Source organism: Papio anubis, unplaced genomic scaffold, assembly GCF_008728515.1.
Source record: "Papio anubis isolate 15944 unplaced genomic scaffold, Panubis1.0 scaffold302, whole genome shotgun sequence".
Classification (NCBI taxonomy): Eukaryota; Metazoa; Chordata; class Mammalia; order Primates; family Cercopithecidae; genus Papio; species Papio anubis.
Window position 1 is genome coordinate 10,447 of NW_022163129.1, and position 71,195 is coordinate 81,641.

Sequence of the window (71,195 nt, forward strand, 5' to 3'; positions counted from 1 at the left end):
CACTCGTGACCACTGGGCTGGCTCCACCCACTGAGCTTGGCAGGCTGTGCTTGGTTCTTGGCTAGCGCTACTGGCCTAGATCTCACACCTACCAAGGGCAAGCCAGGCATGCTAGCTGCTACAGCAGGGGATCACCTCCAGGCACTAGCTTCATGTGAAGCTGTGGCTGGATCAGGTATACTGCAAGCAGCTTCTACGTTGGGCACTGGCGTATGAATGAAGGGAACGCAGTGGCGCCCAAAAAACTCAGAGACACCAGCAACTGTGGAACCTCAAAGGCCAGGTGCAGTGGCTCATGCCTGAAATCCCCACACTTTGGGAGCCTGAGGTGGGAGAATCACTTGAGGTCAGGAGTTCAAGACCAGCTGGGCCAACATGGCGAAACCCTGTCTCTACTAAAAATACAAAAAATTAGCCAGACGTGGTGGCAGGAACCTGTAATCTCAGTTACTCAGGAGGCTGAGGCAGGAGAATCACTTGAATCTGGGAGGCAGAGGTTGCAGTGAGCCACGATCACACCACTGCACTCCAGCCTGGGTGATAGAGTGAGACTCTGTCTCAAAATAAAAAGAAAAAAAAAAAATGTGGTGGGGGTGTCACAGTATGTTACAGCTCTGGCTCGGGGAATCCCAAGGTCCGCACCCCACAGGAGTCTCAGTTCATTTGTGTTACAGTTCATTCATTCCTGCCGTCCACAAGCTTTGCTGAACGGGGGCACGTCCCAGCTTGTTCAGTCCCACCAGCCTGAGGCTCCTGGGCTGGCCTGGCCCCACCACCACTTCCCATAACGTAGGGTGGCCACCTGGTGCCAGGAATGGGCAGGAGGGCTACAGCTTTGCAGCTTCTTTTGCACCCACTGTTCGAAAGGTCCTTGAGTTCTTGTCCTGCGTTCAAGAAGAATGAGGTTACACCGACAACTGCAGAGTGACCAAGGCAGAGAGGACGTTTATTGGGCAACAGAAGAGCTCTCAGCAGAGAGGGGACCCAAAGGTGGGTAGTCCCACTGTGTAGCTGAGTCTGGGAGTTTTTATGGGCTCAGAATAGGGGAGTGTGTGCTGATTGGTCCATAGGCAGCCTGGAAAAAGCACCATTTGACTGGCTAAAAGGCATTGCGGGAGTTCTCACTTGGGTCTTGGATTCTACCCAGAACTGGCAGGTGAGTTTTCAGGTTTCAGGCTGTCTTTGACTCGAAGGTTGGTTTTCACCAGGGACCCACCCAAATCTGCCTAGGAATTTGTCTGCTTCCCACCACTATCAGTATCTGTCCATTTATACTAAGTTCTAAAATAGGCAAAATTAATCTATAATTTAAAAAAAAAAAAAAGAAAACTTCAAAAGACCAGGCTTGGTGGCTCATGCCTGTAATCTCAGCACTTCGGGAGGCTGAGATGGAAAGATTACTTGAACCCAGGAATTCAAGACCAGCTTGGGCAAAATAAGGAAACCTCATCTCTACAAAAAATAAAAAAATTATCCTAGCATGGTGGCACACTCCTGTGCTCCCAGCTACTCCACAGGCCAACTGGGAGGATCATTTGAGCCTGGGTGGTCGAGGCTGTAATGAGCCATGTTTGCACCATCGCACTCCAGCCTGAGTGATAGAGACTCTAGCTCAAAAAAATAAAAATAAAAAAAAAATCAGAGCAATAGTTGCCTCTAGGACTAGGAGAAAATGACTGAAAAGGAGCATGAGGAAATTTTCTTGGATGATGAAAATCTTCTAAATTTTTTTATTACAGAGGGGTAACAGTTATGATGCATTTGTAGAAATTAATTGAATTGTATCCTTAAGAGTTGTACATTTCATGATTTATATATTTTGCCTTAACAAGAGAAAACAGAACTTTAAACAAATATGGAACTCTTACTAGTAGGCTTGCTTCACACATCGTATAGTTAAAAAACCACTTATCAGTTAAAAAATCACTTCCTGTGTTTTCTTATATGTGAATAAATGTATACATACAATGAATATAATGGGAACTTGGTTCACTCTTGGAAATATACAATTTCCTAGCTCTGTCTACTGACACTGAAGCAGTGACACACAAGTAGCAACAAACACAACTCATAATCACATCTTGGTTTCTCAATACCATTTTCCACTAAAAGAACCAGGACCCCTCGGTGAAATGACTGATTCTAGGATAAGGGTAAGAGAACTATAAAACTTTTCTAAAATATACATTTGAGGCAAACAAGATATTTTGATTGATATACATATACATAGTGAAGTGATTACTACAGTCACGCAAAGTAACATATTCATCATCTCATGTAGTTTCCTTTATTTATTTATTTTTGGTGGTAAGAGTACCTAAAATCTACTCTCCTGGCAAAGTACCAGTATACAACACAATATTAACTACAGTCCTCATGTTACACATTAGAATCTAACTGCAACTTTGTACCTTTTGACCTATATCTTCCCATTTCCCCTACCCCGCCCCGGTAACCATCCTCTTACTCTGTTTCTATGGCGATTTTTGTTTTTAAGACTCTACATACAACAGATATCATATCGTATTTTTCTTTCTGCGTGTGGCTTATTTCACTCCGCATGATGTCCTCCAGGTCCATTCATGCTGAATGCTACAAGATAAACATGGAACATCTTATGTGTATGAAAGTAAAGAATTCCTCAAAAAATGATATGGACATGTCAAAAGCATAAAGGAGCCACCATTAAAAGATTCCCACTGGCTGCTCAACAGAGGCCCACACCCTCCAGCAACTTCTCAGCCTCATCAGTGGGTGGGCTGCATGTTCCTGTGGTAGGAAACACACCCTTGCCTCAGAGATCTGAATCTCTAATCTTGCAGTTGGGGAAGGGAGCATTTCCTTTAACTTAAGTAACTCCTTTATTAACTCTTCTTCATCCCTAGAAATAACAGCTCCTTTTTGTAGCTGATTCTTCTGTATCATAGAGTCCTCTTTTAGTAACTGATCATCTTTTACTAGAAAACAATTCTTTAAATTTTTCCTGTTAAAATCACGAATATGATATCTGTTTCTGAATGGACCCTGATTGATATAAAAACGTATTACTTCTCTTGCATTTCTATCCAAAAAAAATGCACACTTAAATATAATCATTAAGAAATGATAGTGGCAGGAGGCAGACAAAAGGCTAGGCAGATTCCCAGTGAAACCCCATCTCCAAGCTGAAGACAGTTTAAGGCCTGAAAGCCAAGCTACAAGTCAAATCCATGGACCGGATTAAGAACCTGTCTTCCCATTTGGCACGTTTTTCTCTGATTGATCCCCACCTTTCACCCATTTTACACAGACCTACCCTTTCCTAATTGGTTTTCTACACTGTTGTGCCCACCTTTGAGTGGTGTCTTCACTTTAACTTTTTTTGCATATTCACAAACCAGCACACACTTCCCATTCTGAATCCATAAAAGCCCCGATCCAGCCACAATGGGTGAGAAATCACCTGACTGCAGGGGTGGGGGACCACCTCCACCTACAGCATCCCCTCTCCACTGAGAGCTGTTCCATTGCTCAATAAAATTCTCCTCCATCCTTCTCATCCTTCAAATTGTCAGCATATCCTCATTCTTCTTGGATGTGGGACAAGAGTTCAGGAACCACCGAACGCAGGTACAAACTGTAACACAGGCAGTGGGTCAAGTGAGGCCTGGGGGTGGGGGGTGGTGTCACTAGCTATGGAGGGGTCCTTGGTTGGCAAAGTGACCGAGAAAAGTCCTACATCAGATATATCAGACAAAACCAAAATGAAAGACATTCTACAAAACAAGTAGCCAGTACCTATCAAAATTTCAAAGTCAAGTAAGATCAATGACGACTAATTACAATGTGTGACTCTGGCTTGGCTCCTGTGATTGTTGGGAAATGGGAAGTAATTATACAGAGCATCTATTTAAACACGTGATAAAATATTGAATACAGACTATAGATTTGATAATATTGTATTAATACTGTAGTTCCTGATTTTGATAAGAGGATGTCCTTGCTTCTAGGAAATACACACTGACATATTTAGTGGTAATGGAAGTTTACTCTCAACTTGTTCAAAATAAACTAATGTATATGGAGGGGAAAGAGATGAATTTACGTAAAGCGTGTAGCAGAGTTCTTTGTACTATCCTTTCACCTTCTCTATAAATGATAAATTATATTAAAATTGAAAGTTACCAAAAACTATATTTAGTCCTTGAAATATGGTAAACATGATCATTTTGAACAGCATCTGAGCCGGGCTCAGTGGCTCACACCTGTAATCCCAGCACTTTGAGAGGCTGAGGAAGGCAGATTGTTTGAGTTTAGGAGTTCAAGACAAGCCTGGGTAAAAATGTGAGACCCAGTCTCTACAAAAAATACAAAAATTAGCTGGGCATGGTGGCTTGCACCTGTGGTCCCAGCTACATGGGAACCTGAGGTTCTAGGACCATTAGTTACCTTCCTCTCTATGATTATACGGAACAGGAGGCATCCTTCCCATTTGATTCAGGACAACAATCCTAAAACTTCTTTCGAAACAAAGTGAACAATTTACCTTGTGTGGGAGAAGGCAGTGTGGGTGTAGGTTTATTGTGGGGAGTGTGCTGGTTAATAATGAGGCTAGAAAGGAGGCAGGCCAGAAATGCAAACAACAACAACAACAACAAAAACCCTGCTCATTTCAATTTTTGTCCCAGCAAGAACCTTGAGCTCAGTTCCCAGGGATGAGAATTCTAACCCAGAAAGCACCCAGAAAGGGGCTGAGGTCTGAGAAGCAAGGAAGTGACCCAGGTTGTTTGCCTGTGGTTGGAAAGGGAAACTACCCCTGCTTCCACTCTGACAGCAGACAAGTTAGTCAACCTACTCAACTGCATTTCTGGCCCATTCCCCATTTCTAACATGAACACTTCCTCCCCTCCAGCCCAATGCTACTCTAGGCAGTCACCAAGAGGCAAGATTTCTGAAATCAAAACTTGAATTAACCAACAAAGGAACATCAGTTCTAGAATGGATTGTAACAGGGATTTTTGTCTTTCTTCTCTGCTGTATCCCCAAGACCTATATTATATATTATGTAGTTTTGGCACATAGTAATTGCGCAGTAAAGCTGTGTTGAGTTACTTGATAAAAGCGAGTCTGTAGAAATAACTTATATGCTCAACATTAATGTCATTGGTTAAGTAGCAATGCATAGAACTAAATACTATGCTATTAAAAAGTTTATTTGTGGAGTTAAGGATATGGAAAAATATTTGATACATACATATATTTTTGAGATAGGTTCTCACTCTTTCACCAAGGCTGGAGGGTAGTGGCAGGATCATACCTCACTGCAGCCTCCAACTCCCAGGCGCAAGCAATCTTCCAGCCTCAGGCTCCCAAGCAGCTGGGACTACAGCTGTGCACCATCACATCCAGCTAATTTTTTTTTTTTTTAAGAGAAGGGGTCTCACTATGTTGCCCAGGCTAGTCTTGAATTCCTGACCTCAAGTGATCCTCCTGCCTTGGAATCCCAAAGTGCTGGGATTACGGGCATGAGCCACAGTGTGGGACCGATACATTAAATTTTTGAAAAAAGGAAACAACATATATTCATGAAGGAAATACACACCCTCCTGGTGAGTTTATGTATTTTTGTTTTATTGTTTTCTGTGTTATCTGATCACAAATTCCTTTTATTTTCAGAAAGAAAAAAATGTTTCAATTTTATTTATTGGGGCAACATCCAACCCAGATATGATTACTACCTAGCCTGAACTGAATGTGTTACCAACAAACGAAGAAATGCAGAATGGCATACAGTAGGTACAGCGTAGTGCTTGAGAGCATTGACTATGGAGACTATTTAAATACTGGCTCGATAACTTAATAGCTGTGGGACCCACGGTGTTACTTAGCTTCTATCTGCTTTAATTTACTCATCTGTAAACTTGGGATAACATACTTCCTCATAAGGTTGGTGTGAAGACCAAGTGAATTAACTATCGTTTAAAGCACTTACAAAAGTGCGGCGCACCACCGAGATATGCATCCGTTCTCTTTTATTATTATTAGACTCAAAACACTGTAGTAGTTCTAATGAGAGGGGTAAGAATAAAAAATCCAGGCATCTGCGTAGAGCCACACATAAAAGCAACGTAAGAGTGAAAGCGGAATGAAAACATGCTAAAGCCAGCTACAAGCCACAAGCGGGGGTCCACAGGAAGAAATGGTTAATTCTGAAGACAGTGAATGCAGGAAGTTACAGGAGAAATAACGTTTGAACAGAGTTTAAGAACGAGCAGGACTTCAACAAGTGGCTAATAAGACAAAAGGAACCTGCTAAAGATCTTAGCAAAGGCACAAAGATTACCATCGTGTTGCTCGCTTCTTCCTACTTTGCAGAAGTAACCTCTGGCGAACAGAGGCGGTTGCAGAGCATGCTTATCAAGTAAAATACCACGAGGCAGCAAGGAACGACAGAGGTAACAGTAACAATAATAATTCACCCCAAGGTACTCAACTGGGAAAAGGAAATACATAGGAGTGATGTCGTTAAGAAAGCCAGGACGCACATGGCCCCGTCGCTGCACTACTCTCGTCTAGGAGTCGACAGTGGAGTCTAGACTTGAAGTTTGCACGCGGCGGAACAGCGTCCCTCTCAGGCGGCGAACGGTCTAGGAAACGCTCGGAGGAGACCTAGCGTGAAAACTACAACTCCCGCCGAGCCCGAGGGCGAGCTGCCAGCGTAACTTCCGCTTCCGCCACCTGCCCCTCGCACTCTCTTCACTCGGACCCTACCCGGGAGCGGTCCGGCGCGTGACGCCGCGTGACCGGGGCGCGCAAGCCGAGAGGCCCTGGAAGCGGGACTTTGGGACCCCATTGGAAGAAAGGCAACCAGAAAAGGCGAAACTAGACAACCTCGATAGTGATTGGAGCTGATGGAACGAGGGCGGAGCTAAAATCCCAGGGAGACCGGGAAGGGGAAAGGGGCGAAATTGTTCTTTGGTCACATGCTGCGGGGTCTGGTGGGAGGAGCGGTTGCCCAGCGGCCTCTTGGCGCTTCCTGTTTCCGGTTCCCGGAGTGGGGCACATCCAGGCGCTAGGGGGAACGCTGGCCTCTGAAACTAGCTCTGGGACCGGGGTCTGCGGCCGGCCCCTAGCTGGCCCCGTCTCCCATCCCCAGACGGGTATTCACGGGGGATTCTGAGCTTTGGCTGCTCCAGTTCCCCGCGACACGTGAGTGTGAGGGGCGTGGAGGAGGAGGCGGGCTGGGGTGCGCTCACACTTAAACGTCTATGACAGGAGCCGGGATCGCAATGGCTCCCTTGACCATGGTTCTAGCCAAAGATCTGGCTGAGGAGCCCTAAGAGTAGAATAGAGGCGGAGGCGTGGGGGCGGAGAGTCACGGAGTTCCGAAAGGTGTGAGGGAGAAAGGACTTCCAAAACCAGAGAGGGGATTTACGATACTTGGAAAGCAGGGAAAGGAAGATAACCCCAAGTATGGAGTCCGTTGGAGGTGTTCGTGGATTTATTTGTAGGAGAAATTTTGGCCTGCATCACGGTGGGAGGTCAAGTGGCATCATTTGGAGAAGGTATGGCTCCAAGCACTTGGAAAGTCGGGACACTGGACAGAGCGAGAATTTCTAGCACCCTGGGAGAGGTTTGAGGGGGATGCGACTGTGATATGGATAAGAATGGCTGATGGACGGATTATCATGTGTTCCTCGTGGGGAGCTTCCGCTCTTGGGACGAAGCCGCTACTTCTCTGAGGCTCCTTCTCTCTTGAGTTCTTTAAGCATTTAAGCATTGGGCCTTTTAGCCAATTGGGGCTGCTTTTCTAAAAATGTAGGCTGCTGGAGAAAAAGGGATAAGGACTGCTACATCAGAAAGGAGCCAGCGGGAAGACAGTAGAAATTCCACTGGAAAAATGGCCATGGCTGTCTTACCAGATGGGGAAGTGAGTGCTACAGAGGCCCAGTGGTGTAAGCTGCTTCCCAATTGCTGACTTAGTCATTGGCCACCCTAATAAAGGATAATTTTTAGCATTGCCAAATGGAATAGATGTGTCGTTAGAGAATAAGAAAATTGAAAGAGATTTTTCAAGATCATAAAATCCTGCTCCTTATTTCCAAAGTATATAGACAAACTCTTGTACCTTGAGAATCTAATTGTAGCATATTAAAAGGGGACTACCCAACCCTTCTATTTCGTTCTCTGCCTGATTGTTGCACCCCTATGTTTGTAAGTTTTCCAGCAGTCATCTTTATGCCACGAATCGTCTAAATTGCCCCATACACATAAAATACCTGTGTAATGTACAGCAAGTAATTTAACTAATTCTGTAAAGCGTCAGTTTTCTCGTTTTAAAGTATGAAAAATGACACCTATTTTTCTGGGTTGTGAAGATTAATGAACATAATCTAGGTAAAACATTTAGCGCATTATGCCACTGAATCAAAGAGAAGCAGCTTAAATTTAAAGCCAAGCCTTAAGCAGGAAAGAAGAATACAGTATCAATTTATTACCCTTTTTTAATAATAAGCAAATAAAAGATAGTTCAACTCAGCTAATGGCTGAGGTGTTTAACTTTTCATTCCTTCCTAATTTTGTGAGATTCCTTGTTCTAGTTTAGGAAAAGAAATCATCAACTGTCAGTTTTTAATTAGGTCCTGAGAGACTGACTGTAAAGGAAAATGGCAGGCTAAGTTAGTCTAGAAAAAGGAGCCTCCAATTTCTTTTTAGTGAGTCAGCTGGTCAAGTTGTGTGTTGAGCAGTGGGTTAACTTAGGGAAGGTGGTGGGAGTTGGAGGTCTAAGTTCTTTATTTCACCACCTATTCAGTCAACTGTGAGGAATCACTTCCCCTTCACTTCTTAGGAGGAAAAAAAAAAAAACCCACAGTTTTGGTTGCCTGCTCTCATCTCCAAAAAATTATTATGTACATAGTGGAAATATACATGTAATGACAGACCATGAACTCTGGAGCCAGACTCTCTGGCTAATTCCACTAGCTGTGTCTCGGTTTTCTTATTGGTAAAATAGCAACAATAATTGTATTTACTCATAAGGTTGTGAGGATTAATTAGTTATTTAATATATGTTAAGTGCTTTGAACAGCACCTGGCCCAAGGCAGTAGTCTATTGTTTCCTGCTGTTGTGTGGTTTCAGTGCATTAAATGTGTTATGAGGGCCTTGGACCTCTTGGCTAGCTATGATTATTCTATGGCAACTACCATAATATTACAGTAGTGAATTGATGTTTGGGGTACAGGAAGTCAGGCAGACAATTTCCCGGAATTTGTTGCTTTAGTGGGGTGTGGGAAATAGAAGGTCAGATGTTACTTTGTTTAGGGAAATGGGGAAAGTGCATTCAGGGTCAAGGTTGGAGCTTCCATTTTCCCATCTTCACACTCATTAGTACCCATGAAAATTCTGCTTGTTTCAAGTTTTATACTTCAAAAATGCGGTGGAGTAAGTGGACCAGCATGAAAAAGAACTAGAGAACTTTAAAGAATATTCATACCAAAGCCCAGATTTGCAGCGTTTTATTGTAAGTGAGAAAAGTTTAGAAGAGTTAAATCAGGAAACTGCCCGTGATACTGTTGGAATAAACAAGTAGCGATGGCCTGAGGGATCATTAACAGATATCAGAGTGAAGTGTTTTGCAAGGGTAAATCAGTCTGTCCTGGATATGAGGATGGATTAGAGAAAACAAAATGTTAGGTTTTGGTGGGGGTTTTTTTGCCAAAACCACAGTCACCTTTGCACCAACCTAGTAAGTTTGGGAAAGAGAGCTGTGTGTTTTCATTCCTAGAGCAGTACAAGCAGCAGGTGAATTGAATTTACTCTATTGTAAAATGGCTTGGTGATTCCCAATTTGTTGTCATTGATTTGTAGCATAAAAGACAACTGTACTTACTGGAAGTCTAGAAACCCTTGAGACTTGTGACCTGTAGAGGCCGAAGAGGTTTCAAAAGACTTCATCAAGCCATCAAACAGTAAAGAGGCAAGGAGGCAAGGATGGCTCCGCCCAAGCTATCATCATTCTCTTTTAAGTTTTCTTCATTTCCCCCTTCTCAACCTTGTAGTTTGTTCTGAAAGACTCACCTATACATTAGACTAAAAGTTAAATATAAATGAGTTTTCTGCTGCAGGTGCTCTTGTTAGAGATATTAAAATGTACTATGTGTTGCATATGCCAGAGAATCGTGTACTTTCTGGATAGTCAAAATACCATCCATTTATTACACATTCATACGCTTTGTTTCTTTCCCCCTCTCCTGATCCTACCTGCCCTCCCCAACACACACTCTCTCCCAAAGGATGTTCCCTTTCTACAACTGCTGGAGGACTGGACTGCTACTGCTGTTACTTCTGGCTGTGGCAGTGAGAGAATCCTGGCAGGCAGAAGAAAAAACTTGCGACTTGGTAGGAGAAAAGGGTAAAGAGTCAGAGAAAGAATTGGCTCTAGTGAAGAGGCTGAAACCACTGTTTAATAAAAGGTAAATGAGAAGAACCTTAAAGAGCTTGAGAAAATATTTATGTTAAGGTCTTTTCTTACTGATTTTATTTGATAACGTGCTCTCTTTTATGATATAGAGCAAATTCTCAGCCCAGCTTTTAGTTGCCGTGTGCAGTTTTCTCATCTTTCACAGAAGAGTAGCTACTTCCAAGACTGGATCCAAGAGACTAGCTTGTAGAAATTTAAGCATTATTTGATACCTACATATAATAGGACTTTAGAAATATCGGATAAACATATTTAGGCTGACACGTCATTGTAAGTGTCAGGGATCTTCAGTTATATAAATCTGAAGTTGGTCCCTAAGAAATGAGACTATCCCATGAACATGGGCCCTTATTCATTGGAACATGGTTACTAACAGGCATTCTAAAAATAACTAGAATACTGAGCTATCTTGGGTGGTGTATTTTAATAATTCATCATCAGCAATAAGGATGGTCTGTCAAGGTTATGAATATCTTAAACAAATATTCACTCAGCCATGACCTCAAGTAAATCGAGCATGTTGTTTGTTTTGTTTTAATTAAAGGAAAAGGATGCTCTTATTCCTGAGGCTGATAGCTGGTAACTCCTCTTCTTTCTTCCCACTTCTCTTGACAGCTTTGAGAGCACTGTGGGCCAGGGTTCAGACACATACATCTACATCTTCAGGGTGTGCCGGGAAGCTGGCAACCACACTTCTGGGGCAGGCCTGGTGCAAATCAACAAAAGTAATGGGAAGGAGACAGTGGTAGGGAGACTCAACGAGACTCACATCTTCAACGGAAGTAAGAAAACTCCCCTTCCTACTCTTGATTAACTAATTGATCCCAACCAATCCCTCTGACAATCCTGTATGTCGTGGCCCTTTCCAGTCTCTTCGGTATATCATATGTGTGGTTCGGCACACCTGAGACTATAATATACCACAGGATGCCTAATTCCACAGCTCCTCTGTAAGTCACAGCTCAGGACAATTGTGCATTACAATTAGTGAAAAACTTATGCAAAATGAAGACTCTAGCCAGAATTTTTTGTTGTTGTTGTTTTGAGACGGAGTCTCTGTCACCCAGCCTGGAGTGCAGTGGCACAATCTGCAACCTCAGCCTCTTGGGTTCAAGCAATTCTCCAGCCTCAGCCTCCCGAGTAGCTGGGACTACAGGTGTGTGCCATCACGCCCAGCTAATTTTTGTATATTTAGCAGAGACGGGGTTTCACAATGTTGGCCACGATGGTCTTGATCTCTTGACCTCCTGATCTGCCCACCTCGGCCTCCCAAGGTGCTGGGATTACAGGCATGAACCACCGCTCCCAGCCAACTCTAGCCAGAATTCTATAGCCTAGAGTTCTTTTATTCACCCAAATACTTTTAATGAGCTTCACACTAGACTTAAAAATGCCAACCACCACCACTTTTCATCAAATTAATCAAAAGTTGACCAGTTAAATTTTAAGAGCTCAAACTTTTTTTGCAAACTACTCAGTCTGCAAAACTTTACCCACTGACTTTTGTGCTATGGTGGTGGTATTTCTTAAAAGTCGCATTGCTGGAGAGGACCATGTAAGCACCTATATGGTCCAATTCCCTCCCATACAGATAAATAACTAAGTTATACAGGGTAGCTATTTACTCCTGGTAAATAATACAATACAAAAATAACAAAAGGATTTGGGGCTAGGGGTTATGTGACTAGGTTCTCCTCCTATTTCCTAATCCTGTGACTGGAAAGTCATATCACCTTTTGACTTTATTTTCTCATATGCAAAACGAGGAGCATTCACCTCACAATTATTGAATCAAATGATATTTTGCAAAATAACTGAACACAGTAAATACTAAAGAGGAGATATACATTCCAATATTAAATATCTGCTTTGAATTTATCTGGGGCTAAGTTGAAATCTTAGATGGGCTTACCCCTGCTGCTCAGCCATTGTATGGAACCTCTTTTTTTGCTTTTAGAAGATATTCAGAAAATGAATCAGTGTTAAGGTATGGATCATAATTGCTTTTGCATTGTCAGCTGCCTACCTTTAATGTTAAAAATTAAGATTTTTTTTTTTTTTTTTTTTTTGAGATGGAGTCTTGCTCTGCCACCCAGGCTGGAGTGCAGTGGCCGGATCTCAGCTACTGCAAGCTCCGCCTCCCGGGTTCCCGCCATTCTCCTGCCTCAGCCTCCCGAGTAGCTGGGACTACAGTTGCCCGCCACCTCGCCCGGCTAGTTTTTTGTATTTTTTAGTAGAGACGGGGTTTCACCGTGTTAGCCAAGATGGTCTCGATCTCCTGACCTCGTGATCCGCCCGTCTCGGCCTAAGATTATTCTTTTTTTTTTTTTTTTTTTTTGAGACGGAGTCTCGCGCTGTGTCACCCAGGCTGGAGTGTAGTGGCGTGATCTCGGCTCACTGCAAGCTCCGCCTCCCAGGTTCACGCCATTCTCCTGCCTCAGCCTCCGAGTAGCTGGGACTACAGGCGCCCGCCACCACGCCCGGCTAGTTTTTTGTATTTTTAGTAGAGACGGGGTTTCACCATGTTAGCCAGGATAGTCTCGATCTCCTGACCTCGTGATCCACCCGCCTCGGCCTCCCAAAGTGCTGGGATTACAGGCTTGAGCCACCGCGCCCGGCAGATTATTCTTAAATGAATATCTGATTCTTGTCTTAAGGGAACACAAGTCTTTGTAAGCAAACAAGTTTAGCTTGGCATTTCTGGTGTACCAAGTTCATACTGATGAGGCTTGTTTACTTATAACCAATTGCAATGAATTACTCAATTCCACTCTGCCATACCACCCAGATCTGCCTCTGCTTTTCCCCCACGCCATAGCTCCATTTTCCTTGTCCCTCCTCAGGTAATTGGATCATGCTGATCTATAAAGGGGGTGATGAATATGACAACCACTGTGGCAAGGAGCAGCGTCGTGCAGTGGTGATGATCTCCTGCAATCGACACACCCTAGCGGTGAGGCACCCTGGGTTGTATAAGGCGAGGGAGGAGATTGAAAGGACTGACGTGAGGTGGGGGAGAATATCCAGAGGGGACACAATACATTGCAATGGACATTAGAATACTAGCAGCTCAGTTTCTCTCTGTGTCAGACACGCATCTTCCATGGAAAATAGGCTGCTGAACTAGGAAGGAGCAGGTATTTTGGGGGTTTTTTATTTTGTTGCATAGGAGTCAAAACACTTTACCACCTAAATGTGTTATGCCATCTCATCATCAGGACAATTTTAACCCTGTGTCTGAGGAGCGGGGCAAAGTCCAAGATTGTTTCTACCTCTTTGAGATGGATAGCAGCCTGGCCTGTTCCCCAGAGATCTCCCACCTCAGTGTGGGTTCTATCTTACTTGTCACGTGAGTATGCCTTATCAGAACAGACCTTCTTTCCTTTTGTTTTTAAGATCAGTAACTATATGGTGGTACATAAGCACAAACTGTACATGTGTATATTATACTGTAATTGATGGGGATGACTTTTTAAATCCTCTAGCTATAAAATAATTCTGCCAGGTCACAGTGGCTCACACCTGTAATCCCAGCACTTTGGGAAGCCAAGGCAGGCGGATCACCTAAGGTCAGGAGTTTGAGACCAGCCTGACCTACATGGTGAACCCTGTCTCTACTAAAAATACAAAATTAGCCAGCACAGTGGCACACGCCTATAATCCCAGCTACTTGGGAGGCTGAGGCAGTAGAATCACTTGAACCTGCGAGGTGGAGGTTGCCGTGAGCTGAGGTCGCACCGTTGTACTCCAGCCTGGGCAACAAGGGCAAAACTGCATCTCAAAAAAAAAAAAAAAACTGACTCTGCAAGTTTTTTTTAAATGAGATTTAATGTTTAGTTGCCGGTATAGATTTGCATTTGGAGGTGCTTTTTTCCCCTGCTGGAGGACTAGGCAATTTTTATATTATTTCATTCGGTTATCAGAACTTTTAGAGAAATGGAATCATATACTTAACGGTGATTATTCTTGGCCATAGAATCACACCCTGTCACACTTTGGGCCTTTTTTCTCTTGGACTGACAGCACTCTAATTGGTTTTCTAAGAGCTACCAGCCCCCTTTTTCATTTAGTGTCACTACTCATTTTTCCTTTTCAGGGAATGTATCTTAGGAAACAGCTAACAGTAAATATAGAGGTTATCCTGAGTTTTACTAGTTCTCAGTTCTTAAGTATAGACTTCTTTCTCTACAGGTTTGCGTCACTGGTTGCTGTTTATGTTGTTGGGGGGTTCCTATACCAGCGACTGGTGGTGGGAGCCAAAGGAATGGAGCAGTTTCCTCACTTAGCCTTCTGGCAGGATCTTGGAAATCTGGTAGCAGTAAGTAACAGGGCAGCTGGTTGAATTTGTAGCCTGCAAACAAGGCTGGGTGACCAACCATCCTGGTCTGCTCACACTGAGGGGGTTCCTGGGACACAGGACATGGAGTGCTAAAACCACAAAAGTCCCAGTAAACAAGACGGTTGCCCTAGTACAAAGTAGTAAGTGGCACAGCATCCGTTTCTGGCCTTGGTAAGAAATTGCTGAAAGAGCAACACTGTTGATGACCAGGTGGGCTCTTCTAAATCTGATTTAGCTTTTAAGTGGGCCTGGGTGGGAAGAAGGGGAGGCCTAAGAAGAAACTTTTTCTCCTGTTGTCCCAAATTGAATTTAGGCTGATTGTCACATCTTTTAGGTTTTCTCATTATCCCTGTAGAAAACCAATTCTTGCCACATTCCTAGACCGTAAGTACATTTTTCTCATAACCTAAAGTTGGATGCTCCAAATTATTATTATTTTTCTCCCCTACAGGATGGCTGTGACTTTGTCTGCCGTTCTAAACCTCGAAATGTGCCTGCAGCATATCGTGGTGTGGGGGATGACCAGCTGGGGGAGGAGTCAGAAGAAAGGGATGACCATTTATTACCAATGTAGATTGCACTTTATATGTCCAGCCTCTTCCTCAGTCCCCCAAACCAAAGCTACACAGCCAGATTTCTCAAGCAGTCTCAACTCCAGTCTCTCATCTCACCCTTACTATTGCTCTTGCTTTCCAGTTTGCTTTTGATTTGCATCTTCTCACTAGTAAAACTGCCTTCCCTTTGTTCCTTATTTTCTGTTTTTTCTCTAGAGAGGTACAGTTGTAAGTCAGACTTAATATTAATAGGGCCTGTGAAAACAGGCTTTTGCATTGTCTCTTGACATCACAAGGTACAACAGGCATATGGGCAAAATGGTGTGGCAGGCTCACTGGCCCTTTGTTTTTTAAACACATTTTCACAAGTTTTTGAGACACTGGATTTCTTTAATTAAAAAAAAAAAAATGCCAAGAAACATTATTTATACAGGTTTGATTGCTTTCATGTTGTTATTCTGTACCCTATAGTAGTCTCCATGAGAATCTGGTATTTCTTGCTGCTTGGAACTACTTTGCAGTGATTACTTGGTTGCAGTCCAAGTACTCTCGTTTAGTCTGAGCCTGGAGATGTTCTAGACTTGCTTCTCCCACCTCTGGGATTAGGACAGGAAAAATGTGAAATTTCCCTTTACAGGATTATACGGTACCATCACATCATTTGTGGAAATTGGGGTGACTGTATAGCTGGGATTGGGCCATGGATTGTGGTCTTATCTGTCCACATACAGCCAAAATGCCTATCCAGAAATCCAGTCCACTGGAAAGGAAAATTGGAACTCCTGTGCCACAGGGGTTCCAGAAAAGGGAAGTCACTTTACCTTGCGGTGGTGGGATCCTGATGTCTTTCTTCCATTTGTAGTAAAAGCTGGTAAAGCTTTTCTTACTCCTGGTTCCCTATACCAGTATTTCTAAACGTGTCGCACTTTCTCCACAGGCATGTGGTTTTGACCTTTTTTTCAATCTTCTGGAAAGGGAATGGAAGCAGAAGTGGGACATCGAGGGCTCTGCTGTCCTCTGCGCTGGGTGTGGAATGCTGCTGCACCTGTCCCTTCTGCTGGCTCAGGGAAGTGTCTTCTTGCCCACATTTCTGTGGGGAAAGGTTTTTAATCCTCTGATGCTTCCATCTTCCTGTTTAGGCCATGTGCCCAGAAACCTGGACTGATCTTTCTGTAATAGTGAACCCCTGGGCCACTGAAGAGTAACATGGCTCCACTGGACACAAAAGAGGAATGGAATCAATAGGCAGGGGGCCTTTTCTAAGCCTTAGGAAAAGAAAATGAAACTATTTCATCTTTGGACTTTTCAATACTATTGGAGTGATTTTTTCTTTCTAAACAGGGAAAATAATGTTACAAAAGCATCTTTTTTGTTATTTGTTTGCATCCCTCCCCCCACACCCTGGTGTTTTAAAATGAAGAAAAAAAAAATCACTTTTTGTACAAAAACTCGTAATGATTAAAAAAACAAACAAAACATATTGGCCTAGTCATTTGTGTGAACGTGGGCAAAGACTGGAATAGAGTAAGACAACTGAAACCGATTTTCATCCTTTTACTGAGGAAAAAAATATTTAATATTTTTGTTGTATAAGGAATAGTGCCTAAGGCAGGTACTTATACTCCTGACCTTAGCCCCACGCACTCTGGTTTTATACAGCTATAGGACAGAGCAGAGTTGGAACTGAAAAATAGGGTACAAAGTAACAAATTGGAGGGGAACAGTGGGATGCAGAAAGAATGAGCAGCCACATATGCCCCAGTCAAATACTTTTAGTCCCTGCAGCATAAGAAAGATGTCAATCAAGTCTCTACACTGGCTGGGGATCCTGCCGGGAGAAAAGATTCAATCACAAGGGAGTAAGTGACAACAAAGAGAAAACTCTGAGCCACAGCTACACTGGCAGGGGGTGTACCAGATTTTGCTACTTGTGTCACACAAGCTAGAAAAACCCTACCTCTCCCATTGGGCAGGCAACCTAACATTCCACCCAGTTCCTTGCCTTACCATACTATGTATTCCTCCTCTTGGAGAATTAAGACCTGGGCTAAATGCTCCATTCCAGGATAAGGCTGAGCAGTCCTAGTTCTCTAGACTGCCTCTTCTATAAAGATTGGATTAAGGTAGGTGGAAATGGTGAGAATTGTAAAGATTTTACAAAATAAAGTAGAACCCAGAGAAAATGTCAAAGCTGCCGCCATGTAGCACCAGCAACCAATTCTTGCACTTCTCTTCCCTGTCTCAGTAATCCCCTACAGAAGGTTACATGATTGGAACAGCTCTTTCTTCCCTGCAAAGTCTCTGCTGGTACCAGGTTATAACCTGGACAGTGGGGAGTGTCTGCCTTAGGCTGGTTTGTGCAACAGGGCCACCTTAGGTCTCCTTGAGGACATTTATCTTGGCGCAGATCTTGAGGGCAGGGCCCAGCTTGATGTTCATGGCACTCATAAGATGTTCTTCTTTAAGTAATAAAAGGGCCTGTCCATCAATCTCCTGTGAGCGAAATTCCTCCGCAATCTCTTGGCAGCCTAGAAGAAATGGTGAGAACACGTAGGTAGTGCCGGATGATAGGAGGAGGGAAACTAAATGAAACTGAGGTCTAGCAATGATTAATTCCAAAGTACTTGTCCTAAATTCAGTAATACGAAGTCAGATGGCAAGCTTTAAAAGGAAAATGAAATTAGAAAGAATTGGCTATTTAAAAAATGGCAGAGGCTCACACCTGTAATCCCAGCATTTTGGGAGACCAGGGTAGGCAGATCCCTTGAGCCCAGGAGTTGACCATCCTGGGCAACATGGCAAAACCTTGACTCTATAAACACAAAAATTAGCTGGGCATGGTGGTGCATGCCTATAGTCCCAGCTACTTGGGAAACTGAAGCAGGAGGATCATTTGAGCCCAGGATGCAGAGGTTGCAGCGTGCCAAAATTCATGCCACAGCACTCCAGCCTGGGCAGCAGAGTAAGACTGTCTCAAAACAACAACAACAACAAAGCCAAGGTCCAAGACCAAGAAAGGAAAAGCAACTAAATTGTTCAACCACAGAAATAACTTCATTCAAATAGCGTGGAGATGGGAGAAAGCGAGAGAACAAAAAAGCATGTTTTCTTTTATACTGGCAAAAAGATTCTTTGTGATCTTTTTGTTTAAGGGCCCAGAATTGAGACAAATAGCAAGAAGGGTAGGGTAATTTTCATTTCTGGAGAAAACTCTTTGTCAAGAATAGCATATAGGCTGAGTGCGGTGGCTCACACCTATAATCCCAGCACTTTGGGAGGCCAAGGCAGAAGGATCTCTTGAGCCCAGGACTCCAAGACCAGCCTGGACAACATAGGGAAACCCTGCCTCTGTTTAAAAAACAAACAAACAAAAAAGACTAGCAAACAAGCCCTCTTTGAAGAGTGGGGCAACAATAGCCACTTAGTTTCTAATACCCTGCTCCACTGAAAAAAAAATTTTCTCCCTGGTAGGTATCATAATTACACATAAAAAATATTTTATCCAAAAATTTAGTGAGAAATGCAGCTACATCATGAAATATGATAATCAAACACTGTAAAATTACTGACGCTATAGAAGATAATGTCAACCCAGAAAAAAATCAGGAAGTCAACTTGAATAAATATTAGGAGTAGAGCCGCTATATTAGCATTCAAGCTCCCACTGCTTTAAAGTCAATTACTTTCCCTCTTATCAAGGCCCCTGCGGGATGATGTAAGGAAAACAACCTGGGTTCTGTTGAAGAGAGGGTCAGTACCTTGGAGAGAAGCAATAAACTCGTACACCTCCTCTACACTCCAACGGCTGGGATTACTGGACAGGAACACAGGGTTGATGCCATGTAACTCCGGTGTAGGTGGAGCTGTATTGGGATTCCCCAGATCACGTTCTCCATGCGCAGCTCTTACTGATAAAGGCCCAGGAGATGTTGGAGAGAGTGCTTCATCATAACTGGAATTATCTGAACCTCGGCTAGAGTCTTCTTGACCCTATAGGGAAAATAGCAAACCAGTGAGGTCAGTGTCAAAGGTTTATTCTCCTCTCTCTCTTCCCAAACCACCCTGGATTGGGCGTAGAAGAAAAACTAATCTTACCACATATGAAATAAGCAGCACTTTATTTGCAAATGCCCAAAATCTACTCTCAAGTGTCTTTTAAATAGAAACTGTATCACCTCCTTGATTCTCCCCATGACCTAACAATTGATCTATTTTCTCTACTCAAGTACAGTGTAAGGATTACTGGATATATGAACCAGTAGTTAGGTAAGAGGTCCAGACACAAAGGGGGTCAGGGTCTCTTGGAATTTGGAGTAATGCAATCAATGTGAAACCAGAGTTCTCACCTCACGCCCTCTTACCTGGGCAAATGAATTGCCCTGTAGGGAAAGAAAAAAGACCCACTTTAAAGGCATCTGGCTCTGCAACAAGCAGCTCACCCGGTGGCACTTGCCCTGAATCTTGGCACGGGCAATGTCAGAGGAGCTGCGGCGGGGTCCACGCCTGCGAACGCGAGCGTAGTTGGCTTCTTGAAACTCTTTCATTTTTTTCCTCTTCAGCCGGAACTGATGGCTACAGCTCACATTGTACCTACAGGACAGGGCACATACAGGATGTCAATAGTGCCACAGAAGACTACCCTGCTCTAAATGTGAATTGCTGCTTATGAGCTGATTTGGGGAAGGGAATAAAAGCAAGGAGGCAGACATAAAATATCAGCTATGAGATGATCCTGGGGAAGGGGTGTAACATTAGATGGAGATATCAGTGCTGAGGGCAAGGAGGAGGGTGCCCAGAGTACCTCTTAGCGCAAGTCATGGAGCAGAACCTCTTAGAGCCACGAAACTGCTCTGCGGGGGCGTACTTCCCACAGTACTCGCACTTCAGGAGATTCGCCTTCTTATCTAACTCTAAAAAACAAGGCATTGCTGGACAGTCACCATGGGTTTCTGCTGCCCCTCAAGCAATCATTAGGCTCAGAGCTGGATTCTAAAATTATTCTCAGGGTTTACCCCCAAAAACCTACACAACCTAGTTGAGAATCCCTAAAACACAAAGTTCAAAATCTAAAACCATGAAGACGTGTCCCTTGAGAACTTTATGACATCTTCCTAATCTTAAGCCAAACTCTTTCCATTTTAGATGTCTTGCTAATTTTATCCTAATTCACACTCTTAGATTTCAGATATGATTCAACTTCTGAGGAAAGAGGAACTAATTACTAATGCCTAGAAAGATATAAGATCCATCTACCACAAGGATTTCCAAAAGCAGGGGGAAAATGTAAATAAGAGTCCTTAAGACAGATTATAAAATCTAGAATAAGGAGAACTGGAAATTAAAGACATAAACGTCCTATTTTAGATCATCTTTTGAAAAAAAAAAATTTTTTTTGAGACCGGGTCTCACTTTGTCATCCGGGCTGGACTGCCGTGGCACTATCTTGGATCGCTGCAACCTCCACCTCCCGGGCTCAAGCGATCCTCCCACCTTGGCCTCCCAAGTAGCTGGGACTACAGGCACGTGCCACAATGCCCAGTTATTTTTATATTTTTTTGTAGAGAGAAGGTTTCACTATGTTGCTCAGGCTGGTCTCAAACTCCTGAGCTCAAGAAATCCACTGGTCTTGGCCTCCCAAAGTGCTGGAATTATAGGTGAGAGTCATCACACTCGGCCAAAAAATACATCTGTAGAGTAAAGAATAATTCAGGGGCTGGGCGCGGTGGCTCACGCCTGCAATCCCAGCACTTTGGGAGGCCGAGGCGGGCAGATCACCTGAGGTGGGGAGTTGGAAACTAGCCTGACCAACACGCAGAAACCCCGTCTCTACTAAAAACACAAAAATTAGTCGGGTGTGGTGGCGCATGCCTGTAATCCCAGTTACTTAGGAGGCTGAGGCAGGAGAATCGCTTGAACCCAGGAGGCGGTGGTTGCAGTGAGCCAAGATCACACCATTGCACTCCAGCCTGGGCAACAAGAGCAAAACTCCATCTCAAAAAAAATAATAACAATTCAAAAGGTTACTTTAGCTGGATAAATTCCCCTAACCTTATATAACTCCTTTTCTGTGATTCTACATACTCTGATATATAATATGGCTTCTATGTGTAGACGGACTTCATTTTATTCCTACTTTTTTTTTTTGAGACAGAGTCTCGCTCTGTCGCCCAGGCTGGAGTGCAGTGGCGCGATCTTGGCTCACTTCACTGCAACCTCCACCTCCCAGGTTCAAGTGATTCTCCTGCCTCAGCCTCCCGAGTAGCTGGGACTATAGGTGCATGCTGCCACACCAGGCTAATTTTTGTATTTGTAGTAGAGACAGGGTTTCACTAAGTTGGCCAGACTGGTCTCGAACTCCTAATCTCAGGTGATGTGCCTGCCTTGGTCTCCCAAAGTGTTGGGATTATAGGCATGAGCCACCATGCCAGGCCTTATTTCTACTTTAAATAAACAGGTAACTACTATTTTACACTGAATCCTCAAACACATCTCCACAAGCCTCCTTCCCCTAAATGGGTCTCTAAATAAATACTCACCGGCAGAGGGGCTGTCTACTCCCAAAGGGCCACCTGACTGATTCTCAGTCAGCCCTGTCGGAAGGCCAGTCTGTAGTGGCTTCTCAGACTCCTTCAGTAACTGAGAACAACCCACCTGTCCCAGAAAACATTTAGAATTAAGTTAGCCTGATCCCTTTCTGCTTCTCTATAGCTTTCCCCAACATTTCCCAATCAATATTATGTCTTTGCTTGGATCTCTGAGTTAAAGACCAAGTCTGGTTCAGAGAGAATCACTTTCAATATGTTAATCATTAAGAGTGGTAACTGGTCTCTATACAATGTTTGGAAATGAAAAAAAAAAGTAGTAACTGGCTTTTCTTTCCAGATAAGCCAATGGAGAACAGGTTCCTACACTGGCTCCCTATTTTGTCCTCTTCCTTCCTATGGTGCTGAAAATGCACTAGGAGTCAAGACACCTCAGTTCTAGTCCTGGTTCTACAAACCCTAGGAAAGCTCCTTAACTTCACTACTGTTCTATTCATTATAAAACAAACTAGTTAATCTAACTAAACATTACAGTTTTAAAGGTTACTTTCTTCCTTTTTTTCTCCTCTTCCTAACATTTTCATTTTATGCTTCACACACTCCTTTTCCTTTCCTTCTTTATAACTAAACAGCGTAACTGAACCATTCTTTAATTAAATAGTTCTGTGCCTTTTATTTTTACTGGAGTTTGAAAAGACAACAATCAAACCAAGTCCCCACTTCAAAGTCCCACCTTGTGGCCCTGCCCTCACCGGGAAAGGTTCTGCTCCTTCCTGGATAACAAAGCCTTCAATGATGTGGGTGAGAATCTGGGGCTTCACGATGGCCTGTGGGGGTTTTGAGTCACCCATCTGTCTAGACACCATGGCTAGTGTAGGAGGCGGTACTGATGGGGCAGGGGTCAAGGCTACTAGTTCACTGCCTGGGGTATTAGCATTCATATTAGCCACTGATTCAGCTTTTTCTGGAAAATAAACACAGATTAAGCAATAGACATGAGATGAAATACTGATCCATCTATTAGTTGAGCCGGCATGATCTTCCATAATAATCTATGTTTACCCTTGACAATTCACCCTGGATTCCCTGTTTTTGGACCTATTCATTTGTCCACCAACTTCTGGCCCATTTTCTACTCAATCAGATTTATCTTTTAGCTCACTCAGAACATTTCTCTACTCTGTGTGCACTACAACAGCATTTTAGAAGTCAGTTACTCACCTCCAAGACTGCTCTTCTCATCCATGACTTTTGGGCTCTCTGCTACTGGAGATGCCTTGGCAGGAAGCATTGAACCCAACGTGGAGACATCATCTCTCTCCTCCTCAGAGTCAGCCTTGCGTTTGACAGGCAATGTTTGGGGTTTACCCTATAAAGAAGAGGAAAGAAACAAAGATGTACAAATGAAGGATAACAAGGAACCACAATTATTACCATAAATAATCTCTTTCAAAGAAAATTTTCTTAGTTCCAGATTTGCCAATTTATCTACTTCCCATGGTACACTAAAATTCCTGGTCATTCCTAATAACTTTACATCAGGACAAAAGAAAATGTAACATGATTTAGTCCTGACCTAGGTCTTGAGACCCTGTATTCATGCAGACCAACCAAGAACTGTTGTTTTTTCAAGGACTGATTTGGTTAAGGCTATCTTGATCTAACTTATTACATACCCAAAACCCAGAATAGTATCAGTAACAAATTTAGGAGTATAAAGTTCAGATATTATACACATTAATGTGTCACTCTCTTACAGAAAAAGCAGATAAATACCAGTATTAACCCTCTTAACTCTTTATTCCCCTATTAAATTAAGCTCTATTTCCACTCAGCCCCAGGTCCTCTCTCATGCATAATAGTGCCCTCAAAACCATCAGACATCACTCACCGGCAAGTGCACAGACTGCATATAGAAGGCAGCAGGGACCTGGGCTACAACAGGTGAGGAGGTGGTAGCCCCACCCTTCACCACATGTGCTGTCCCCTGCACAGGAGCAAGGGTCATCCCAGGGGCCAATGTGGGAGGGCACTCCTGCAGTGCACCAGGAGCCTGGGATGAAGGTGGCGAGGAGGCCAAATGGGCCTGACCAGACTGCACTGGACCTGGCATCCCCCGGGAAGTAGGTACAGCAGCTGCCAGCTGTGCCAACCCCAAAGCCTGTGCCTGGGCTGTACCTGGCTGTCGAGTGCCTACAACTTGCACTGGGATATGGGGTGGTGGTTGCTGGGTAGCTGACATCTTAGCAGTCCCTAACTGAGGTGGCTTGATAGGTGCTACAGGTGGTTTGGATTGGATGGGAATTGGTGGCTTAGGGGCTGCATCAGGTGGAAGAGACAAGGGTGAAGACTGAAGCATGGGCTGAACGACCAGGGTTTGGGCTTGCTGCTGGGACTGTGAAGGTGGGACCTGCTGAGTAGGTGGGACCTGTGGTGGCTGAGGGGCAGTGAGAGTGGTGGCTTGCGGCTGCTGCTGTTGCTGCTGCTGCTGTTGTTGCTGCTGCTGCTGCGCCAACTGGAGGTGTGTAGCTGTGTGAAGTAGCTGAGACTGACGATGCTGGAACTGCTGCTGGTGGTGGATGGCAATCTGCTGCTGGATCACCACCTGTTTCTGCTGGAGGTGGATCTGTTGCTGTTGCTGAATCAGTGAATGGGGCTGGATTTGTGTGTAGGTGGCTGTAGGAACAATCCCAGAACAGAATAAAGAGAAAAAAGAGCAGAGAATAATAACCATTCTAAATTAAAAGTAAAATCATTTTTCCAAGGTATACCTAGTTTTGGAATTATGCGGTGAAAATAAATCTAGTCAGTATGAAACTTGGACATCACTTCATCCATACTCTTTCCACTGAATCAGACATTATCAACTACCACTAGTCTTAAAGATCCCAGAGAAAGAACTCCCTTGCTCAATAGAGCCTCAGTAATTTCTTGTGTCTCTTATCTTTGCCATACTTAAATATTGTACTCTTTTACTCTGTACTCAGCAAAGAAGAATGGTTAGCCCCTCCTCCATTAGACTTGGAGTTTCTCAAAGGCTGAATCCAATGTTTTATTTATTTTCACATCCCTAATACAGAGCCCAGGGCCTGACACTTCAGAAGCACTTAATATTCACTGAAAAAATAGATACTCACAGAGTTAAAGATACCAACATCTTCCCATGAATGACTTGGATTTTACAAACCATCAGCTTAGATCACTATCTAAGTCTTAAGAGTCAGCACCTGTCAGCTCTGACCTAAGTTTCCTCCACTGTAAACTGGGACTGACAAACTCTACTTCTCCATATTGCACCAGATTGTCCAGAGATCAAAGCATGTGATAAAGCACTTTAGAAATATAACTGCTAGAGTATGTAAATACCAAGTATAATAATAACTAACTTTTAATTTTTTGTGTGAGTAAATTATGTAAGTATATCAACAACTAAGGTGCTAGAAACAAGGCAAAAATCAACTTGACCAAATAAGATACACACATCTAACTACATCTTACCCGCAGTCTGAAAGCAAGTATAAACTATCGGTCTTGCCCTGTCACCTAGGCTGGAGCGCAGTGGTGCGATCCCAGCTCACTGCAACCTCTGCCGACCGGGTTCAAGCTATTCTCCTGCTTCAGCCTCCAGAGTAGCTGGGACTACAGGCGTACACCACTATGCCCAGCTAATTTTTGTATTTTTAGTAGAGACAGGGTTTCACCATGATGGCCAGGCTAGTCTGAAACTCTGACCTCAAGTGATCCACCTGCCTCGACCTTCCAAAGTGTTGGGATTACAGGAGTGAGCCACCGCACCCCACCTCTCTATTAGTCTTAAGTGCTCTAAGGCATTTGTACTATATCTGCTCTACGCTGGACCAAGTAACCACATTAAACAGTGAAGAGAGAATTCATCCCTTATAGTAAATGCTAAGTTACATGAAGACAAGGAATCTGCTTTTCAAAAATGTATCCCCAGTAATTCCTAGAAAACAGCAAACAATTCAGTAAGATGTGATGAATGAATAGACAGAGTGATAAACTGAAGAACTAACAGCCTAAGAAAGCGGACAGGGCAACTTGTAAGCTGACTATTGCCTGGTAGAAACAGATAAGATCTGTATCTGTCACTTGACCTCCGACCCTGAATAATATGTTCAAGGCTGATATGATTCCCATTCCTTCCTCTATTCAAGGACCAACAGAAGCGGGGAAAAAACAAAAAGGTGAAGAAAAAAAGGCAAAAAAAGAAAAAAAGGAAAATTTCACATTAATTCTGGGAGAATAATGACATTAGGAGTGACAATTTACCTGAGCTAATAAGTGTCTGGCTGGGCGCAGGTGTGGCTGTCCGTGTCAGGTTCATACCCACATTCTGCTGACCGCTCCCATCTGCTTCTGCCTTCTTGGCTGCTGCACTTTCTGCCTCTGTCTGGCTGCCCTGGCTCACAGTCACTGTTTGGGCTGCAGGCAAGGGCTGCACCACTCCTGTGCCCTTCCTGGGACAGCTCCCACCACCCACTCCTGAGGAAGGCAACTGGCCCAAACCACCATGTGCCTGGCCACCACCACCTGGACCCATGGACCCTGGGATGCTATTCCCACTGCCTCCACCAGCTTGACTAAGGTTGAGGGACTGGCTTGTGGCCCCAGAGGAAGCCTGTGCCACCGCTAGGGCCTGGCTAGAGGCCTGGGAGAGGCTAGAGACAGGGGAAGCTCCCGGAGGAATGGCCTTCTGAGTGGAGCCTTGCATTGGAGGTCCTTGAGCTGAGGCCTGTTGATTCCTTACTGCCAAGTTCTGCACCTGAAAGACATGAAAAAAACAGATTGAGAAAAGGAGGACTGGAGGCATTAAGGTCAAAGATTCAAAAGCAGCCAGGATAGCTATTGTGTTATATTCCACAGAATACCTCAGCTCGTATCTCTGCCTTTACAATATACTTTAAGGCCTTCCTACCTCCTAGGGAGGAACTCTGGAACCATATCTAATTTTTCAGCCACCTTCACTCACTAGCAAGTGTGTCATCAAGTGTGGTCATTTATTCCTTCAAAATCTCTCTTCAGTTACCCCTTTCCTCGCCATTCAATCATTCAGCACCTCCCAAAACCTTGCCATTCAATCATTCAGCACCTCCCAAAAACCTACTATGCCTCAGGTACTACATTGGATACTGGAAATGCAGAGGAAAGACACAGTCTCTGCTCTTAATGATGACTTTCTACTACAGAAGACAAGAAAATTACCACTTACGATATAAGATGTATAGATATACACCCAGTACCATAGGAGTACAAAGAAGGAAGAGCAACTAAGACTAGGGAGATCAAGAAAGGGCTTCCTAAAACACGTGATGCTGATCTGACACTCAGTAGGCAATGGTGAAGGTGGGGGTTTAAAGATATTGGTAATAGCATTTGCAAGGCCAGAGCCAAAAAAGGATTATTATTTAGACCAGGCGCTGTGACTCACGCCTGTAATCCCAACACTTTGGGAGGCCAAGATGGACAGATTGCTTGAGTTCAGGAGTTTGAGAACAGCCTGGGCAACACTGCCTCTACAAAAAATGCAGAAAATTAGCCAGGTATGGTGGCAAACACTTGTAGTCCTGGCTACTCAGGAGGCCAAGGTGAAAGGATCACTTGAGCCTGGGAGGCAGAGATTGCAGTGATCTGAGCTCATGCTACTGCACTCCAGCCTGGGTAACAGAGTGAGACCCTGTCTGTGGGGGGTAAAAAAACAAAGACATTATTTTTAAATATTATAGAAAATATGTATAATTTCTAAAAAGACTGTATTTTTAGAAATTATAAATATTATGTTTGGGGTAAATTACAAGGAATGGAAAGAAACGAAGCTAGGAAGGCAGGCTGTGGATAAGGAGGTAGGAAGGTGCTTGGCCATTAAGGGCCTGGTGTGTTGAAATAAGGAATCTGAACTTTAGTTTGGGAACAGCAAGTTTATCTGTCTTATTCATTGTTATATTCCTAGCACCTTCATAGTTCTGGCACATAGTCAGTACTCTAAAATATGGATAAAGGGAAAGAATGATGCCCGCTTAACGGATTATAGGAAGCCAATAAAGGTTATTAATCAAAATAAACATTCATTTATACATTTATACATTTCTGATTGAAGTATAAATCAATACACTTCCTATTTTAGAAAATATTTGTTATCATATCCTAAAGTTGAACATTCACACACTCTCTAACCCAGAAATTCCACAAGAGAAACTCTTGCCATGTACCACAGGAGGCATGTATAGGAATGTTCATGGTGGCATTATTCATAGCAACCACAACCTGGAATCAACCCAAAGGGCCATCTACAGAAGAGAAGATGAATAAACTATAGTATATTCATACAATGGAACAGTATGTAGAAACTACAATTAATAAACTATAATGACTCCAACAAAACAAATGGATCATGACAATGTTACTAAGAAAGCACTCTCCAAAAGTGTACATACAGCATGAGTACCTTATACATTTCAATACAATTAAAAAATATATATGGTGTCCGGGGTTTGCTTCAAAATACTCCACAGGCAGAGAAGGGCCTGAATGCATTGGCCATGTGTTGATAATTGTTGAAGCTGGATGGTAAGTACATAGGAATTCACACTTTTTCTATTTTTGTGTATGTTTAAAATTTTCTATAATAAAAAGGGCATTTTAGAAATACAGAGATGCAATAAAACTATATAAAAAAGGACCCCAGGGAAGAATGGACTTAGAAATCAGAAGGCTCCTTACTATGGGTAAGGGAAGGCAATAGATAGAACTGCACACTGCTTATTACATTATTAAAAGTTACTGAGTAAATAAATTTTAAAAGGTTATGACGAGACCAACAGTGAGAGAGTGGCATGACCCAAGGCTTATAATATTAGCAAATTCTGTGTACCAGAAGTACAATTAAAAAATTAGTAGTAACAACATATATTTTCTTATTTTAAAAAAAGAAGTTAATAAAAGTTTCCTGATAGTAATGCAGAAAAGAATTACAAGTAGGTAAGACTGAAGTCAAGAAGACCATTTAGAAAACTAGTACAATATGCCGGTGCAGTGGCTCACACCTGTAATTCCAGCACCCTGGGAGACCAAGGTGGGCAGACTGCCCGAGCTCCGGAGTTCGAGACCAGCAGGAGCAACATGGAGAAACCCCATATTCTAACTAAAAATACAAAACATTAGCCGGGCATAGTGGCACAAGCCTGTAATCCAGCTACTCAGGAGGCTGAGGTACAAGAATCGCTTGAACTCAGGAGGCAGAAGTTGCAGTGAGCCGAGATCACACCACAGCACTCCAGCCTGAGCAGCAGAGAGACTCTGTCTCCAAAAAAAAAAAGAAAGAAAACTAGTACAGAACAGGTTCAAATAATTAAAACCTGAATTCAGGCAGGAGGATAAGCAGTAGAGAAGAGGTGATGGCTTTTGAGAGATATTAACAAGAATCATCAGGATTGGGTGCTTTAGTATATAATATTATCTGGTAATCATTAATATATAGTTTTTCCAATCAGCTTCATTTCCATAATGGCTGTCTCAAACTTTCCCACTCTCTCCCTATACCTCAGGCTACCTTCTGTTTCTCCTCCTCCTCCTCACCTCTTCAAAGAAAACAAAAATGATATGAGCATTACTTCATCACTTCCCCCTTCTCTCCCTTCTCTCCTTCCTATCAAAAGGCAATCAATCCTTCTCTGCGCTCTACATCCCATCTCCTCCTGCCATCTCAAGGAGCATATAAGATCCACTGCCTCCTCTTCCACTTCTCCTTCTCCACTGGCTCCCTCATCACCATGTATGAAATGCACATTCCCCTCCCCGGTTCCACCTTCCTTTCCTGGTGCTGATAAACTCTTAATAGCTATTTACAGTCACCGTATTCATTCCCACCAGCCATTCACACCCCTCAAACTCATCATACTACTTTGGATTCACCAACCCCCAAACTCAACTGAAACCACTCTCCCTCTCTATTAATAAAACCCCCCTGCCCATGCACGCACAGATGCACACACGCACATCTTATAACATTTTGTTCCCTTGCCTTCATGACACTACAGTCCAGATTTTCCTATCTGCTGCTCTTTCCCATTCCCTCTGCCAGCCCATTACCCTCTATCCATCTTGAACTGCTTTTCCAAAGTGGGGCTTCATCCTACCTCAGGGCCCCATATTAAACGTTCTTCTCCTCAATCTGTACTATCTCCCCAAACATTTTTTTTTAAAGATGGAGTTTCGCCCTTGTTGCCCAGGCTGGAGTACAATGGCATGATCTCAGCTTACTGCAACCTCCACCTCCCAGGTTCAAGTGATTCTCCTGCCTCAGCCTCCCAAGTAGCTGGGATTACAGGGGTGCACCACCACACCCAGCTAATGTTTGTATTTTTAGTAGAGACAGGGTTTCACCATGTTGATCAGGTTGGATGGTCTCAAACTCCTGACCTCGGGTGATCCACCCGCCTCGGCCTCCCAAAGTGCTGGGATTACAGGCATGAGCCACAGTGCCGGGCCTTTTTTTTAAGATGGAGCTTCCTCTGTTAACCAGGCTGGGTGCAGTGGCACGGTCTTGGCTCACTGCAACCTCCAACTTCCAAATTCAAGTGATTCTCCTGCCTCAGCCTCCCAGTAACTGGGGCTATGGGCACACGCCACCATGCCCAGCTAATTTTTTTGTATGTTTAGTAGAGACTGAGTTTGACTATGTTGCCCAAGTTGGTCTCAAACTCCTGATCTCAGGTGATTCACCCGCCTCAGCCTCCCAAAGTGCTGGGATTATAGGTGTGAGCCACTGCGCCCGGCCTCCCCAGGCAATTTTAAACACTGAGGAGGGTGAACTAATTTAGTAGATGGGGGACTTCAATTATCATCTATATGTCTACTACTCTCAAATGTTTATCTCCAACCCAGACCTCTTCTCTGAGCTCAAGAACCACATAATAAAACTGCAGTCTCAGTATCTCCTCATGGATGGCTCACAAGCACTTCTAAGCCTGTATGTCCAAAACTGAACTTCACTCTAAATACACTTCTACATTCGTCGTCTCATAAACAGCACCACCGGCCACCCCACTGCTATATCAGATCTCATATCTGGCATCTCCCTTAATTCCCCCATCTATTAAATTAGTTTACCCTCTTCAATGATTCTTCCAAGTTATCCTCAAATCTATGCGTTTCTGTCCATCTCCACTGCTACCCCCAATATAAACATCATCTTTCCCTTAAACCATTAGAACAGTTATTCTCCTGACAGTCACACTCATACCATATCTGTTTCGTCTCCAAAGAGGAAATCAACATGGTATTTAAAAAACAAAACAAAAATACGTTCAAATCTCTCCATGACACTTCCTTATTTAAAATCCTTCTATAGCTTCCAATTGCTTTTTATAAAAAGCCCAAAATCCTAAACACAGCCCCCAAGGCCCTGCAAGATAAGGTTCCTCCTACCCATCTAGCCCCACTTTGCCAAACTCCAAGAATATAAGACTTTCAAATCCTCAAACAAATCAAGTTCCTGCCCTCCTCAGGGCCTTTGGACACACTCTTCTCCTGCCTCCAACACTCTCCTTTCACATCCTTATCTGGCTAACTTCTGCACACCCCAAGTTAAATGTCACCTCCCTGACTTCTACACCCCATGCCAAAGCTAAATTAAGTCCCTTTCTAAATTCTCAGAACATTTGGTACTTTCTCAATTATTTCCCCATTCAGGTGACTATTAGTTTAATGTCTGGTGTTTCAATGGTCTATGAGCTCCACAAAAGAAGTGATTATGACTTTCTTGGGCACCCAAGGTTAAGGAATGTTTGATACATTAATAATAGCAGTTCTTCCTGGACACTCACTACGTCCAGGCACTCTTCAAGCAGTTAAACACAGCAACTCATTTAGTCCTCACAACACATCCTGAGGTAGGTATATTACAATATCTATTTTACAGACGAAAAAAACGGTAACAGAAAGATGTCAGATCATTTGCACAGGGTCACACAGTAAGTAGTGGAGCTGGAATCTGACCCATCGGATGCGTATTTTTAACTACTGCCCTCTGTTCCTCCACATATTGACACTCAAATATCTGATGAAGGAATGAGTGGATAAATCAAAGAACTGGATATGGAAATGGAACCAACCTCATTCTTGGCTCCCACTGCTATCACCAAGTCTAAAACAAAGGCTTGCCTTACAGCTAGAGGACCCCAAGAGTTTCTTAGCAGGTTCCCTAACTTCTCTTCTCCAGGAACTATTAGAACAGTATTAGAACAGTTATTCTCGCTACAGTTCTTCCTAAATACTTTCCTCATCCTGTTATTCTGCAATGATCCCTGTGACCTATGAAGTTAACTACAACCTCCTTTACTTGGCTTTTATGCTCCACCCTAGCAATGACCTCTTCTATCATCAGGCCTGTTGATTCTATTTTATTTATTCCCTCATTCCAACGCCCACCACACATACTCATATTTAAATACATGACTATGCTCTTACGCTTGCTGTTCTCTCTCCAGTTTTCTTCTCACTCCAAATCAAATCCACTCACCCTTCAAGACTCTGCTCAAGTATCCCAATAAGGCATTGCAAAGTCATGTAACCAATTCTTTTCCAAACTCATGTTTCACTCAAAGTTAGCACCATTTAGTTTAGCACTTTTTTTTTTTCTTTTTGAGATGGAGTCTCATTCTGTCGCCCAGGCTGGAGTGCAGTGGCGCGATCTTGGCTCACTGCAACCTCTGCCTCCTGGGTTCAAGCAATTCTCCTGTGTCAACCTCCCAAGTAGCTGGAACTACAGGCACACCACCACTAAGCCCGGCTAATTTTTGTATTTTCAGTAGAGACGGGGTTTCACAATATTGGTTAGGCTGGTCTTGAACTCCTGAACTCAGGTGATCCACCCTCCTCAGCCTCCCAAAGTGCTGAGATTACAAGAGTGAGCTACCACGCCCAGCCTAGTTAGGGCACTTTCATTCTCTAAGCTCTTTGAAGACCTGACTCACATTTCTTTTTCAAACCTGCAAAATTTCTAATACAATTGTTCCTTGGTATCCACAGGGGATTAGTTCCAGGCTCATGGACATCAAAATCTGCAGACATTCAATTCCCTTTTATAAAACAGAGCAGTGTTTGCATATCATCTATGCACATAGCAAATCTTCCTGTATACTTTAAATCACCTCTTGATTACTTATAATATCTAATACAATGTAAGTACTATGTAAATAGTTACACTATGCTGTATTTTTGTATTTTTTTATTCTTGTATTGCTATTTTTAATTGGTTTTTTCCCCAAATATCTTCAATCTGCAGTTGGTTGTATCTGCAGACGTGGAAGCCAAAGATGCAGAACCTGCAGGTATGGGACCCACAAACAGGGAGGGCCAAAAGTACACACAGGAAGAACTCAACATTTACCAGCTTACTGATAAACTAAAAGGATGGAGTAATTATCCTAAGATCCTAGGTTGTGTCCCATCCATAAGAAGCTAAAATTTCAGGCTCAAAAATACATATATTTTGGGAATAAGTCACAGGAAGTAACGGTGAGGAAGACCTTTACTGGGAAAAACAGTGAACAGGAAGAGAGTGAAAGTTGAGAACTAGAGTAACTTATAAACAGAAGCAACCAAACATTCCTCCAGTAAGGTCATTCCTCAGCCGGGTCAGCTTTAGATCTAAGTAACAGAAGAATTCTCTCAACAATCTCTTCTCTTCTGACAGTACTATGAGAGAATTAAGACTCTCCGAATAAAACAGACTCACAGGAGACTTGAAGGATGGTAAGGAAATTTACCCTATCTTGAAAATAAGATTTCCCAAATCCACAAGACTATTTTCAGGCAAATCTCCTTGTCTTTCTAACTCAAATTAACTCAAAGGTTATACGGGATTCAACTTCTATGGTGATTAAGGGAAGGAAAAACAAAACACAAAAAGTAAGAATTCTGAAAAGTGCAATAAAGCAGAAGGATGGACCCAGGTCCATGGTCATTCCCTTCATCCTACCCAGTGCCCACCCACAGGTAAAGTCATCACCACTAACCTGATCTGCATCTGCATGAACTCCAGGAGACTGAGCAGATGGCACCTCCTGCTGGACTGCAGCCACTGCCCCATTAGGCATCAGGATGAGTTGGGAAGCTAGAGGCACATTCCGACCCAGAGTTCGGTTTACCTGCAATAGGTTTCCCAGCTGTGGCTGGCAAGGAGAGGAAGACGAAGAGCAAAGAGGACAAGAGGGAAAGAAGAGACAGAAGAGATGGAAAGGAAGGACCACAAGACAAAATAAACAGAAGATATTAAACAGCTGAGCCCTGCCTGTTCCACACCAACCCAGGAGCCTCATACTCTCCACATGTGATGAACCATCCAGAAGAAAACCTAGAATGCACAGAAAACTACAGATTGATGTCAAAGAGTCAGACGTCGAAGAAATAGAGAAAATTAGGATTTTAGAACAAGTACTTATATATATCGCTCAGTAGGCTGGGCGATAACACAGAATTTGTATACTTGTGCCAAAGGTTTAAAGGTCGACTATATCTAACACTAATTTAGTCAAATGTTAAGCCAGTATTTTCTAGCATAATATCTTAATTTAATCTACAGGCTACCTGTGAACAGAGAGCATCACTTCTAGGTTAAGTAAAGTATGGGAAGTAGGTCCCAGCTTCTCTCAAGACATCAGGGTAACCATGGTTTTAAAAAATGGCTTTTGGCCGGGAGCACTGGCTCACGCCTGTAATCCTACCACTTTGGGAGGCCGAGGCAGGCGGATCTCCTGAGGTCAGGAGTTCCAGACCAGCCTGGCCAACATGGCGAAACCCCATCTCTACTAAAAATACAAAAATTAACCAGGTGTAGTGGCGCGTGCCTGTAATCCCAGCTACCTGGGAGGCTGAGGCAGGAGAATCACTGGAACTCGGGAGGCAGAGGCTGCAGTGAGCCGAGATTGTGCCACTGCACTCCAGCCTAGGTGACACAGTGAGATTCTGTCTCAAAACAAACAAACAAACAAAAAAAATAAAACCAGCTTTCACTCAACTATTTGCCAGGGCCAGACAATCATGCCCCTGGGGCAATGGTGGCTGCATCTGTGGCTTACCCGTAGATACATCTGGGCCTGCGACTGGTTGAGGGGTGGGGAGGTGGTGTTCCCCAGTAGCACAGATTGGGTCAAGGTGGTAGCACTGGGAGAGCTCACACTCTGGGATCGGCTGATGAGCTGGGCGGCCGATGTGGTGGCCAGATTGATCTGTGTGGTATAGAAAGGAACCAGGACTAAGGATTTGGGAGAAGTAAAAGGAAATGTACATGACTGACAAAATCAGAGTTACACAGTGAAGAACAGAGTATTTCACTTTCATGGAGCCGGGGGAAATGAATAATGTCTTCCTATCCAAAACTGTCATCCTGGTTACTTTAGGGTATTACCGAAGTGAAAAAAAACCAACAGTCTCTAACCACTAGTGTTAACAGTTGAGAAGACAAAAGATTGAAACAGAACAGATTTTACTTCTCATTGAAGAGTTCAGGGATTAGTCCCTTTCTTTTGTTATTTCCTCTTCTTCCCCAGAATTTTCTTTTCTTTCTTCCTTAGACTTCCTCTTTAGAGACTCCAATATAGATTAATGTTGGTTACTTTCCCCTGTACTACTATTCTCTACTTAAGAGCAGTAACTATCCACTGACAGCTCAATACACACTCTCAGATCAGCGGCACAAAGTAATTTAACCCAGGGACAAAGACCCAGGTAGAGACGCCTCTCAGTGGGAGAGGCAGTACTCACCGAGGCCTGGGTGGTGGTAGTCTGCTGCTGTGTAGTGCTGGTGTTTGGGGAGCTGGCCTGCCGACTGGCAGCAATTGTGGCCTGTTAAAGGGGAAGGGAAACAAGAAGTAGCAAAGACAGTGAAGGAAAAAGCTCTCAGTCTTCTAGTAATAAATCACAAGCACAAAACATAGAGATTTGACTTTATAAACAGGGAGATTCCACTTTAGGGTAAAGAAAAGTATATTCACTAGCCTGATAATCCTCACATTACCACATATGCTAACCAGTTAGTCCCACATAACCCTCCTGGGGCAGAGAGGCAACTTGCCCTCCAGTTCCCACTCTCTTTTAGGTGGAAAAAGATGTGGTTTTTTTGGTTTTTTTTTTTTTTTTTTTTTTAAGGAGGAGTCTCGCCTCTTTCACCCAGGCTGGAGTGCAGTGGCATGATCTCGGCTCACTGCAACCTCCGCCTGCCAGGTTCAAGTGATTCTCCTGCCTCAGCCTCCAGAGTAGCTAGGATTACAGGCGCACACCACCACGCCCAGCTAATTTTTGTATTTTTAGTAGAGGGGGTTTTACCATATTGACCAGGCTGGTCTTGAACTCTTGACTGCAAGTGATCCACCTGCCTCAGCCTCCCAGAGTGCTGGGATTACAGGCGTGAGCCACCGTGGCCAGCCGGAAAAAGATCTTTTGGTCAGGTCATATCATGAGTCAATGCAAGTCTAGTCCAGAGGTATCACATATAAATACAATGTGAACCACATATATAATTTTCTACTATGCAAATTTTTAAAAAGTGAAACAGGAAGTTAACTTTCATAATTTATTTTATTTAGCCCAATATAAATATCACTTCACACGCAATTAATATTTTTTAATTACTGATATTTTACCTTTTTTGTACTAAGTAGTCTAACTCTAAAATCTTATAGGACGTCTCCATTTAGACTAGCCACATTTCAAGCACTCAATAGCGATATGTGGCTAGTGACTATGATATTAGACGGTGTAGGTCTAGATTATAGACAGCACAGGTCTAGAACATAGCCACTCTACACCTAAAAAGTGATTTTATAGTTCTTACTGCAACCCCAGAAGCTAAGATGCATCCATCCTCCCACAGGAGACAGGAGGCAGAAGAGGTGCCTGCAGCCTGGCTTAGTATAGGATGCAATATGCCCAAAAAATCTCCCCTACCCACCTGTAGTGCCTGTCCCCTCCCTCTCGGGCCAGCTGGCTGCTGACCTCTCACCTGCTGGACAGCAGCCAGGCTATGCAGCTGGGCATTACTGAGTTGCTGCTGGAGCATGAACTGGTGGAAATACTGAGCTGCATTGGGCTGCCGCTGCAGTGCCTGCAGAGCCTAGGAAAAGACAGAGAGGATAAAATATTTAGAATGGACTCCTAGCTCCTATTCTATGTAAATCACTATATTTGTGTGGCCATGGGAAGGACAGAAACCAGAGGAGATGGGAGTTTGGGCTAAATCTTCAACAGCTATTTTCCTTTTTTTTTTTTTTGAGACAGAGTTTCGCTGGTTGCCCAGGGCTGGAGTGCAACGGCGCAATCTACCGCAACCACCGCAACCTCCGCCTCCCAGGTTCAAGTGATTCTCCTGCCTCAGCCTCCCAAGTAGCTGGGATTACAGGCATGCGCCACCGTGCCCAGCTTATTTTGGATTTTTAGTAGAGACAGAGTTTTTCCATGTGGGGTCAAGCTGGTCTCGAACTCCTGACCTCAGGTGATCCGCCTGCCTCAGCCTCCCAAAGTGCTGAGATTATAGGCATGAGCCACCACGCCCAGCCTTTTCCTTCATTTTTTTTAGAGCAAGGTCAACTTGCTCTATCACCCAGGATGGAGCGCAGTGGCGTGATCATAGTCTACTGTAACCTCAAACTCCTAGTTCAAACAATCCTCCTGACTGCCTCAGCCTCCCAAGTAGCTAGGACTACAGGTATGCACCGCCATGTCTAGCTAATTTTTTTTATTTTTAGAGATGGGGTGTTGCTATGTTACCCAGGCTGGTCTTGAACTCCTGGCCTCAAGAGATCCTTCTGAGCCAGGCGCAGTGGCTCATGCCTGTAATCCCAGCACTTTGGGAGGCCTAGGAGGGCAGATCACCTGAGGTCAAGAGTTTCAAGACCAGCCTGGCCAACATGGTGAAAACTCCGCCTCTACTAAAAATACAAAAAATTAGCTGAGCATGGTGGCGGGCGACTGTAATCCCAACTACTAGGGAGGCTGAGGCAGAAGAATCGCTTGAACCTGGGAGGCGGAGGTTGTAATGAGCTGAGATCGCGCCATTGCACTCTGGCCTGGGCAACAAGAGCAAAACTCGACCTCAAAAAAAAAAAAAAAAATCCTTCTGCCTCTGCCTCAGTAAGTCTATATGGTCCTTTAAAAACTGGAAGAAACAATCACAGTCATGCACCACATAACCACTATTTGGTCAATGGCAGACCACATATACAAGAGCTATACTATATAACCTAGCAATAGGCTATACTATATAACCTAGGTGTATAGTAGGCTATATAGTCTGGGTTTGTGTACGTGCACTCTATGACAGTCACACAATTACAAAATTGCCTAACAATACATTTCTCAGAACATATTCCTGTCATTAAGTGACGCATGACTGTAATTCTATGGTTTATTCTCCATAGAATGTAAGAAAAGCAAAGCAGTGCAATTTACACAAACTTATTTCTCCAATTGGGAGCTGGAAATACATGCCATAGCAAAGACTAGACAGGGTGAAAATAAACAAGATGCCGATTAATGTAAAGAAAACAAGAAAAAAAGCTGGGCATGGTGGCATGTGCCTATAGTCCCAGCTAGTCAGGAGGATAAGATGAGAGAACTGGGAGTCTGAGGCTGCAGTGAGCCCTGATCGCACCACTGCACTCCAACTTGGGCAGCAGAGCTAGACTTTGTCTCAAGAAAAAAAAAAGAAAGAAAAGGAGAAAATGTAAAAGTATATTTTAGATAGAGAGTAAAGGTTATAGAGTCCTAATGGGTTGGAAATAATGAAAAAATAAATAGTGGCTTCTAAAAGATTCCATCAGGTAAAATTTTCAACGAATTCAACCAATTGGCATTTTTACATATTTACAGTATGCTAATACAGATTTATAAAATGAACAGTAGTTTGGTTTTAGTGCTAACTGGACTTTACTGAATTCTTATTCTTCAGTAATTGGAACTATTTTTATCATATGCATAGTTATTCTAGTAACCAAAATATTTACTAAAAGACCTCATTCCCTAACAGAATTAATACAAACATGGAATTTGCTGTTTGTTTAAAAATAAATCTCTAAAGAGTTCCATGATACTTCTATTACTCAAGGGGATTTACAAGAATGGCCAAAGATTAAAAACCTGGCAATCCAGGATGAGAAAGGGTTAGTTAGAATCTAGCTAGATGGACTGAATGTTGTTTTTTAAATCCTTATTTGAAAGACCGGATTTCACTGTTTGCTTGCCCAAACCTTGTAAACTCCTAAGATTCTCAGGGCTGGAAGACAGCTTAGTCATCATTTAACCCAACTCTCCCCAATTTGTTGAAAAAGAACTGAGCACAATTATTTTCCAGCATCACTGCCTACCACAAGCCAAGACTCACAGACCACGGCCCCTCAGAGCTGAGCCTCACCTGCACTGCTTGTCGCTCATACAGTGACATTTGAGCTATCTGGGGCCGAGAGCTGCCCCCTGAGCTGGAACTCCCATTGGTGGAGTTGGAGTTCTGCTCGCTCTCAGTCTCCATGATAGCGGTCCAGGGTCCCCAAGGCTGGTGCTCTGACTCAAGACCTAGATGGAAGCAGTAAAAGGTTAAAACTTATATCTTGATCCCAAGCTGTTATCTCATGTTATTATTCAAGAACACAAGAAATCCCTAAGTATCTGAGAATCTTCCTCCTCTTCCATAAGCCATGATTTCTCATCTTAAAACTCCCAAATCTTCAGTACACTCTTGCAACCATGTCTTCCCAATATTACCATCTTTTGAAGCTATGCAGTCTCAAAAGAAACAGCCTTTACATATTCCCTCATGGATGTCACTAAGTAAAACGGCCAGAATGTGAGATGGCACCTTACAATACCAAAGCTACCTTACATTCCCATAGCATTTTTTAACAGTTTAAAATCTACCCACTTAAAACTTTTGGCTGTCTCATTTTTGTCTCCATCTGCATCGCATTATCATCCAAATGAGTCACCATATACTGGAGAGCCACTGGTTGCCTCCTTTCACTGGGCTAGGCACTTCACCTATACTCTCTCTCTCATAGTAGTGCTGTTAACACTGTTATCCTTATTTTACAATTTAAGAAATAAGGTTTTCTGAGATTAAAGAAGTTGCCCTAGTAAGTATCAAGTCTTTAGACTAACACATGCTTCTTCAAACCAAACTCTGATTAAGGCAGTGTCATTCACTATGATAGTGAGTACTCGTTATCCTCATTCTATGGGGGAGGACCTTAACATACAGACACATTTAGTGGGTCATGAAAGGTCATAATACTAGGAGGCAGAAGAGCTCACCTACAGCCCACATAGCCCAAATAGCTGCCTGGTTCCAGCTCCGGCTACTAATAACACCTCAGGCATGTCGCTTTTCCTCCTTATACCTGTTTCCTCACTGCAAAGACGGCTTCATACTGAATGTAATATATCATTTTAAGACATGACTCCGGGGTATGCAACATAGAAATACACACAATGAAAATCTTCAAGAAAGTAAGATGCAACTTTGTAGTCTACTAACGTCAGAATTTACCCACTGGGGACTACACTTAAATTTGCAAAAAGACACATGAAAACATTGCTAAGAACCAAGCAAAGAGACAGGAGATGAGAAGAAGAAATATTCTTCCAAAGCAGCACTAAATGACAATAAGGTTTTTACTCATTCTTTTTGTTTTTCTCTTTTGTTAAGCTTCACACTATTTTCTCTACTTCTGAGGCACTGGGCCAATATCAGGTCACCAAAATATTATTTGGCTTAGGAATATAAACATCAAACCAGAATTTCTGCTAAGTGTTGTCAACAGTTTTATTAGGGTGAATGGATTGGTCATAGCGATTGCATCCAAAACAAACAAACAAGCAAAGTAAATAAAATCAAACTGCTTGGCCTTGGCAATAAAGCTGAGGATATTTCTTATTATCTCATTCCCAGTACCATCCGATCACACCATTATCCCACCCCCAAATCTTTAGTTTCATTTAGGACTAGCAAATGTCACTGCAAACATGTATATAACCCAAAAAGTACATAGGAAAAATCACATCAGCTTCAACTAGTCTACCTTCTCCCCACATCTTTTGCCAAAATATCAAAGCACTAAACAGATACAGACCCATGAATCCTCATTATCAGCATGTGAAGAAAAAAAGTGGGTAAGGATTAGAGGCAGCACGGCACAGTTTTATAGATTACTGGATTTAGTTCACTGGACTCAGAGACTTGAGACCCCTTTGCTAGGTATAGAGACTATAATTCCTACGTTCACATGTGAAAATACTCACAAACTGTATCACCCCTCGTCTCCCCAAAACCGAATTCTTATTAACAATTTTATTTTGATTGTGAACTAGAAATAAAAATGTAAAGGGACCAACTTAAAAGTCTCAATAAAATCGAGGGAAATTGCCACCAAAACCAGGATTCCTGGATCCCAGGCACATAAATGTATTCATTTGTGATCAACACTATGACTACAAGATTAAATACAAAAAATGGAGACAAGCAGTTTCGGCAGCACCAGGAATTAAAATTTTCAAAATTAAACTGGAAGAGAGTGAGAAGCTGATCCACAGATGTCCCCAAAGTAGCTAAGCCACGGTCATCCTAAAAGGTAGCATGTGGGGTATACATGGGGTTGGGTAGGCGCACAGACCTACCGAAGGGAGCTAGAAAGGGACATTGAAGTGGACTTAGTATTGGGTCGAGAGTTGGAGAAAGTCAGTATCCCTAAGCACGAAACTCTTATCATGTAGAAAGGATGGGACATAGGAAGGGGGACGGGAGAAGGGGGTGGTTCAGGGAAGACTGTGCCAAAGACATGGTAATAATCAAGAGAACAGGGAGAGTAGACGCCCAGGGGTCCTGGTTCTATATAGAACCTTGATGAAAATGATGTTTCAAAGAGAAATCAAATACACCGGGGGAAGGGGGTGGATCCAGTGGTGCGCCCAGAGCGAACTGACCCAAGTGAGCAGAGACATGTGCATACAGATAGCAGGGAGACAGGCAGAAGTCAACGAACTGGAGGTTGAAGAACCCAGCGGACCACGAAAGCAGGGAGATAACTAGACAGCATGCTCGGCTGGAAGGACCAAAGTCAGAGAAGGAAAAATGAATAAGAAAATGAGCAGTCAGAGGCAGCTAGGGTGACGGACAGACAGCATGAAGCGCAGCAGAATGAATAGCCAGAAGACTCGGACAGGCAGAGCCGAAGGACCGCAGAGCTCAGCGCCAGAGGTAGGCAGGGAAAGCAACTGGGGGAGGTACCTGGGGCGTTACACAGATGGAGGTGGCTGAGGAAACATCCCCGCGCAGCCAAGCCCCCAAAGGTCCTGCCCCTCCCCGGCCCTCGGTCGCCCGGTTACCTTCTCGCCTGGCTCTGCACCCAAGTCTTCCCCGGGGGCGTCCACCTCATGTGCCGGGGTCCCCAGTCGCCAGGCTGGGCTGGGGGCTCGCTCGGCCTCCGCGGCGGGCTCCCCTCGCCTCCTCCCCTTCCTGGAGGGGCGGGGGCGCCGAGGGCGGGGTGGGAGGCGCCCGGCGCGGCCGCGGCTCCCCGCCCCTCCCGCCGCTCCGGGTGCGGGCCCGGCAGCGGCTCAGCCAGGCCTCCGGGGCTCGCTCCGGGCCTGTCACTTCCTGCCCGGCCGAGGAGGTGGGGGCCGCAGGCCGGGGGCTGCGGGCCGGGCTGGAGGAGGGGGCTGCGGGGAGGTGCTTCCGGGGCAGCCGGACCCCTCCCCCGTCCCTCCGCCTCCCCTCGGCGCCCTCCGCCCCCTCCCGCCCGCGAGTCCCTCGTTTCCTGCCGGCGCCCGTTGCCATGGCGACGCAGCTCCCGGGCCTCTGCGCTCCAGGCCCCGGGGTTTTTTCCTCTCTCGCTCTCTTTCTCCTCTTTTTTTACCCCCTTCTTTCTCTCCGAGTTCTGCTCGCCGGTTGGAGGGAGAACACTAACAAAGTGCTGGCCTCTAGTGGGGAACGCACTTCTCGGAGAGGAGAGGGAGATGGGAGAAGGGAGGGAAGTGACGTGAGAAGGGGAGAAAGAAGGTATTTTCTGGAGCTGCTGGGAATAAGGGATAGAAAGAAAGGATCAAAGGGACCAAGAGGCAGAGAAGGAGAAACAGCAAAGCTACGACCCCTAGAGAAACGATAGACTGGGAAAGGAAATGAGGCAAAGGAAAGGAGAGAAAAGGCCAGAAAAACTTTGAGAATGAGAGAAAGGAGGGAGAAGGTTGATTGTTTAATCCCTCACCTCAACTCCAAGAAGGCGGGAACGAATGCTGCAGAAACAGCTAAGCCATTAGGAGTTGACTTCATTTTCAAAGCAGCAACCTAATATAACTTCCTTTGGATAGCACTTAAGTTTGTCATTTCAGAGATTTGTGTGTGCTTCGTTTTAAATATGTATATGAGTTCGAATGACAAAAACGGGAAAAGGCCAGAGTATAGAGATGTAGAACAATAGGGCTGTTTCTGGGAACACTAAACATTTGATCGGGGAGCCTTTGTCATTGTATTTATGGTACCAACTTACCGGTTTTTAATTATTCGCTCATCGTTCAGCATTCAATAAATATTTGTAGAGCGCCTACTATGTGCTAAATCATGGAAGCTTGGATTGCATCAGTGCACAAAACAAAGATAACTGCCTTACTGCCTTCATTAACCTTTACAGAAGGGTCTGGGGGATGCCTCGTGGATTAACAACTGGGACTGATGCTTTTTCTCTTGCTCTCTCAGTCTTCCTAACCTCTATCCTAGACAGTTATTTTCTCTGTCAATCCACTCTTCTTTCTCTCCTTTAAAAGCCCATGCATGGTTTGTTTATAGAGAAAAAAACAGAAGTATTATTTTGCTTATAAATTATATCCATTTAGATTTTTCTTTGAGAGAGGAGTATTTGGACTCCAAGCTCTTTATTTGTGGCAGCCAAATTAAAATCGGAGAACAATCTCTGCAGGCTTCTGGGAACTAGTCAGACAGGTATGTGAGGGAAGAAACCGGAGGGCAGCCAAAGGACTGGGAAAGTGAAGACACGGGGTATGAGGAGGTGAAAGGGTGTGTTGCCAGGCCGTGGATGACAGGCATTGGCTGAGGATGAATTGAAAAGATTCTGACTGGAGAACCAGTGGTGAAAACGAAGTAAAGCATTCGTTGTTTAATTCACACCTGGATTTTTGGCATGTCAAAGGGGTTAAAGCTTTTCTTGCAGAAGTTTAGAAATGGATACTGATTGAGCCTAAGCGGAATTTTCTAGTACCAATGAAAAAAAAAAAGCATCTATAGATAATTTTCAGATTATACAACATCAAAGTCAAGAAACATGACTCATGTGCTTCCTTAGTTTCCCTGGGAGAATTATAACTGTTAAGTGTCTAAAGAAGATTTATAAGCTCTTCCAAGAATAAGGAATGCAGATATAAGAGGGTATACACTAGTTTTTCAATAGCCTGTGGAACTTGTGTACCAAGAGGATACATGACCATATCTCATTTCACCCTCCTTACAAATGGAGCAGAATTACTGCTACTGCATATAGTTACATTCCACCTCTAAAGATTCTTTTCGTACTTACTTGATCACTAGCTTCTACAGCTACTAGATAATGTTAGGGGATAAACGATGAATACTTTTGTTGAGTGCCTGTTATAAATTTAGCCAGAGAATAATCTATCATGAGGCAAGCTATATTGATTATGAGCCAGTAGTTTAATTTTTATATGTAAAGGTGTGTGCTCCATATATCACAGGATTCTTTTCAAGTTCATTTTTCTCCAAGTCAGGCCAGTATTCTAAGGTTATAGGTCTAAACAGTTTCCACCAAAAAATATTTAGTATAAAAAAGAAATTTATCAACAGCAAAGTAAAGTTATAGGAAAACCTCCATACATAAGAAATCATTTTCATAGACTAAATCAGCTTGAGAACAGGCTTTGAAGAGCTTATCTCGGTCTAAACAGCAAAACAATTTGTGTTTCCTCAAGAATACTCAACTTTTTTTTTGAATTTTTCTGAAGTGTCTCATTTTCATTTAATGACTCTGCTGGAATTAGCCTTTTCTTTTTCAAACAGAGTGGTTCTCTGAATGGAGGCTACAGAATTTCTTTACTCTGCATAACACTGAAGGCCATTAGCCTAAACAGGTGAGAAGGAAAAGCATTTAATCTGGTGTATGGAAATTGAAGCCCTCCTGCAAACTTCTCTAAGGAAGGATCCTGATTTGAAAGGCTATCGATGTTTGGCAGCAACTAAAGCAAATAGACTAGAAGGTAAGCTAATAAAACTTTTCATATCAACTGAACATTGCTTAAGCATTCCTCAAGCTTCTCCTGTAAACTCAGCATTCTGCAATAAATTGTGAAGGAAGAGATGTCCTTTACCCTAAAGGTGTTAGTATCATTGGAATGTGTCTTTCTACAAGTAATCAAGTAAGAATGTGTGACCATGTTTTTATGCAAATATGGATAGGAAGAAGTAGAGAAAAAAGGAAATCATAACCTTTACTCTCCCCACCACCAATTGTGGCTGTGAACTACCATATACTGCCCACCTGTATCTCACTGTAATTCTGCATGCCACTTTAGGTCTAGTTGGGAGAAAATGAAGATTGAGTGGATTTATAGGCTTTTAGATATTTAAAGGGGAAAAAAAAAAGAACTTTAAAACTAAGCCCCTCAATTTTCAGTGAAGAAAATTGAAGTCTAAATGATAAATGTAGAAGAGGGATATGTCGTAATCCCTGGAAAATAGAAAATGTCCAATAAATATTAGTTAACTGAATTAATGTCCTAGATTCTTGCCCTTCTCTCATAGGAAAAGAATATGAAATTAAAAGATATAAGGATACCTCTCATCTCTCGCTACTAATACCTACCATAGATCCTTTCTTCAAGGAGAAGTTTAAAATTAACATACTAATTGGTTCAGCCCAATATTCCATCATCATTGCCCGCAGAAGATATAGATGTACCCCCACATCCTTAAGAGCGTAAGACTTGACGATAACATACTCTTCATCAGTTTAGACAGTTATAATGATGGCAAGTTATGCACCTTTCCTTAACTTTGGTTTGCTTTCAGTAAAACAGGGATAACACCTGGTAGTTGGTGGAAATAAATGAGATGTTTGTAAAGCACTTCACATTGGGACCTGACACATAGCACAAGCTATTATTAATTTTCCTTACTAATATATTTTTGTGATCACCAAATAGAACAAACCACTCTTTATGTTTTATTCAGTTTACATCACAACCTTATTAACTCACAATTTTAGTTGAGTTTATGCATTAATTAGTTTAGTGAACTTACTGTTATTTTATATGACAAAGAGTATTCCCTTCCTTGTAAACTACATTTGCCTCCTTCAGGCTTCAGGTATATCTTCTTGTCTACTATTTGAGTATTTAGGGAGCAAAACCATGTTGGAACCAAGTACTAGATTTATACCCTCTGGGACTATGTGTCCTAGGCCCAGAGAGCCAGGTACCTGGGAAAACATCTCAAGGGAAAAACAATTCAAAATATAGTTAGAGCGTCTGCTCATGGCCTCACATGCATTATTGTATTCAACTCACTCAATAACCTTTTCTGCTAGCTGTTTTTAATCCTTAATTTACAGATGAGGAAATTAAAGCTCTGGAAGATTAGGTAAATTGCTCAAGGTTCATAGGGGTAATAAGTAATGGAGTCGGAATTTAAATTAGGTCTGTCCATCTTCAAAGCTCATAACTACATTACATCCTTCACAGTGTGAAAATAGAGCGATGCAAAAGGTCTATTTAAAATGCTTAGCACACACATAAATGTTTGCACAAAGAAGCTTGGCATTTGCCATGGTAAATACCTGAAATGGAAGGCCCAGTCTGCCTTTGTTAACTAGAGAAATAGCTCTAGTTATCAGTCTGTAAAGACACTGTGGAGATGTCTCAGCAGAAAATAGAGATGTATATATGATTTCCCTAAATTCTCTGTTTTCTCTCTCATCTACTGATAAACTGTGGTAAGCAGAACAATGCCCCCCCACCAAGGATGTCCCCATCTGTGAAATCTCTGAATATGTTATGCTCCATGGCAAAAAAAATTAAAGTTGCAATTGGAATTAAGGTTGTTAATCAGTTGCCCTTAAAATAAGGAGATTATCATGGATTACCTTGGCAAACCCAGTGTAATCACAAGTGTCCTTAAAAGTGGACAAGGGAGGCAGGAAAGACAGGTTGAGTGATATGATATGAGAAGTATTTAACCTGTCATTTCTGTCTTTGACACTGGAAGGGGGCCACAAGCCACGTAATGTGGGAAGCCTTCAGAAGCCAGAAAAAGCAAGGAAATGGATCCTCCCCAGAGCTTCCAGAAAAGAACACAGACAGCCCTGCTGACACCTTGATTTTCACCCAGTGAGAGGCATGTCAGACTTCGTTCTTTTTTTTCTTATTTATTTATTTTAATTTTTACTATGTTCTTTTTGAGACTCTTTTTGAGTCTCACTCTGTCACCCAGGCTGGAGTGCCGTGGTGTGACCTCAGCTCACTGCAGCCTTGACCTCCCAGATTCAAGCAATTCTCATGCCTCACTTTCCCAAGTAGCTGGGATTACAGGCGCCTGCCACCATGCCCCACCCAGCCTAGTTTTGTATTTTCAGTAGAGGTGTTTTTTGGTTTTTTTTTTAAACAGAGTCTCACTCTGTAGCCCAGGCTGGAGTGCAGTGGCACGATCTCGGCTCACCGCAACCTCCACTTCCCGGGTTCAAGAGATTCTCCTGCCTCAGCCTCCAGAGCTCAGACAATCCACCTGCCTCAGTCTCCCAAAGTGCTATGATTACAGGCCTGAGCCACCGCGCCTGGCCTTTTTTCTTTTTCTTTTTTTCTTTTTCTTTTTTTTTTTTTTTTTGAGACAGAGTTTCCCTCTTGTTGTCCAGGCTGGAGTGCAATGGCACGATCTCAGCTCACCGCAACCTCCGCCTCCTGGGTTCAAGCGATTCTCCTGCCTCAGTCTCCCGAGTAGCTGGCATTACAGGTATGCGCCACCAGGCCCAGCTTATTTTGTATTTTTAGTAGAAACTGGGTTTCTCCATGTTGATCAGACTGGTTTCAAAATCCTAACCTCAGGTGATCCGCCTGCCTCCACCTCCCAAAGTGTTGGGATTTGGGAGGAATTAGCCGCCGCCACATGTCAGACTTCTGACCTACAGAACTGTAAGATAATACATTTGTATTGTTTTAAACCACTAAATTTGTGGCTTATTGTTGTGTCTCAAATCACTACCAGTGACAACAGAAAATTAACATACACCTAGTACAGGAAAGGAAAACTTCCTTCTACTCTCTTAGGTTCTGCAGCTGGTTTAAAAATTAAACTGACAAATTAGCTAATCCCAGCTACTCGGGAGGCAGAGAACCCGAGAGGCAGCAGAGGTTGCAATGAACCAGAATCACGATAATATAGATTAAGGCTGGGCGCAGTGGGTCATGTCTGTAATCCCAGCACATTGGGAAGCCGAGGCGGGTGGATCACCTGAGGTCAGGAGTTCGAGACCAGCCTGGGCAACATGGTGAAACCCTGTCTCTACTAAAAATACAAAAATTAGCTGGGCGTGGTTGTTCACGCCTCTGATCCAGGTTAGTCAGGAGGCTGAGGCAGGAGAATCACCTGAACCTGGGCAATGGAGGTTGCAGTGAGCTGAGATTGCGCAGAGGCAGGAAAATAGCGTCTGGAGGCAGGGGGCATAAGGCTAATTCACACTTAAGCTATAACAGGAAATATCCTCTCCACAGGGCATATGCCATAAATGACTTTGTCCTCTTCATTTACTTTATCCTCTTCATTTACATAGGGCATACCCCAAGTAGAGGGTATTTAAACTCACAAAAACTCTGTAACAGTGCCTGACTCCCTCTGCTCAGGCCCTTTCCCACACTGTGGAGTGTACTTTCATTTTCAATAAAACCCTTCATTCCTTCCTTGGTTTGTTTGTGCATTTTGTCCAATTCTTTGTTCAAGACGCGAAGAACTTGGATATCCTCCACCATTGACATGTTTTGGCAAACCAGCCAGGAGGGAGAGGTAAGCCCAAAGTTTGGGATTCATTTTTCTCCCTTTCCTTCCTGCTCCATCCATGGAGCAGATTTGGGACTTTCCAACTTGGGACCCTTGGTGGGCAGTGCCTAAACCTGGAAGCAACTGCAGGTTTCTGGCCGTGGCCAGTGAAACTAAGGGGTTTCCTAGTGGAGAAGCCTAACCACCATTGCCCAGATCACTTACGGAATCTGGGTCTTTATTTATTTATGTTTTTTTCTTCTCTTTCTTTTTCAGTCTTACAGTGGCTGTTTCTTAGTAGCTCCTTGAAATTGAGGGCAATTGGCTGGGGTCACTGCCTGGTACTGCCTGAAGGCCGAGGAGGGAATGGGAAGAATTGCCCCGCCCCAAAGGGGGAAGACTTTTTTTTTTTAATATTTTCCACGCATGGCCCATGATCTCTACCTGCTGCGCAGTTCAGAGCAAACTTGCACATATTTCAGGCAACGTAAACCTTCTTTTCCTGTGCTAAATTCTTCCCATGTCGTACTCTACTGGCTAAGGAACAAAAGGCTCACCCGGCATCCAGTTCTCATTACAGTTCTTGGCTATTCTTATAAATCTCATAGTATGCTTTGGAGGGGAAACCTGCATTTGATGCACCCACCTAAGGCCAGAAACGTCTGGAACTCTAAGATGGGACCCTACAGGAGGATGCTCTGTGGGTTCTGCGGACCTCAAACTCTCCAAAGAGGACGCTCTTGGCAGAGGTTCTAAGGTCTAGTATTAAACCCTCCTTAGAATTTTCTCTTGGAGACCGAGCACGGTGGCTCATGCCTGTAATCCCAGCACTTTGGGAGGCCAAGGCAGGCGGATCGTTTGATGTCAGGTGTTTGAGATCAGACTGACCAACATGGTGAAACCCCATCTCTACTAAAAATACAAAAAAATCAGCCAGGCGTAGGGGCGCATGCCTGTAGTCCCAGCTACTCAGGAGACTGAGGCAAGAGAATCGCTCCAACCTGGGAGGCAGAGGTTGCAGTGAGCTGAGATCATGCCGCTGTACTCCAGCCTGGGCGAAAGAGCCAAACTCCGTCTCAAAAAAAAAAAATTATCTCACAGTTGCAATGCTGCTTGGCCCCAAAATTGTTTAGAATCTGAAATTCACTGTCTAATAGGAAAGTGTGATGGCATTGCATGTATCCAGGCTTTTGTGCTGCTGTTCTAAGCAGGGGGCCTGGTTAACATGTGACGCCCTCCTTTGGTACTGTTTGGCCCCAGTGCTCCTGGAAGTCTAGGGAGGCTGGGAGGCTTAGCCTTTCAATATCAAACTGCCATGGAGACTGCTTTACCTGAAATTTTGGTTCAGAGCCTTCCTTGTATTTTCTATTAGGTTGAAGTAAAACCACAAGCTTGGGCCGGGCGCGGTGGCTCAAGCCTGTAATCCCAGCACTTTGGGAGGCCGAGACGGGCGGATCACGAGGTCAGGAGATCGAGACCATCCTGGATAACCCGGTGAAACCCTGTCTCTACTAAAAAAATACAAAAAACTAGCCGGGCGAGGTGGCGGGCGCCTGTAGTCCCAGCTACTCGGGAGGCTGAGGCAGGAGAATGGCGTAAACCCGGGAGGCAGAGCTTGCAGTGAGCTGAGATCCGGCCACTGCACTCCAGCCTGGGCGACAGAGCGAGACTCCGTCTCAAAAAAAAAAAAAAAAAAAAACCACAAGCTTGTATTGCTATCTCATGGCTGAGGTTCCAAAGTATTGGATCTTTGTTGATGTGTGTGTATACATGTCTAGATGTGTTTATTTGTATGTACACTTACTGTTTTATGTTGTGTCTACCAAATTGGCTTGTAAGTAAAAGTGTGCTCATAAATTAAGTAAGTAAGTCTAAGCAATTTTCAAGTTCACGTGACTTAAAGTGTAACTTAATAAGCTAGCTTTGAAATTATTGGCGGAATAAAAATAGAAATGCCTTCAGAATTGTCAGCATACCTTCCACCGTTAACAGTGCCACTGCATTCCAGCCTGGGTGACAGAGAGAGACTCTGCCCCAAGATAAAAAATGAAAAGACCCAAAGAGGCAATCGGCCCTCCATATCTGCAGGTTCCACATCCATAGATTAAGCAAACCTCAGATGAAAAATATTTAGAAATGAATAAAAAATAGGCCGGGCGCAGTGGCTCACGCCTGTAATCCCAGCACTTTGGGAGGCCAAGGCAGGCGGATCACCTGAGGTAAGGAGTTCGAGACCAGCCTGACCAACATGGAGAAACCCCATCTGTACTAAAAATACAAAATTAGCAGGGTGTGGTGGCACACGCCTGTAATTCCAGCTACTCTGGAGGCTGAGGCAGGAGAATCGCTTGAACCTGTGAGGTGGAGGTTGCGGTGAGCCGAGATCGCGCCATTGCACTCCAGCCTGGGCAACAAAAGTGAAACTCCATCTCAAAAAAAAAAAAGAAGGAAAAACCACAAATATACAAATTTATAAAACACCAATTCAGTATAACAACAACTTACACAGCATTTACATTATATTAGGTATAAGTGATCTAGAGATGATTTGAAGTATACAGGAGGGCCAGGTGCAGTGACTCATGCCTATAATCCCAGCGCTTTGGGAGGCCAAGGCAGGCGGATTGCTTAAGGCCAGGAGTTCAAGACTAGCCTGTCCAACTGGTGAAACCCCACATCTACTAAAAATAGAAAAATTAGCTAGGTGTGGTAGTGCATGCCTGCAATCCCAGTTACAGGCTGAGGCACAAGAACCGCTGGAACCCAGGAGACAGAAGTTGCAGTGAGCCAAGATCACACCACTGCATTCCAGCCTGAGTGACAGCAAGACCCTCTCTCAAAAAAATAAAAAAAAAGTATACAGGAAGACGTGCATAGCTTGTATGCAAATACTATGCCGTTTTATAAAAGAGACTTGAACATCCTCAGATTTTTGCATATGCAGGGGGTGGCAACTAGAACCAATACCCTGTACATACCAAGGAACGACTGTATACCTTTTTACACAAAGAATTATAAATTATGGGGGTGTGACAAGACAAAGGGGCTTTTCCTGTAATGGCAGTAAATTGTGGGACAGTGACTAGGAAATATAAAGGGGGAACCCGTGGAAGTTAAAGGTTATTTTAGTAAGACTGTTTGCATAGGTCTATTTCAGTGTCAATTCCCTTTCTGTGGTGATAAGAATGTTCTCTTCCTTGTACACAGAGGGCACGTTTCTCATGGAAAATTGTATGACCTGCTTTCAGGTAGAAAGGGAGAATCAGAGAGCTTTTCCTGCATCAGCTGTTTCTCCAGTGCCGTCAGCTCAAATGAATATGCCAAAACAACATATTTTGGGGTGGCATATTATGAAGCTCTTTATTTTAAATTTTTCAAAAAGCAGCAAGCACTAAACATTCTCTGCTGCCTGAAGTTTAGCCAGTTGCCAGCTGCATTAGTGCGCTGGCAACAGAGAATTTCATGTTGTCACAAGGTTGGACTAATCAATGAGTAAGTGCTCAGGTATCATTTTGAGTGGCAGCATTTTAGTTCTGTAAAAGTAATATTAAAATATAATTTTCAAAAAGCTAGAATCATAACTCATGCAAATATAAAATGAATACATGTCAAAGATTTTATACAACTTATTAATGAAAGAATCTATAAGATATCAAAATCAGTTCAAAGTGCATTTGAGAAGCATGGGTGTTTCTAGGCAATTTGACAAAAGAATGTTAGTAAGATTGCTGTGTTGGATACAAATATGGTTAATGTCCTATAGGACCATGAACCATAACCTTCAGGATTATCCTTTCCATCACCAGACAGCAGCCAGTTGCAACTAAGAGTTAATCTCTGCCTCTTCTGACTTGTGAAGTAACTGAATTGATGGGAATCAATCAAAGACACAAGCCCAGTATTGAACTGAAAGAAGACCTAGTAACCTCTTCCTTTTCCAACTTTCAGAGAATATTTGTGGCAAATATAAATCTGACTAAGGAAACTGTTAGAGTTCCCAGAGTCCGAGAGAATGGATTGCCCCATCAGTGCACTCTGCCTCAGTTCTTTTTCTTGACGACCCCGGAGATAGCCGGTCATCACACATTCAGCAAACCTGCTCCTCCCTTAGACTTCCCTGATGTGGAAAGTGGCAATCCCAATGGCCCAAGTAGAAAACATTGAAGTCATTCTTGACTCTTCTCTTTAGATCACCCCCTACATCTGAGTCATCCATTTATTCAATATTCAACGAAAATACATTGAGGGCCTCCCAAGACAGTCACTTTTTTTTCTGTCACGAGTGGCCATCTGTAGACAAAACAGACAACATGTTTACCCTCATGGAGTTCACATTGTAGTAGAAAACAAACAAATCAGTAAAATCTAAAATCCACAGGAATTCAGATGATGAGAACTGCTATGGGAAAATTTTTTTAATGGAAAAATATCAGGAGAATTGGGAGATGGGGCTTAGAATTTTAACAGGGTGGTCAGGAAGACTTCACAGAGTAAGTGGCATTTATGAAAAGATGTAAAGGAAACGAGAGGAGGCACGTGCGTATCTGCTTCAGGCGGAGGATTGTGTGAAAATTTTTTTAATGGAAAAATATCAGGAGAATTGGGAGATGGGGCTTAGAATTTTAACAGGGTGGTCAGGAAGACTTCACAGAGTAAGTGGCATTTATGAAAAGATGTAAAGGAAACGAGAGGAGGCACGTGCGTATCTGCTTCAGGCGGAGGACAGTGTGTCAGAACAGCAAGCAGAGTGTGCCTGGACCAGAGTGAGTGAGATGGTTTAGCTGTGTCCCCACCCAAATCTCAACTTGCATTGTATCTTCCAGAATTCCCACATGTGGGCTGGGCGTGGTGGCTCACGCCTGTAATCCCAACACTTTGGGAGGTCAAAGCGGGTGACTCAACTGAGGTCAGAAGTTTGAGACCAGCCCGGCCAACATGATGAAACCCCGTCTCTACTAAAAATACAAAAATTAACTGGGTGTGGTGGCACGTGCCTGTAGTGCCAGCTACTCAGGAGGCTGAGACAGAAGAATCACTTGAACCCAGGAGGCGGAAGTTGCACTGAGCTGAGATCGTACCACTGCACTCCAGCCTGGGCGACAGAGCAGACTCCATCTCAAAAAAAAAAAAAAAAAAATTGAGGTTTGGGAATCTCCGCCTAGATTTCAGAAGATGTATGGAAATGCCTGGATGCCCAGGCAAAAGTTTGCTGCAGGGGCAGAGCCCTCATGGAGAACCTCTGCTAGGGCAGTGCAGAAGGGAAATGTGAGGTTGGAGCCCCCAACAGAGTCCCTACTGGGGTACCACCTAGTGGAGCTATGAGAAGAGGACCACCGTCCTCCAGACCCCAGAATGGTAGTTCCACTGACAGCTTGCGCCATGCGCATGGAAAAGTTGCAGACACTCAATGCCAGCTTGTGAGAGCAGCCAGGAGGGAGGCTGTACCCTGCAAAGGCACAGGGGTGGAGCTGCCCAAGACCATGAGAACCCACCTCTTGCATCAGCATGACCTGGATGTGAGACCTGGAGTCAAAGGAGACCATTTTGGAGCTTTAAAATTTGACTGCTCCACTGGATTTCGGACTTGCATGGGCCCTGTAAGTCCTTTGTTTTGGCCAATTTCTCTCATTTGGAATGGCTGTATTTACCCAATACCTGTATCCCAGTTGTATCTAGAAAGTAACTAGTTCGCTTTTGATTTTACAGGCTCATAGGCAGAAGGGACTTGCCTTGTCTCAAATGAGACTTTGAAGGGGTGACCTGCCCCTCCACACCCGTGAGCGTTTCTTGTTAGGTGGAACGAGAGACTTGAGAAAAGAAATGAGACACGGAAACAAAGTATAGAGAAAGAAAAAGTGGGCCCAGGGGACTGGCGCTCAGCATACAGAGGACTCTGAGTTCCGTCAGTATTTATTGATCATTATTTTTACCATCTTAGAAAAAGGGAAGTGGCAGGATAATAGAATCATCGTAGGGAGAAGGTCAGCAGTAAGACATATGAATAAAGATCTCTGTGACATGAATAAGTTTAAGGAAAAGTGCTGTGCCTTGATATGCATATGCAAACATCTCCATAAACCTTTTTAGTGCATAAAGAGCAGTATTGCCGCTAGCACGTCCCACCTTCAGCCCTAAGGCGGTTTTCTCCTTTCTCAGTTAACAGAACATACAATCGGGTTTTACACTGAGATGTTCCATTGCCCAGGGACGGGCAGGAGACAGATGCTTTTCTCTATCTCAACTGCCAAGAGGCCTTCTTTCCTCTTATACTAGTCCACCTCAGCACAGACCCTTCACAGGTATCAGGCTGGGGGACGATTAGGTCTTTCCGTTCCCCCGAGGCCATATTTCAGACTATCACATGGGGAGAAACCTTGGACAATACCTAGCTTTCCTAGGCAAAGGTCCCTGCGACCTTCTGCAGTGTATGTGTCCCTGGGTACTTGAGATTAAGAGAATGGTGATGACTTTTAACCAGCAAGCTGCCTTCAGTCACTTGTTTAACAAAGCACACCCTGCACAGCCCAAATCCGTTAAACCTTGAGTCACCCCAGCACATGTCTCTTGCAAGGACAGGGTTGGGGGTAGGGTCACAGATTAACAGCATCTCAAATACAGAACAAAATGGAGTCTCTTATGTCTACTTCTTTCTATATAGACACAGTAACAGTCTGATCTCTCTTTCTTTTCCTCACAAGACTTTGGACTGTGGACTTTGGGGTTAATACTGAAATGAGTTAAGACTTTGAGGGACTGTTGGGAAGGCATGATTGGTTTTGAAATGTGAGGACATGAGATTTGGAGGGGCTGGGGCAGGATGATACGGGGTTTTGCTGTGTCCCCACCCAAATCTCAACTTGAATTGTATATCCCAGAATTCCCATGTGTTGTTGGGAGGGACCCGGGGGAGGTAATTGAATCATGGGGACCCGTGCTATTCTGGTGATAGTGAATAAGTCTCATGAGATCTGATGGGTTTATCAAGGGGTTCTGCTTTTGCTTATTCCTCATTTTTCTCTTCCGCTGCCATGTACAAAGTGCCTTTTGCCTCTCGCCATGATTCTGAGGCCTCCCCAGCCATGTGGAGCTGTAAGTCCATTTTTTTTTTTTTTTTTTTTTTTTTTGAGACGGAGTCTTGCTCTGTCGCCCAGGCTGGAGTGCAGTGGCCGATCTCAGATCTCAGCTCACTGCAAGCTCCACCTCCCAGGTTCACGCCATTCTCCTGCCTCAACCTCCCGAGTAGCTGGAACTGCAGGTGCCCACCACTACGCCCAGCTAATTTTTTTGTATTTTTAGTAGAGACGGGGTTTCACTGTGTTAGCCAGGATAGTCTCGATCTCCTGACCTCGTGATCCGCCCGCCTTGGCCTCCCAAAGTGCTGGGATTACAGGCGTGAGCCACCGTGCCCGGCCTGTAAGTCCAATTAAACCTCTTTTTCTTCCCAGTCTCAGGTATGTCTTTATTAGCAGTGTGGAAATGGGCGAATACAGTAAGCCAGGAAGAGAGGAGCTGGAAGTAAGGTCAGAGTTGTAACAAAGTGTGGGGAGTGCAAGGGGAGAGGAGAAGGGGGAGGAAGAGAGCAAATAACAATTATAAAAAGTGACTTTAGCTTTGTTGGAGCTCAGAAAATGATACCCCAAAGGATGGCACTTTGGCATGCTGAGTACTTCAGAGACTAAAAAGCCTCTAAGCAAAGTCTCTCTGACCTCCTGCCCTCCTGTCTGTCGCCTTCCTTTGTCCCCTGAAGAGTCACAGAAACCGTATTTCCTCTTCCCCAAGGTTTATCACAGAAACTAGAACTTCTCTCCCCACGAACAAGCCATAAAACCTAGAAAGGTCACTCTCTATGTTCTCCGTTGAAGACCCTCATTCCAAAAGGGTCCTGCCCCAAACCTAGGAGGAAAGAATGCTGCATAGAGAGGCCAAGAAGGATCTGAACAGACAGGCCTTGCTGGGTTTCCCCGCTTGGTCCGTTACCATTAGATCATACCCTTTTGTCCAATCACATTCCTACACCGCTGCCCGTTCTTCATCAGACCCAAGCACAGAAACACAGTTTTCTCTGGGTCTTTTGGTTTTCATTTCTGAAGACTCTGGCGTCACCTAAAACTTTGATGAAGTACATTTGTTATGCTTTTCTCTTATTCACCTTTCTTTTATTATGGGAGTACCAGCCATGACCCTTATGATGGGTGAGGAAAGATATCACACTTTTTTACCTTTACAGCTTTTATTGTGACTGGGAACTGTTGGAAGGATTTGAATAGAGTAGTAGTAATGTGATTTGACTTAACATTTTAGCATCATCACTGTGGTTGCTGTGTTAAGAATAGGCCTGAGAGACAAGGATGGAAACAAGTAAATGTTAGGAGGCTGTTGCAGTAGACCAGAGGAGTAACAATAGAGGTGGTGAGAAGTAGTTGGATTCTGAATATATTTTGAAGCTAGAGTCAACCGGATTTAAAGACACAGTGGATGTGGGATGTGAGAAAAAGAGAAAAAACAGAGGAGCCTCCACAGTTTTTGGCCTAAGAATAAACTTTAGAGATTATTCTATAAGAGGATATCTAGAGCTATCATATTCTTATTTTGCTGTTGAGATGGAATTTCACTCTTGTTGCCCAGGCTGAAGTGCAATGGCGCGATCTAGGCTCACCGCAACCCCTGCCTCCCAGGTTCAAGTGATTCTCCTGCCTCAGCCTACTGAGTAGCTGGGATTACAGGCATGCACCACCACGCCTGGCTAATTTTGTATTTTTAGTAGAGACAGGGTTTCACCATATTGGCCAGGATGGTCTCAATCTCTGATCTCGTGATCTGCCCACCTCGGTTTCCCAAAGTGCTGGGATTACAGGCGTGAGCTACCGCACCCGGTGAGGTGGAGTCTTACTCTGTCGCCCAGGCTGGAATGCCATGGCACAATCTCGGCACACTGCAACCTCCACCTCCTGGGTTCAAGCGATTCCACTGCCTCCATCTCCCGAGTAGCTGGGATTATAGGCATGCGCCAGCCACCGTGCCTAACTAATTTTGTATTTTTAGTAGAGACGGGGTTTCACCACGTTGGCCAGGGTGGTCTCAAACTCCTGAACTCAGTAGTAGAATAGGAGGCATATGGCCTCCCAAAGTGCTGGGATTACAGGCATGAGCCACTGTACCCAGCCTGTGTTAGATGACTTATTGTCTAACCCTTAAAATTTTTATAATTGTCTTTTTCTTTTAAAATTCTTATTTTTAAAAAATTGGTTTGGTTTTGTTTTTGAAACAGGGTCTCACCCTATTGTCCAGGGCATGATCTCAGCTCACTGCAGCCTCTACCTCCCAAGTTCAAGCAATCCTTCCACCTCAGCATCCCTAGTAGTTGGGGTACAAGCATGCACCACCACACCTGGCTAATCTTTTTGTATTTTTTGTGGGGATGGGGTTTAGCTATGTTGCCCAGGCTGGTCTTGAACTCCTGGGCTTGAGGGATCTTCCCAGGTTGGTCTCCCAAAGCGCTGGAATTACAGATGTGAGCCACCATGCCCAGTCTCCATCTTGGTTCTAACCTCCAAGCTGCCCTTCTTAATCCCTGAGTGTAGGTTGAGCTAACTTTGAGAGGAACTTAGTTTACAGTTTAACTTTGTATGACCACTTGAGACTGAAAAATGACTCCCAAGCACTTAGTCTACTACAGACAATGAACAAGTTGTCAAACCTGCTCAGTAGTTCAGTTTCCTGCAGGAAAGTATATGTCACTCTGGCATAAGAATGATTTTGAGCTGAAAGCAATTGAGAAAAACCAAACACAGGGCAAGCTCCCTGCCCTCCCTATATGAAAACAGGGCATATATTCTCCTTGTGCAGGCGACCGCCCCCTTTCCCATGTCAAGAAGGGAAGAACAGCTCTTATCCCCAGAGATGGAAATGGCAAGAGAGAGATGACGTGTCTACATGAATAAACCTTACTAACTAGCCCTAATCTCCCATTAGTATTTCCCATATATTTACCTCCCCACAATTTACTACCTCCTAGAAGTAGAAAGTCAGAAACCCCTTTCCTTTGCCTTGTGACTTCTCTATACATTTATTGTCCTTCCTCTAAATGGCATAAAAACCCCCAAGCCTCGCTGCCTCTTCTCTTCTCTATGGATCACCCCCACCTTTTGCCACATTAAACTTATAAAATAAAACCTGGGGCCAGGCGTGGTGGCTCACGCCTGTAATCCCAGCTCTTTGGGGGGGCCAAGGCGAGTGGATCATCTGAGGTCAGGAGTTAGAGACCAGCCTGGCCAACACAGCAAAACCCTGATAGAGCAAAGGAAAAACCTTTTCCTCCTCGGCAACCCTCTTTAGATATTACCAAGGAAGATCTCCCAGAGGGTGGAGCGATAGGCACAGAGAACACCAACTGGTGAGCCCTTCCTGGGGGACAAATTGGAACCTGATTAGGAAATTCCTCATTCCTAGGGTAAGAAACCGTCTGCTCATTTGTCTAGAATTTCTACAGAATGCTTTGTATTTCCCTTTCCTAATGGGAGGGTTTTCCTGGCCCCATTCAACCATTGTACATTGGTGGGAGATGGGGCACAGATACCTTGTCTTTTTAGTTCGTACGTCTCTGGATCAAAAACAGCCACGTCTGAACATGGTGCAAGCACTGCCTCGCATCATTCCCAAATATAAGGGCTATCACATGTCACCTAGAGATTCTGAACTTTGAGCTTAATCCTGTAACTGGACAGGATTTGAGGGTTGTCTCTCTTTGTGGGGTATTTTGCATATGGAAAGGAGAGAGAAACTAATATGTATGGTGATAAATAGATAAAAGTGGGCTGGGTATGGTGGCTTACATCTGTAATCCCAGCACTTTCTGAGACTGAGATGGGCGGATCCCCTGAAGTCAGGAGTTCGAGACCAGCCTGGCCAACATGGTGAAACCTCGTCTCTACTAAAAGTACAATAACTAGCTGGGCATGGTGGCGGGCACCTGTAATCCCAGCTACTCTAGAGGCCGAGGCAGGAGAATCAGTTGGACCCAGGAGGCAGAGATTGCAGTGAGCCAAGATCGTGCCATTGCACTCCAGCCTGGGCGAAAAGAGCAAAACTCAGGCTCAAAAAAAAAAAAAAAAAAAAAAGATAAAAGTGATATTATAGATATTAGATAGATATTTATTAGATTGATAAAAGTGATTAAACAGGCCAGGCGCAGTGGCTCATGCCTATAATTCCAGTACTTTGGGAGGCCAAGGTGGGTGGATCACTTGAGATCAGGAGTTCAAGACCAGCCTGGTCAACATGGTGAAACCCCGTCTCTACTAAAAACTAAAAAAAAAAAAAAAAAAAAAAAAAAAAATTAGCTGGGCGTGGTGGCCTGCACCTGTAGTCCCAGCTAGTCGGGAGGCTGAGGCACAAGAATCACTTGAACCCAGGAGGCATAGGTTGCTATGAGCCAAGATTGTGCCACTAGACTCCAGCCTGGATGACAGAACAAGAATCTGTGTAAATAAATAAATAAAGCTTCTGAAAGATAATACAGAAAACTATCTTCATAACCTTGGAGTAAGGAAGTTCTTAAGTCATTAAATATACTAACAATAAAGGAAAAGATTGTTGTATTGAGCGTTAAAGTTGAAAGCATTTAATTTTTAAGGCACCATTAAGGCAAGCCACAAATTTCAATCAAAACCACAATGAGATACCACCTTACACCAACTAGGATGTCTAGAATCAAAAAGACAAACAATAACAAGTGTTGGTGAGGATGTGGAGAAATCAGGACTGTCACATACTGCTGGTAGGAATGTAAAACGGAAGAGTGGCTGTGGAAAACATTTTGAGTTTTGCTTTGTGGCAAGCCACAAATATATAAGAATATATAAGAACTCCTAGGCCAGGTGCAATGGCTCACGCCTGTAATCCCAGCATTTTGGGAGGCCAAGGTGGGCAGATCACTTGAGGTCAGGAGTTCGAGACCAGCCTGGCCAACATGGTGAAACCCCATCTCTACTAAAAATGCAAAAATTAGCCAGGCTTGGTGCTGCATGCCTGTAATCCCAGCTACAGGCTGAGGCATGAGAATCACTTGAACCCAAAGGTTGCAGTGAGCTGAGATCACGCCACTGCACTCCAGCCTGGGCAACAGAGTGAGACTCTGTCTCAAAAAAAAAAAAAAAGAAAAGAAAAGAAAAAAGTCAGAGAACCCAAAAGAAAAACAGGCAAAGGATTCAAGCAAAATATGATATCCAAATAGTCAAAAATGTAGAAAAATTCCTCAACCTCATTAGTAATCAAATTAGGTAGAAGTGCAAATAAAAACATAATGAAATATAATATCATTACACATGTTCCAAATTAGCTGAAATTTTAAAATGTGATAATGCCAAGAGTTAAAAGCATTTGACATTATCTAGTAAAATTTAAGATTCAACTATTTGTGACCCAGTCATCTCACTCTTATGAACCTGTGCTTGTGTCCACTTGGAGTCATGTACAAGGATGTTCGCAACAGCAACTGTTTATCAGCAATTAAATGGCTACATTGTCATCTGTTCATACAATGGTAAAAATTTGGCACTACAGTGAAAATGAATGAAGTATAGCTACAGGCAACAATATATATGAATCTTGAAAACCTAATATTAAGTAATGGAAGCCCAGACAAAAGAATACACGCTGTCTGAAATACTTGTTCATTTATATCAAGTTCAAAGCCAGGCAGAACTAAACTTCGACGTTTGGAAAGGCATACATGGGTATTATAACCAGAAAGTAAAGTAAGGAAATTATTACTGCTAATGTCAATGTAGTAGTTTCCTCTGGGGGCTGGGAAGGGGATTTAATGGCGAATAGGTACATATGAACCCTGGGTTACTGGCAATCTATTCCTAGATCTAGGGAGTGGCTACACTCTTTATGTTAACCTAAATTAATGTTTAAACACTCTTCCTTTAATAAATGGTTTTCTAAAGTAATCTAAAAAACCCAAAACAGGCCAGGCGCGGTGGCTCAAGCCTGTAATCCCCGCACTTTGGGAGGCCGAGACGGGCGGATCACGAGGTCAGGAGATCGAGACCATCCTGGATAACACGGTGAAACCCCGTCTCTACTAAAAAATACAAAAAACTAGCCGGGCAAGGTGGCGGGCGCCTGTAGTCCCAGCTACTCGGGAGGCTGAGGCAGGAGAATGGCGTAAACCCGGGAGGCAGAGCTTGCAGTGAGCTGAGATCCGGCCACTGCACTCCAGCCTGGGGGACAGAGCGAGACTCCGTCTCAAAAAAAAAAACAAAAACAAAAAACAAAAACCCAAAACAACAAAAAACTTCCCAGTTAGAAATTACAGCTGTGAGTGATCAATCTGCTGCTTATCATAGACATTTGTATAGCTCTTTTGTCTATTTGTTGACATTTTTGTGGTCACAATGGGAAAGAGAGAGAGCTAAGTAAATGTCATCCATTTCTATAGCATCTCTATGTTTTAAGATGAAGCTCTGTGGTTTGTAATGTATTTCCCCTAAAGGAAATAAAATTTTAAAGAGTTAACATTAGAATTCAGAGAATCACCATTTGCAAAATTAATTTTTTAATATTAAAGTGTTTATCAAAATAAAATACTTTAAATGTGCCCCTTATACATTTTTAAGTTAACATCTAAAATTTGACATCACAAATGTAAATAGTTACAAAGCATGTAATTACTGGCAGATTTGTAAAAATTGTTTGTAATTAAACATCATTTTTATAAATATATTCAGTAGAATACATGTAAAAGACAGAGGCCAGAGGCTATCACCTAATTTAAAAATACATGAAAAAGTACTTATTTACTTGTTTGTTTTTGTAGGTTGGGCAGTGGCTCGCCATGTTGTCCAGGCTGGTCTTGAACTCCGGGGCTCAAGCAATCCTCCCACCTCAAGACTCCCAAAGTTCTGGGACTACAGTCACAAGACACCACAGCAGCTAAAAAGGTCTTTATTTTCATCAAAGTGTTATTTTTAGCATTAAAATTTTGTCATTTTTTCCTCCTTGATCTAGTATTCACATTCCATTTTTCTCACAGATTTTATCATGATCTATTTTATGCTTGGATTGATCGCCTTTTCCCCTAGAGCCTAAGGAGGGTGTAGCCCTGCCAACAACTTGTTTTCAGCCCAATGAAACCCATTTCAGACTTCTGACCTGCAGAACTAGAAACTAAACTGAAACTACATCCATAACATTTTTTTTTTCCAGGAGAAATAACTTTATTTGGACTGAGAGCTGGAGAATGAGAATAGGACCTGAGACAGCATATTGGGCGAAGGAGGAGAGGTGAGGTTCCCAAACGGCAGTCAAAGCTCATGGACCAAACGAATTCTACTTCCCAGCAACCTTGCAGTTAGTGCAACCAACAAAAGGCCTGCTGGGGAATGTATTTGCCGCTAAATTCCCCAAGTATGCCAACATTACAAAAAAGATAGAGGTTTTTCATCATAATTAAATTTCCACAAACCTCCCCAATCACAAGTATTATAAGCAGAAGTAAAAAACCATGTTTTACAGATCTCAAACTTGTCTTCAATATTTAGCTCATCACCTTCAAAAACTAGTTCCCTTGCTAAACTCATTAGCTATATGATCTATCCAAGCAGCAAGAAGGTGGCCAGGCCATGGCAATCCTCTTCCCATTTTCCCTAGCCGCTCAGGGCTGAACAGCAGGGTGAGGCTCAGGTGGGGGTAGGGGTGGAGAGCACAAGGGCTACTTTTCCCAGTACAACATGGCAGCTTGATGGGCGAGCAGAACTGGTGAGACTTGAGAGAAGGGTCCAGGGCCTGTATTCAGTCAGAATCACTGATGGAAGAAGAGAGGGAAGAGGAGGAATGTTTGCCATGCTCGTGGTGCTTATGCATCTTTTTATGGGCTTTCTTCATTTTCTTCTGCATCTTGTCCACTATCACTGCTGGTCCGGCCATGCCAGGAGCCAAGGGATTCACAGGAGGCATTCCAGGGGCAGGCGGTGGGTATGGAGAAGGTAGGGACCCGAGGGTTGGCATCCTGGATACCCTGGCTGTGGCACAGGATGAGGGGCCTACCTGGGGGGAAAGCTGGATTGCCCTGGGGAGGTCCTGGGGGAGGAGGACAGGGGCCTGGGGGAAAGGGTGGGTTGATAGGTGGCGGCATTGGAACCTCCAAGGTACCCGATGTTGGGGGGATATGGATTTGGCCCTGGCTGCCCGGCATTGAAATTCCATGTTTAGGTGTGTCCTCCAGCCTGGAGAACTACCAGGACTTCCACATAAGAAATGTCTCTTTTCTGGCCGGGTGCAGGGGCTCATGCCTGTAATCCCAGCACTTTGGGAGGCCGAGGCGGGTGGATCACGAGGTCAGGAGTTCGAGACCAGCCTGGCCAAGATAGTGAAACCCTGTCTCTTTCCACCACCACCTGGGCTTGATGAGTTCTCCCCATAAAATATGTTTTTTAAAAAAGAAATCATGGCCGGGCACGGTGATTCACACCTGTAATCCCAGCACTTTCTGAGGCTGAGGTGGGCGGATCACTTGAGGTCAGGAGTTCAAGACTATCCTGACCAACATGGTGAAACCCCATCTCTACTAAAAATATGAAAATTAGCCAGTTGTGGCCAGGCGTGGTAGCTCACGCCTGTAATCCCAGCACTTTGGGAAGCTGAGGTGGGCAGATCACGAGGTCAGGAGATCGAGACCATCCTGGATAACACTGCGAAATCCCATCTCTACTAAAAATACAAAAAAGTAGCTGTGCGTGGTGGCGGGCGCCTGTAGTCCCAGCTACTCGGGAGGCTGAGGCAGGAGAATGGCGTGAACCCGGGAGGCAAAAGTTGCAGTGAGCCGAGATTGCACCACTGCACTCCAGCCTGGGCCACAGAGCAAGACTCCGTCTCAAAAAAAAAAAAAAAAAAAAGGAAAATTAGCCGGCCGTGGTGGCACATGCCTGTAATCCCAGCTACTTGGGAGGCTGAGGCAGGAGAATTGCTTGAACCTGGGAGGCGGGGGTTGCAGTGAGCCGACATCGTGCCATTGCACTCCAGCCTGGGCAACAAGAGCGAAACTCTGTCTTAAAAAAAAAAAAGAAAAGAAATTATTTGTCATCCTAAAGGTCGAAGTGTCTTGACAGTACATTCCAGACTCAGTAATCATTACAATTATTAGTGGTACATAATTAGATGAAAACAATAATGATACAAATTTTGATAAATTATTATTAAACAAAAAAGGAAATGAAGCTCAATTAAATGGATGTCATGTAGAAGTCTTTTTTTTCTTTTTCTTTTTTTTCTGAGACAAAGTCTCACTCTGTTGCCCAGGCTGGAGTGCAGTGGTGCAATCTCGGCCCACTGCAACCTCTACCTCCTGGGTCCAACCAGTTCTCCTGCCTCAGCCTCCCAAGTAGCTGGGATTACAGGCACGCACCACCATGCCCAGCTAATTTTTGTACTTATAGTAGACGATGGAGTTTCACCATGTTAACCAGGCTGGTCTCAAACTCCTGACCTCGTGATCCACCCGCCTCGGCCTCCCAAAGTGCTGGGATTACAGGCGTGAGCCCAGCCGGAGGTAAGCCTTTCTTTCGCAAAGCTTGAGGAGGCAATTGTGAAAGAGGAGGTGAAGAGGAAGAAACAACCTGATTGCTTCACTCTCTTCACACCTATGGGCAGTTTTGGGAAAGTGCCTTTGGAAGTTGAGTTTATGAATTGTTTTCCTTGAAATTATTCATGCCAGGCCAGGCGCGGTGGCTCATGCCTGTAATCCCAGCACTTGGGGAGACCGAGGAAGGCGATCATTTGAGGTCAGGAATTTGAGACCAGCCTGGCCAACATCGTGAAACCCATCTCTACCAAAAATACAAAAATTACCCTGGCATGGTGGTGAGCATCTGTAATCCCAGCTACTTGGGAGACTGAGACAGGAGAATCCCTTGAACCTGGGAGGTGGAGTGTGCAGTGAGCTGAGATCTTGCCACTGCACTCCAGCCAAGGCGGCAGAGTGCGACTATCTCAAAGGAAAAAAAAAAAAAATCCATGACATCATGGTAGGCTGAATAATCATCCCCATATTGTCCACATCCTAATCCCATTAATGTTACTTTATGTGGCAGAAGAAACTTTGCATTCATGATTAAATTCAGGATCTTGAGATGGGTGGGAGATTATCCTGCATTGTCTGCATGGGCTCAGTGTAATCACGGAGTCCTTGTAAGAGGGAGGCAGGAGATCAGAGGGACACAATGTGATGTACTGATGGAGGCATCGAAATTCACAGATGCTCTGCTGTGGCCTTCAAAGAGGAAAGAGGAGGCCATGAGCCAAGGAAAGCAAGGAATGCAGCTCTGAAAACTAGAAAAGACAGGAACAGAATTCTTCCCTAAGCTTCCAGAGGCAGCATGGGCGTGCCAGCACCCTGGCTGCTGCCCTGTGAAACCTATTTCAGACTTCCAACCTCCAGAACCATAAGGTCATAAATGTGTGCTGTTTAAAGCTACTCAGATTGTTGTAATGTGTTACAGCAAAAATAAGAATTTAATACTCCCATTTCTCTCTTGGGAAGTCTTTTTGTACTTATGTTAATACAGACAATAACACCTCTGTTAATATAGACAATATGGAACCTACTGTTCTGTTTGTAAAGTGACCGTTTTTCCAGTTTAAAAAAAAATGTCTAGGATACCTTATCTTTTTTTTTTTTTCTTTTTTTGAGACAGAGTCTTGCTCTGTCACCCAGGCTGGAGAGTAGTAGCTCCATCACGGCTCATTGCAGCCTTATCCTCTCCAAACTCAGGTGATTCTCCCACCATAGCCTCCCAAGTAGCTGGGACTATAGGCATGAACCACCATGCCTGGTTACTTTTTTTTGAGACAGAGTTTTGCTCTTGTCACCCAGGCTGGAGTGCAAAGGCGTGATCTCGGCTCACTGCAACCTCCGCCTCCTGGGTTCAAGCGATTCTCCTGCCTCAGCCTCCCGAGCAGCTGGGATTACAGGCAATTTTTGTATTTTTTGTAGAGACAGCGTTTCACCATGTTAGTCAGGATGGTCTGGAACTCCTGGGCTCAAGCAATCTGCCCACCTCAGCCTCCCAAAATGCTGGCCTTACAGGCGCAAGCTGCTGCACCCAGCTACCTTATCCTTTCTTTCAAATTGCCCCCACCTCCCACACATACCCGAAGGTTAATGAGGAGACAGACATTTGATCAGCACATCTGATTTTCTGCAAGATTACAACCTGTTCAGTTGCTGTAGCCCTCAGGTCTCCTGGATATTATAAAACATTCTGTACTGTGGAGCACCACAAGGTGATCCACCCCAGTAATGCTAATACTTTGGGAAACTGAGGTGGAAGAAATGCTTGAGGCCAGGAGTTTGAGGCTACAGTGAGCCATGATCACACCCTCCACTCCAGCCTGGAAGATAGGGAGAGTCCTTGTCTCTTAAAAAAATATATATATATGGCCGGCCGCAGTGGCTCACGCCTGTAATCGCAAGACTTTGGGAGGCAGAGGCGAGAAGATCACCTGAGGCCAGGAGTTCAAGACCAGCCTGGCCACATGGCAAAACCCTGTCTCTACTAAAAATACAAAAAAATTAGCTGGGTGTGGTGGCGTGCACATCCCAGCTACTCAAGAGGCTGAAGCAGGAGAATCTTTTGAACCCGGGAGGTGGAGGTTGCAGTGAGCTGAGATCACACCATTGTACTCCAGCCTGGGCAACAAGAGTGAAACTCCATCTCAAAAATAAATAAATAAATAAAATAATAATTTTAAAATAATTAAAATTTTTAGAAAGGAATTCTGCACTTTGGGTCTTATTTTCCTCATTTTCCAGTTGAAGAGACCTGATTACATGAATTTTTTTTTTTTGAGACGGAGTCTTGTTCTATTGGCAGACTGGAGTGCAGTGGCACCATCTCGGCTCATTGCAACCTCCACCTCCCGGATTCAAGCAATTCTCCTGTCTCAGCCTCCCTAGTAGCTGGCACTACAGGTGCAGGCCACCACACCTGGCTAATTTTTGTATTTTTATTAGAGACAGGGTTTCACCATGTTGGCCAGGATGGTCTCAATCGCTTCACCTCGTGATCCGCCCACCTCGGCCTCCCAAAGTGCTGGGATTACAGGGGTGAGCCACCGCGCCCGGCCCTGATTACATGATTTCTAAAGACACTTCCAGTTCTAAGAAATTATAATTCTATTTTCTGCCAGTGATGGGCATTTCTTGAACTTTATCAAGAATGCAGAAAATAGTCTTCACTCCATCTGCTGAGAACTAAAAAATGTACAGGGTCCTGTCTCCCTAGGACCACTAACATGAGAGGCTCTCGCTGAGGAGGGACTTTAGTACAGGATGGATTCTTTTGTATTTAGGATGGTGACTTCCTCACTTGGAAATTCTCTGTGTACATTTAGAATTATCTGGAAAGCAGACCACAAGATGTACAGAACGAATGGCTGAACACAGAAACCAGAAAAAAGGAGAAAAGTCATCTCAGTTCCAGAGAAGGTTTCATAGGCTGTCTCCCCTTACTAGAACAATCCTCCCACATCCCACCCCTCACCTGTCTCATTCCTGCTGATTCTTCAGCTTGCAACTCAAGTGTCATTTCTGGGAATTCTTACTTCAGCCAAAGATAGGTTAGGTTCCCACAACCTGACTGTGCTTTGTCACATCCATCCCCCTCATGAAGGCCAAGCAGTATTGCCCTCCCTAAGCTGCGAGCCTGGGAAGGGCAGGGAGTGTGGCTCTCACACTCATCCTGTTCCCAGCGCAGTGCCTGCCACTTAGTGGGTGCCCAACAGATTTGCATTTAATGATGGCCCCTCTGCTGGCCTTCAGATTTCAGTGCTTATGGAATAATTATTTCTGTCCCCTGCCACTCAGCCCTGTACTCTGCTTTGTGATGGAAAAGAGGAAACCAGGAATAAGAAAATGTGCCCCACAGATTTTGCCAAAACCATAATCTGTTAGATAAATTGCTGAGAGGGAAAACACTAGAATACTTCAAACACTCATTCCATTCAACACAAAATACTTAAATATACATACTTTGGGAAAGTACATCACGTATCACCACAGAGCAAATGCTGTTGGATTGCCATTATATAAGGAATATCTCATACTCAGTTTCTGGATTTCTGCAACAACTGGTAAAAGGAAAAATATCACATTTCTTAAATTTATATATGTGTAGGCTGGGTGCAGTGGCTCACGCCTGTAATTCCAGCACTTTGGGAGGCCAAGAGGGGAGGATCACTTGAGGTCAGAAGTTTCAGACCAGGCTGGCCAACATGGTGAAACCCCGTCTCTACTAAAAATACAAAAAATTAGCCAGGTGTGGTGGTGGACGCCTGTAATCCCACCTACTTGGGAGGCTGAGGCAGGAGAATCACTTGAACCTGGAAGGCGGAGGTTGCAGTAAGCTGAGATCTCGCCACTACACTCCAGCCTGGGTGACAGAGCAAGACTCTGTCTCAAAAAAAATAAAAAGATTTTTAAAAAAATTTATACATGTATAATTGAATAAGCACAGAATATCTCTGAAAAGATATACCAGTAACTGAGAATTAGCCAAGCCACACCCACACACTTTACTGTCTACATTAACTTGACTTTGCTATTCCACTGTCTTTACCAACAATACTTTAGTATTTCAGGAAGCTCATACCCCAAAAATAAAAACTGTAGCAGGAATGGTTAATGGATACAAAAAAATAGAATGAATAAAATGTAGTATTTGATAGCACAACACGGTGACTCTAAACAATAATAATTTAGTGTGCATTTAAAAATAACTAAAAGTACTAAAAGTACAATAGTATCATTATTATTTTTTCTTGAAACAGAGTCTCACTCTGCCACCGTGTTGGCCAGGCTGTCTCAAACTCCTGACCTTAAATGATCCACCCACCTCAACCTCCCAAAGTCCTGGGATTACAGGCGTGAGCCACTGTGCCTGGCCTAATTGTATTGTTTGTAACACAAAGGATAAATGCTTGAGGTCATGGATATCCCATTTACCCTGATGTGATTATTACACATTGCATGCCTGTATCAAAATATCTCGTGTATCCCATATACCCTGCACTCACAAAATAAATTTTTTTAAAAAACTTTTTATTTCTATAGGTTTTTGGGGAACAGGTGGTATTTGGTTACACGAGTAAGTTCTTTAGTGGTGATTTGTGAGATTTTGGTGCACCCATCACCCGAGCAGTATACACTGAACCCAATTTGTGGTTTGTTATTCCTCTCTCCCTTCCCACCCTCTCCCCTCAATCCCCAAAGTCCATTGTATCATTCTTATGCTTTTTTTTTTTTTTTTTGAGATGGAGTTTCGTTCTTGTTGCCCAGGCCAGAGTGCAATGGCATGATCTTGGCTCAGCACAACCTCCGCCTCCCGGGTTCAAGCCATTCTCCTGCCTCAGCTTCCCTAGTAGCTGGGATTACAGGCATGTGCCACCACACCCGGCTAATTTTGTATTTTTAGTAGAGACGGGGTTTCTCCATATTGGTCAAGCTGGTCTCCAACTCCCGATCTCAGGTAATCCGCCCACCCCTGCCTCCCAAGTCCTGAGATTACAGGCATGAGCCACAGCGCCCGGCCCTTTATATATCTATATATTTTAATTTAAAACACTTTTTAAAATAAAACTTTTAAATAATGTTATTGTTCATTTCAGGAATACCCAGACAACGTATTTTAAACTGCTTAGCTTTCCAGTACACAGTTATCAAATGATTATTCATGCTAAAAAAAACCTTTATAAACCCTCACCTTGCTAAATCATGATCCGTACCCAAACTTAATCTGAACCCTTCACTGAAAGACCCACCTTAATCCAGCCTAGAACCTCATAAATACCCTCCCTTTGCCCTCTCCTCCCAGATGCAGCTAAAGTTCCGCAAGGCAGTGTGCTCCCTTGCTATGACATGAATAAACTCAGCTTTGCCTATCTGTGAGATTTCGGGTGGTATTTCAGGGCGCTGACATTTGGCAAAACTAATAGTATAGGTTACATCGGAGGAGGGAACGGAGAGAAGAAATGTGGAAGGTGTCTTTTTGGACCTTTGAATTTTTACGTGGGCACGTATTGTCTATTCGAAAATAAATGCTAAAACAACAAAAAGTTTAAATGCAGGACACCATTGTGTAATCTCCTCTCTGACCGGAAGGTGTCGCCTCCACCTTTCCTGGGGCTGGGGAAGGGGAAAGCTGTAGAGAGGAAAGGCCCCGGGGAAACAGCGGGGACCTAGATTGAAACTGGAAA

General features: G+C 43.8%; 2 protein-coding genes, 1 long non-coding RNA gene and 1 pseudogene across 13 annotated transcripts; 2 read left to right on the plus strand and 2 right to left on the minus strand.

Moving 5' to 3' along the window:
* The first annotated feature begins 6,599 nt into the window (after window positions 1–6,599).
* On the plus strand, window positions 6,600–17,223 carry LOC116273000 (cation-dependent mannose-6-phosphate receptor). Of its 6 annotated transcripts, XM_031661925.1 has the most exons (8): window positions 6,600–7,188; window positions 9,848–9,956; window positions 10,273–10,452; window positions 11,076–11,242; window positions 13,304–13,413; window positions 13,679–13,809; window positions 14,652–14,778; window positions 16,291–17,223. In XM_031661925.1, exons 3-8 carry the CDS (start codon window positions 10,274–10,276, stop codon window positions 16,516–16,518), a joined length of 942 nt encoding a protein of 313 aa, XP_031517785.1. In that variant the 5' UTR covers window positions 6,600–7,188; window positions 9,848–9,956; window position 10,273; the 3' UTR covers window positions 16,519–17,223. The 6 variants fall into 6 exon arrangements, with proteins under 6 accessions (XP_031517785.1, XP_031517783.1, XP_031517787.1 ...); XM_031661923.1 differs by lacking the exon at window positions 9,848–9,956; XM_031661927.1 differs by lacking the exons at window positions 9,848–9,956; window positions 16,291–17,223 and adding an exon at window positions 15,251–15,777.
* On the minus strand, window positions 16,897–42,554 carry LOC116272999 (polyhomeotic-like protein 1). 5 transcript variants are annotated; one of them, XM_031661920.1, is made up of 15 exons: window positions 42,284–42,554; window positions 39,321–39,478; window positions 36,915–37,025; window positions 35,678–35,758; window positions 34,993–35,142; window positions 33,931–34,062; window positions 26,186–26,678; window positions 23,787–24,571; window positions 23,117–23,264; window positions 22,648–22,859; window positions 21,890–22,004; window positions 20,155–20,263; window positions 19,793–19,943; window positions 19,112–19,343; window positions 16,897–17,881 (listed from the first exon to the last, which is right to left on the minus strand). In XM_031661920.1, the coding sequence occupies exons 2-15, from the start codon at window positions 39,432–39,434 to the stop codon at window positions 17,727–17,729; spliced, it is 2,988 nt and encodes a 995-aa protein (XP_031517780.1). In that variant the 5' UTR covers window positions 39,435–39,478; window positions 42,284–42,554; the 3' UTR covers window positions 16,897–17,726. The 5 variants fall into 5 exon arrangements, with proteins under 5 accessions (XP_031517780.1, XP_031517779.1, XP_031517776.1 ...); XM_031661919.1 differs by having other exon boundaries at window positions 33,931–34,086; XM_031661916.1 differs by lacking the exon at window positions 42,284–42,554 and adding an exon at window positions 41,032–42,224 and having other exon boundaries at window positions 33,931–34,086.
* On the plus strand, window positions 41,873–47,340 carry LOC116273001. The gene is made up of 3 exons (XR_004181524.1): window positions 41,873–42,155; window positions 44,979–45,175; window positions 47,181–47,340. It is a non-coding gene; the product is annotated as an uncharacterized LOC116273001 (long non-coding RNA).
* A 15,814-nt stretch (window positions 47,341–63,154) lies between these two features.
* Window positions 63,155–64,150, minus strand: LOC116273002 (annotated as a pseudogene). The gene has a single exon (XR_004181525.1). The product of XR_004181525.1 is annotated as a proline-rich protein 13 pseudogene (transcript).
* Window positions 64,151–71,195: the final 7,045 nt, after the last annotated feature.

Coding starts and splice junctions, on each gene's coding strand:
- LOC116273000 (XM_031661922.1), top strand. CDS start 7,453: ATGGAGTCCGTTGGAGGTGTTCGTGGATTTATTTGTAGGAGAAATTTT. Junction 13,414..13,678: donor GCAATCGACACACCCTAGCG/GTGAGGCACCCT, acceptor TCTCATCATCAG/GACAATTTTAACCCTGTGTC. Junction 14,779..16,290: donor ATCTTGGAAATCTGGTAGCA/GTAAGTAACAGG, acceptor CTTTCTCCACAG/GCATGTGGTTTTGACCTTTT.
- LOC116272999 (XM_031661916.1), bottom strand. Junction 23,265..23,786: donor TGCAGTCTGTGCACTTGCCG/GTGAGTGATGTC, acceptor TCTTCTTTATAG/GGTAAACCCCAAACATTGCC. Junction 19,344..19,792: donor TTCAGGGCAAGTGCCACCGG/GTGAGCTGCTTG, acceptor TTTTCCCTATAG/GGTCAAGAAGACTCTAGCCG.